Raw genomic sequence first — 63,223 nt, 5'->3', positions numbered from 1 at the left:
CAGTGGCACCTGCCAGTGGCAGGCAAAGGATCGGAATGAGGGCCTCTGACTCCCAGCCTATGGTGTCCACCAGGCTGGCCCCAGCTGAGCCTGGCTGAGCCCACGGCATTTCAATCTGCCTTGAGCCTCATCTCAAACATCTCTCAAAGCTGGATGGGAGGCTCCCAGGAGAAAACCTGTGCCTAGAGCCCTTTTCTTCACACACCTGGGCTGATCTTGTGCACAGTCCCAGCGCAGATTCCGACCCGCTTCTCAGAGCCTGGCCCATCGCTCTGCGAAAGATGTCTGTTAGTGCACCTCGAATAAGCTTATCTTGTGGAGATTAAACCTCTCTCAGGGCTAAACCGAAGTTGGACAAATGATATTTCTTAACACCTTGCTGGCCTTCTAGAGCCCCTGGGAAACAAAGTCCTTTCAATGAGGAGCAAAGGCTATTTTCATTCATTCCTTCATTCAGTGGATATTTTTTGAGCAGAGGTCTGGCCCTTGGCTAGCCTGGGCCCTCCTAAGCTCACCGTCTAGAGAGAAGATGGACATTCATCCAATACTCACTCGAATGAAAACAGAATCTGCAAAGGAGAAGCCAGGGTAGCGCAGGAGCTCTCAGCAGGGAGACCTGATGGATCGTGGATCCTGCCAGGGGGTTGGGGGGTGGGGGGCAGAACCTTCCCAGAGGAGGAGACACTTCAGATGAAACACTAAAGACAGCATGACTTGGGGAAGTGGGCCTGGTGAGAGGGAGCCATCCTGGCAGAAGACCAGCATGTGCAAAGGCCCTGAGGCAGGAGGACACAGGGGTTAGAGGGACTGACAGCAGGCCAGGGAAGGGGGTGTGGCGATCACAGGTGCAAACTCACCCATCGCTGGGTGAGAGGGGCCAGAGTATGCAGCCAGGAGTGTGAACTTAATTCTGAGGACAAATGGAAACCTTTGGAGCATTTATTTTAATGTTTTATTTTGATAAATTGTAGATTCATATGGAATTTTAAATAATGCAGAGATCCCACATACACTTACCTAGCTTCCCAAAGGGCAACACCTTGCAGATTAATGTGCAATATCACAACTAGGACACGAACATAGATACAATCCTCCCATTTCGATCAGATTTGCCCAGTTTTCTTGTACTTGTGAGTGTGTTTATGTATGTGTGTACATGTATGCATATATCATGTGATATATGTGTGTGTGTGTATGCATGTGGGGGGGTGTGCACATGTGCGTGTTCAGTTATACACAGTCTCATCCCCAAGGTAGGCTTGTGTGCCTGCTCTGCAGTCCTGTGCAGCATTTCAGTAGTGAGAGCCATGTGATCTGACCAATCACTGGAAAAGGTGCAGAGACAACGTGGGAGGCCCAAGGGCAAGGGAAGCGGGCGAGGGGGTCCTGAGAAGGACGCGGAGGTGGCCTGGACCAACGGTGGCAGCAGTCATGGAGAACTGGGGCATGGAGAGGGTCTGGGGACAACTCAAGGGCTCAGAGGTGAATTCAAAAATGGGAGCAGGGTCAGTCCACAAGCAAAGCTCTGAGATGCAGTGGGGCTGCACCCCTGCACACCAGGGCCTCTTCTGTGTCTGTGGGCTAGTCACGTTTCCAATGCTTAATGGAAATAGCACGTAAAATGAAAATACGACAGACGGGGTTCAAGTGCCCATTGAGCCCCATCACCCTCCCTGAGGTAACCTCAGAGACCTCTTTGGTGTGGAGAACTCCACGGCTCTCAAAGAGAGAGCCACACCCCCACACGTTGGGCTGGTGCAGTACACCCCATAGGAAATATGTAGTATTGCTACTTTCCCAGAATAGCACCTCACCTCTACAGTTTTCTTCCCAAACACCCATCACCCAGGTCAAACCGTGAGGAGAACCTGAGGCAGACCCAGGCTGGGGGACGTCTCACAGGATACCTCAACTGTACTCCCCAAACTGGCACAAATCAGCAAAAACAGAGGAGTGCTGGGGGACCTGTCATAGACCAGAGGACTGGGAACATGAGACCAAATGCCCCGTGCCTCCTAGATGGGACCCTGGAGCAGGAGCCGGAAAAGTGGTGAACCCTAAACAATGTCTAGAATTTACTGAGCAATGACATGCCCATGGCGGTTTCTTGGCTAGAACGTGGGGAACGCTACCACAGCAGGAAACTCAAACCGAGTGACACATACCTGGCACTTTCAGTACTGTCTTTGCAGCTGCTCTTCAAGTTTAAGGGCAGCCCTTGAAGTACATGAGGAGCCCCAGGGAGCTTATATACACAGAAGTATGCAAAGCAAAAAATCCAAATGCCCTTTCCAGTCCTTCTATCTCAAACCCACACCCTGTAGCTAAAATGTGATGTGACTTCTCCCCACCCCTAAGAGTTCTTCTAAAAGAATCTTCCAGTGCCAAATGGCCCATCCTTGGAGAGGAGGCCTAAATCGGGAGAGAGTGGGGAATTGGGGGGTTGTCTCTGGAAAGATCCATCCTTGGTCACATTTCAAGTAAAACAAGACCCACATAGTTTGAGTTGCACGGGGCCCCAGGTCCTCTGCCTCTTCTCACATCCCATCCAGCAGGAACTGGCATTAGCCCCATTTTCAAGAGGAGGAAACTGAGGCCCTGTGTCGCAGCCAGCGGTGATGGAGCTGGGACTCAGGCCCAGGACACCCATGGCAATGCCTGTGCCAGTCACTACTGCACAGCAATGCCTCCTGGGGCTTCTCTTCTCTCCCTGTAGCTCAGCCTCTCTCTCTCTCTCTCTCTCGCTCTCCGTGTGTGTGTCTCTCTCTGGGTGTCTCTTGCTCACTGTCTCTCTCTCTCCCTTCCCACCAGCAGCATCAGGACCACCTGGGAGCTGACCAGAAATGCCTGGGGCTACAGGTGCACTGTCGGGAGCTCCTGGCACACTGGTGGGCACACAGCCTGAGACATCTGCCCAGATTTCTCCCTTTGTAAGGGACTCCAGTGAGAGGTCCGCAGGCCTGCTAGACTCCAGAAGACGTGCTGAGCCAGGGCAGAAACCCAAGGAAGGTCTGCGACTACGCTCTGGGGTGTTTGGCTCTCACGCTTCAGCCAGGCACTTACTTGGCATCTTCCTCTTTCCAGCCCAGGAAATGGCTTTAAAAAGCTCCCTTAGAAGCCATCCCTGGGAACCCTGGCACCGCCAGTCCCTCACATCCCTGGGGAGGCCACTCTACCATCCCAGGCAAGGACAGGAGAGGAGGTATGCAGGGGCCCAGGCTGGCTCCTGGTTCTACCTAGGGGTCCTATGGGCGGCCAACTCCTTACCCAAGTGACGGAGTCACGGACCCCCAAGCACACCAGAGATCTACGCTGTGTCTGGTGCCGAGCAGGTGCTGGGGGGGATCGTGCACTGGGGCAGGATGCCCCTGCAGGGTATGCTCTGCTCCCCTCTGGCCTCTGCAGGGGGACCTCTGCCCATGTGGTGGGGGCCTGGGCTCTGCAGCCTGGATGCAGCACCATCCCGGCCACCCACAGCCCGTGTGGCCTTGGCAAGCAGCTGCACTTCCCAGCCTCAACCTGCCTGTCTGTGAAATGGAATGTGTGACCGTTTCCATCTCAAGGCAGTCACAAGGGCTAAGTGAGGTGCCCAGGAAGGGAGATGGGCCTAGCACCTGGCTCAGACTCAGTGACCGCTAGCCAGAGAAAGGTGGAGCCTGGAAGGGAAGGCCGGAGGGCCATAGTGGGGTGGCAGAGCCCCAGGGTGACTTTGAGGGGACACCACCCAGGAGGAAGCAGCCATTCCCCAATGTTTGGGGAACGGGTGCCGCTCCCAAGGTGGGGGCTCCCTCAGGGATCGACCAGCTCCACAGGCTGAGGGAGGGTCCACTGAGTGATGAAAATTTGGGGCCCTTGTTCAAAAACTATTAAGAATTTCAAGACAGTGACAGCAGAGCATTAAACCAAGCACAGAGCCCTTCAGAGTTTGGGGCCCTGTGTGACTGCCTAGGTCACAGGTCCACATGGCAGCCTTGCTTAGGGGACTCTCTGCTTTGGGGAGTGAAGTCTGGGGGTGACTGTACCCAAGCAGCCTGCCCCTCCAGCATCCTGCAGTGGCTCCCCTTGGTCAAAGTGCAAATCTATCCTAGGAGTGAGAGTGGCCCACACCACTCAACAAGGGCAGTAGAAGGAGGGGAGGGGTCTCTGGGAAAAGTCCGATTGTCACCAGGCAGCTATGAGAGACAAGCCAATCAGCGGCCGGTGGCCAACAAGTGGCCAGACATTTGCCACGATGCCAGAAATGGCATCTCTCTGGTTCCTGTGGTCCTGCAAGAAAAATCAGTCACACAGGGCCATCTGCGCCATTCCAGACAGAGGGCAGGTGCTTTGAGCCCTGCACGCTCCCCATAAGCACACTGAAGGGTGGAGCCCCGCACTGGGGAGGACTATGTAGCTCCAGGGACCTTTCCAGAACAACCCTGGGGTGCCTCAGCCAACAGCCAGGAGAAGGGGCCTTGAGCCTGCAGACTCGGGGGACGTACTAGGGAAGCTTTCTGCCTGAGGACCGGGACCCACTGTAGGCCTTCAGATGGGGCGCCCCGTGGCCCCTCGGAAGGAACTGAAAGGACTCAGGCATGGGTGCAGAGGCAGCCAGGACCTTGGGTGGGGATGCCCGTGGGGCAGAGGAGTTGGGAGTGTGGGAGACAGCTGGGCTCCTCGCCTCCTACCTGAGCCAGTGTCACCAGAGGTGGCTGCCGATGGACATCAGGCCCCTTTTTATTCTTAGGGTGTTCAGACTCTGGGGTGGTTACAGACGGACAGCACCCCTGCCAAGCACACCCTATGCCTGTAAAAGTCCTCTTAACAGACATGTTGAGCAACCACAGAGCCCACCCTGATGCTGCTCTATGTGGGCTCAACTAACCTGGCAATGCTTCTGTGACATGCCACTATCAATGCCTACATGCTACAGAGGAGGAGTCTGAGGGTCAGAGAGGCACCACCTCTCAAGGGGCCCACAGCTAGTCAACGGCAAAAGCAGTATTCAAGTCACACTCGGGGTCTGCCATCTCTGAAATGAGGCTCTGGGCCCAGCAAAGCCATCTCCCTCCCTCTGGCCCAGGTGAGCAGAGTCTGTGTCTTTCTTCTTACTGCAGCCCACAGAGAACAGGGGTCCAGGGGGAGCAGCCGAGGTGACAAGGGCACCGCGATGGCAGCAGGAAGGATCAGCTGACTCAATGCTAAGTCAAGTGAATTTAGACCTTTGGAGGGAAATTCTGGGCTTCCTCCCCCGGTGCAGGGGAACCTTCCCAGGCGGGCCCCCCAGGCAATCACCAGGCCCGTGCTCAGAAGGCTAATGCTCTGCCGTCAGCTTCTGTTTTTTGCCACCGCTCTTTGCACCCTTCCTGTCTCTCATACGCATCCACACATGGAAAGAGCACTTAGAATTTTCTTAGGACCCCTCCCCCACTTGAATCCCTGTGATTTGGGCAGGAAAAGCCCCACTCCCAGGGTCCGAGGACGGATGTGTGACTCAGGGTGATGAGCTTATTCCGTCCTCCAGGCCTCAGCGATTGGGCCAGGGGTGGGAACGTGACCTGTATTGATTATTCAGTGAAACTATTGGGAAGAAAGAATCTGACTTTCTATTAGCGGGAGAGGTGGACCTTGAGCTGCCGGGTGCTGACTGGAGAGGACGACAAAGCCAGACGTGGAGAGAAATCAAGGATGACAGTGCTGAAGCCCCTGGATCCAGCTGTGCCTGAAGCTTGCACAGGCCATTTCAGTTCCATAAAAATTGTTTTTCTTAAAGTCATTTGTATCAGCTTTTGTGTCATTCACGACAGAAAGAGCCCTGAGCAAAATACCATCTCCCCCTGTTATAAAGGATGCAACCACACATGAGCAGAATCCACAGGAACTCCCAAACAAAGCTGCCCAGGACTTGGAGAAATTCCCCAAGCTGGCCAAAGGAAGACTTTGAAAGGAGTCCTTGACTCTCACCAACTTTTTTTTCTAAGGCATTACATAGTCAGGACTCCTTCCAAAGAGAGGTTTTGTCTTCCCTTATAGCTCAGAAGAAACTGTATCCCTGGTGGGAAGCAGAATGCTGCCCCCTACTGCAGGAACCCTGCTGAATTCCCTTCCCTTGAATGGAGGCAGGACTAGGAATATGGTGGGATATCACTCCCATGACTAAATTACTAATCAGTTGACTGGGAGTTCATCAAAAGGGAGATTATCCTGGGTGGGCCTGGCCAAATCAGGTGAGCTCTTAAAAGGGACCACCCCTTCTGAAATCAGAGATGGAAAGTGTGAGGGGGCCTAAGGAGGGGGGCATGTGGTTAAGGACCTGTAAGTGGCACTGAGAAGCTGAGAGCAGTCCCCAGTCAACAGCTGGCGGGACAACAGCGTCTCGGTCCTGAACCTGCCAACAGCTTGAGGGAGCTTAGGGGTGAGCCTTCCCTGGCTGAGCCTCCAGATGAGGACACAGCCCAGCCAGCCCCTTGTCTGCAGACTTGTCAGACCCTGAGCAGAGAGCTCAGCTAAAACATGCCGACTCCTGACCAACGGGCATCCTCAGATAACAAACGGGTGTTGTCTAAGCCACTAAGTTTGTATAATTTGTTATGCAGCATTGAAAACTAAAGACCTCTCCTCTGCCTACTCCGTCCCTCTCTCCACCCAAGTCTCTGCTCAGATCTCAGATGACACGTCCCCAGGGGCCTGCCCTGAATGCCCTCTCTGTTGGGCTCCTGGGCCCCCTCCCTCCCAGTCTCCTGCCCACTTTCATAGCTTTTCTGCCCTTCTTCCTGCTATCATGCATACTCCACGTGCTCACTGATGGTTACCAGTATCCCCTCTGGACCTGGACTTCCAGGACAGGGAGCTTGGCTGAGCACTTGGGCAGAGAACCTGGCACACAACAAGGCCTCAGTGAACACGGGCTGGACAAATGAATGAGTGGAGAACAAGAAAGTGAATAAAGACCCACCCACTTGAATTGCTCATGAGCACCGCCAAGTTGCAGCTCTTGTGGGGAGCGGATAAGAATGTGGTTTCCAAACTTCCGGTTCCTCTTGAGCAGCTAAAGCAGTCCCCATGACCTCTGTGGCCAGGCCGTGGCATCAGGCTCAGCGGCCCCTCTTCACGGGGGCCCAGGGAGTCTGGGCCTGCACCCAGCACCGTCTATCCCCCCAGGGCTCAGGGGCCCTGGGCTTGTTAACTGACCTCTCCACGTCTTGGTTTTCTATTCTACAAAATGCATACAACAAGGGGTTACCTGGCTTCTACGGCTGTTTGAAGAAAAATAAACCTATGCTTGTCTAGGCTGAGAGCGGTGCCAGCAAGTGCGGTCTGTGTTATCATGGAAACAAATTCCCGGCGCTGGGGGGTGGCCCGCCATCAGTCCCTCCACCCCTTCTTGGGACAAGCTGCAGCATCTGATTGGCCCCATCTGGGGCACGGCCAAGCCAGGACAGGGGACACAACAGACTGCTAGCACCACGCGGTCCCGGGGCCACAGGGAGGGGGCTGTTAGCAGCCCAGGGGGCTGGTCTGCCATGTGACCATGAAGATGCCCAGGGGGCCGCGGTTCTGTTCTGCCCTGAGCAAACCCTGAGTCTCTCCATCCCCTCGAGAGGAAACAGAAAGAGACTGAATGCCAGGCCCCCAGCCAAGAGGCACGAACAACATAACTCCTCCAGGGCAGCCAGGGATGAAGGCCCGGGCCAGGGTGGCTGTGGACGGGCCCCAGGGGTGACCAGCTTGGGGTGACCCTGGGGAAGCACAGGCACCTGCCAGGCCCCCCGCTGGGCTGGCGCCCTTGCAGGGGCCACACCTTCCAGGGCTGGGGCATGGCCCAGGGGCCACAGCCTCACACCGAGACACACAGAGGAGCATGAGAACGTCTCACAGCCAGTGACGTGGGCAGGCCGCAAACCCGCCTCCTGCTGCCTTCCATCCTCAAGTCCTCCATGCCACCTCCTCTTTCCTCCCCTGAGCTGGTCCCAGAACGGAGGCGGAGCAGAAGCGTGCTGGCCACGCAGTGTCGGTGGGACGCTGCCCCAGACAGCCCGCGCTGCCGAATCTCATCCTGGCCGCCGGCGCATTTCATCCGCTGCCCTCAGCAGCTGGCCACCCAGACCACAGAAGCTGCACCCGCTCTCCTTGGAGGAAAACTTCCCAACTAATGTGCCAGCAAACTGACTGCGGCCAAAGAAAACAGGATTCGGCAACCCTCATGCGGCTCCCAAGCAAGGGACGCGATGACGCGCCCCAGGAGGGAACCCACTGTCCCTCTGCTTGGCCCCCATGCTCTCCCTACCTCTCGGCAACCAGGTGATCACCCAGAGAGAAGACTGCCACCCTCAGTGGAGCAGGGCTGAAGGGCAAGAGAGGCCCATGTTCACCGACAGCCAAATATTGGCTGGTCATAAAGCAGCCCTAATGCCACTGGGGCAGCTCCCTGCTGCAGGATGCGACTGACCACAGGAAACCTGACAGCCAGCCCACGGCCACACAGAGTGAAGAAGTGGGGCCTGCCCAGAGGAAGGCACGGGGCACTAGCACCTGCTGGGCCTCATTATGCAAAGTCAACCAAGCGGGGTCCCCATCCTCCGTGTTAAGTAACTTTCTCTCTGACCAGCCAGAGGGAGGCTCGCAGCTCAGCCCAACCTTGGGGGAGCCTTAGACTTGCAGATGCTGGGCCCACTCCAGGGATTCTAAAGCAATAGGTCTGGGCATTAGGATTTAAAAAGCCCTTTGGATGACTCCAAGGGCAGCCAAGGTTAAGAACACAGCATTCCAGGTTCAGGAGCAGATCCATAGCCCAAGGGCCTAAAGGCTGACCCCACCCACCCAATTGCAAGGATCACAGAGTCTGAGGTATGAGTGGAGCCCTGGGGCTGTGGAGTGTACAACTTGTGCAACTGGACACAACAGTCCTGATGGGAGCAGGGGAGAAACGGAGCATCTAACCTTTTTTTTTTTGTATCTTTAATCTACGATTACATGAGGAACATTATGTTTACTAGACCCCCCCTCACATACCCCATTGCAGTTACTGTCCATCAGCGCAGTAAGATGCTGTAGAATCACTACCTGTCCTCTCCGTGCTGTACAGCCCTCCCCGTGCCCCCCCCAACATTCTGCATGCTAATCATAATGCCCCCTTTCTTCCCCCACCCCCTTATCCCTCCCTTCCCACCCCTCCGGCCCAGTCCCTTTCCCTTTGTAGCTGTTAGTCCATTCTTGGGTTCTGTGATTCTGCTGCTGTTTTGTTCCTTCAGTTTTTCTTTGTTCTTATGCTCCACATATGAGTGAAATCATTTGGTACTTGTCTTTCTCCGCCTGGCTTATTTCACTGAGCATAATACCCTCCAGCTCCATCCATGTTGTTGCAAATGGTAGGATTTGTCTTTTTCTTATGGCTGAATAATATTCCATTGTGTATATGTACCACATCTTCTTTATCCGCTCATCTACCGATGGACACTTAGGTTGCTTCCATTTCTTGGCTATTGTAAATAGTGTTGCAATAAACATAGGGGTGCATCTGCCTTTTTCAAACTGGGCTGCTACATTCTTTGGGTAAATTCCTAGGAGTGGAATTCCTGGGTCAAATGGTATTTCTATTTTGAGTTTTTGAGGAATCTCCATACTGCTTTCTACCATGGTTGAACTAATTTACATTCCCACCAGCAGTGTAGGAGGGTTCCCCTTTCTCCACAACCTCCCCAACATTTGTTGTTTGTCTTTTGGATGGTGGCCATCCTTACTGGTGTGAGGTGATATCTCACTGTGGTTTTAATTTGCATTTCTCTGATGACTAGTGACATCTAAACTTTTTTATTGATAAATAACAATGCAAAGGTGCAGGTTCAAATTCTAGTCCTGCTGTTTGTTCAGGGAATTTGTGTTCAGTCCCTCCAACCACCAGTCATGGTGTGAATATACAATGACAAATTTGATAAGGGCACATGATGGAAAAGATCAATAAGGTAAGTGTGAAAAGCAGAATAATGGTCTCCCAAAGATATGCACACCCTAGTCCCCAGAACCTGTGATATGCGAGACTCTATGACAACAGGGAAATTAAGGCTGCAAATACAGTTACGGTTACTAAACAGCTGACCTTTGTTTTTCATGCTAGATTTGTTTTCTTCTTCATTTTAAACATTTGGTACCGTTAGTATATGTGACAATTTTGTATGCACAGCCTTACAGCTGTGGAGTCACTTAGGCAGGAAGCAGTATAAAGAAATTATGAAGTGAGTGAACAGTCTAGGCAAATTAGAATTACCCACGTTTAAGGGAACAAATGTCATTTCTCTTTTTTTAATTTTAAATTTCTACTCCCTTATTTTATTCTACGCTTCAGTTTACATTGAGGAAATCTTTGTTTATGGAGGTATCATTGCCATGTAACATTGTGTTAGTTGCATGTGTACAACATAATGATTCCATATTTGCGTATGTTGCCAAATGATCACCTCAGTAAATCTAGTTGGCATCTCTCACCATATATAATTACAAAAATTTTGTCATCTTTTTCTGTGGTGAGGACCTAAAGATCAACTCTCTTAGCAACTTTTAAGTATGCAATATGGCATTAGTGACTCAGGTCACCACGTACAGGACATCCCCAGGGCTTGTTTATCTCCACAGCTGACCTTGAGAGGCAGAGATAATCCTGGATTATCCAGCTGGGTCCAATGTAGTCACAAAGATCCTTAAAAGTGGAAGATAGCACATATATAATGTCATATGTCAATTACATCGCAAGAAAAAAAAAGTGAAAAAAAGTGGAAGAGAGAATTGAAAGAGAGAAGCAGAGATGGCAAAGTGACAAAGATTCGGCCTGCTGCCGCGGGCTTGAAGGCGGACGACGGGATGGTGAGCCAGGGCCCTGGGCTCTGCCGACACCCTTACCAAGCAGGGAACGGGTGCCCCCCAGGGCCTCTCCGGCCAGCACCTTGAATCTGACTTCGTGAAATCCTGAGCAGAGGGCCGACTGAGCCCTTGCGATTCTGACCCGTGGAAATGTAAGCCCATAAATGGTGCTATTTCAGGCCACAAAATTTGTGGTAATATGATATGGCAGCAAGCAGAACACTCACACAGTAAGTATCCAAACGGAGAGTCTAGTCTACTTTGGGTATCAGAGGAAGCTTCCTGACAAAGTGGGGTTTGAGGTGAGGCCCACAGGATGCACAGGCACTGACCCAGCAGAGGGAACAGACGGTGTGAGGGCCCAGAGGCCGAAGCAAACCCGACACAAATGAGGCAAGAAAAGAAGTCCAGTGTGAGCAGAGGGCAGACCACGGGGGCACCATTGCCCTCCACCAGCCTGTTTCCCCACCTGTGGCATGGGATTACAATAGCATTCCCTCACTGGAGGATAAAGTGAGCCTGGGAGCTGTGCAGCAAAGTAGCCAGGAGGGGGGCTGTACAGTCAGGTTAGACCTGGGTTTGAACTCCAGGTCTTCTGGTTATGGCCTGGCTGACCTCGGCAGGTGGCTTCCCCTCTCTGACCTTCAGTTTCCCATCTGTCAGGCTGCTGTGAGTTTTAGATAAAAGCATGTCAGGCATGCTCAACAAATGCTGATGGTTGTCGTTAGGAGATTGAGGCCCAGAGACAGACAGGAACATACCCAGAGGCACACAGAGACCTGGTGGTTGAGCTGCGTGGAAAGGAATCTCCTGACCCTGGCCTTTGCCCTGCACCACTCCTCTGTCTGTAAGGCCATAGCCAACCAAGGCAATGAAACTCAAGCCAGGAGAGCTGTGTAAGAATGAGTGTACAAATGTGGGTGTGTACAGCACGTGCATGCAAGAGGGTGTGGGTGTGCTACAGAATGCATGCATGTAAGTAGACATATAGACACATTGTGCATGTGTGAGTGTATAAGAGGGTGTGAGAGTGTGTATGTATATAAGTAAGCATGTGAAATTCCCAAGTGTGTCTGCATGTGACTATGCATGACTGCCTGTGAGTTGGGGAATGTGTGAGAGCATGTGTGTATATGTGCATGTAGTTGTGAGATGATTTATGTGAACATGTGCATGTGAGCGTGTGTGTGTGCTTGGTGTTCTTGAAGACACCTACATGGCCCAGGGGATGGACAGACAGTGTTCAGTGTATACTTACATCTGGTCAACTTCAGTCTGGTGGAACTGAGAGGATGGAAGAAATATTTACCAAAAGGCTCCCAGCCCTAGTGGGTTTCTTGCAACTACAGGTTCTCATTTTGGACAGTGTTTCTCCATAAAGCAGCTCTCTGAGCCATGTTTCATAGACATGACAGGGGAGAGACAGAAAGTAATCCTTCCCCTCAAGGAATCATGACAGCTCCAGCTTTCAGCACTTACTCTGTAGTGTCTTCACATACATCACCTCACTTAGTTGACACAACAGCCATATTGGTCACATTACAGATTAGGAAAATGGCTCAGGGTGCTACATAAGTCCCCAGTGTAGTACACTGATTTTTAAAAAAGAAGACCCCAATTCTCCATCCCTCCTGTATTCAAAATCCTTTTCAAAGTGAAGCTACAGCCCATCAAAAGGTAGTGTTTGTTCTCCTACCTCTTGAACCTGGGTTGCTCTTGTGACTGGCTTTGAAAACAAATGTGCTAGAACTGATATTGCGCCAAATCTAAGCTTAGACCTCAAGCATTAGACCTTAGTGCCTCTGCTCTCTTGGACTCCTGTCTCCATCAGAAAATGAGAGACACATTACTCAGTTGTCCCCATCACCCTAGATGATAGTGAACCACTCCCCAGAAAGAGAGCTTCCAGCTGTTCCAGAAACAGCAGCTGACCAAAGTGTCTGAGGGATCCCAGCTCAGAGCAGAAGAACTATGCAGATGTTGGTTCCAGCTAAATTGTCCACCCACTGAATCATGTTGTTTTAAGCAACTAAGTTTGGGGATCATTTGTTACACAGCAATAGCTAACTGATACACAATCACACAACTGTCAAAGCCAGTGAGGACTCAAAACAAGGTATGTTTCACTCCAAAATTCATGCTCTCAAGCCCTACATTTTGCCACTACTAAGAATGGAAGTGAGTACAACAGGGCTTAAAGCTGCTGAAAATCCAACTCTGGCCTCCCAAACTTCAGTCTGTATCTTCTTTGGAACATGCCTAATCCCTGCTATCTCCCACCCTGGGAGCTCCTCCTGATCTGACTCTTTCACCTCTTCCTCCTCCCAGAGTCCTGGTGGGGACAGAGCCTCCTATTTCCCCTGAGTCATTTGCTAAGAACCATCCCTGCTCATTTGCAAAGTTTGTTCAAGGTGCTGGCAGAACAAACCCAGGGTTTCTACATGTACATACCAGCAACCAGGAGAAAAACCAGCTGTAAGTTTTAAAAATAGTCTCCCCTGGCTTCCAGAGATGCCAGGGCCCTGGCTGGGGAAGGGAATCAACTCCAAGGTGGGGGCACCATCTTCAGGGAAGAGTAACAGCCTCCACGTGCCCTGGAGACTCCAGGGCCAGACCAAGACTTGCCTGAGAGCCTGGCTGAGCCTGCGTCCCAGGGAGCAAAGCCCTCAGAGAGGACTGCACCCAGCCAGGCCCCTTCCCTCGAGGAAGACCAGGAGGGACCCACAGAGCCCCACAGAGCAGGTCACACTTCCCCTGCCCTTCTCTCCTCCCCCTCCCTCCATGATGAGAGTGGCCTGTGCAGGGACACTACCTGGCTCCACTCTCATGGGCTGTGTCATCTTAGGTGAGTGACTTCACCCTGGGAGCCTGTGCCCTCATTGGTCACACGGGGCCCCTGCCTCACAGGGTGGTCCTAGGCCCACAGGACAGAAGAGCTGTGTGTGCGACTGGCCAATCTGCAAGGGCCTGACAACTGTCACTCCTTCTGCAGAGAAGGTTGGGGAGGATGACACTCCTCTCTTCCTCTCTCCGGCCCTTTGTCCTCCTTCGGGCCCCCCAGCCCTCTCCCTGCTGCCCTCAGGCCCCTGACCAGGCCGGCATGCTGAGGACACATAAATGCAGCCTCAAACTGGACACATTTTGCTGAATCCCACCTGCAGCCCAGCGCCGTTGCCCTGACTCATCCCACATCGGCTCGCAGAGGGAGCCTGGCTGGCACACTGCCACGTCAGTTTTCAGGACTCGTGGGGGCGGCTGGTTCACGGCTGTGTCCCAGCGCCCAGGACGGCACGTGCACATGGTCGGCGCTCAATAGGTGTTTGTCAAGGGTCTGACAGAATTAACAGCACTCTTACTGTTCCCACTTCACAGATGAGAAACTGAGGCTCTGAGAGGGTAATAGGCACACAGCAGAGTACAGCTCTCAGAGGTTGAGGGAACCTATGCCTGGAGGGTGAAAGGTCCCTCAAAATGTCCCTGAGGTGGGATCTGAACCCACTTTCACTGGCACCAAAGCCTGAGTGTTAACCAGCAATGACACTCCACCCTCCCACCTCTTCTAGCTGACTTCTGCAGTCAGGGTCCTGCAGGCCACAGCATCATGTATGTGCTGTGTGGCTGCAGGTACTATGTTTGTAAAACAGGAAACCTACCTGGCCACACTCAGGCAGAACGTCCTTTGGCTCATTTTCCCTCTGGTTTCTCCTCATCTCGTGCTGGAGCTGGCATGCAGTCCGTGCCAAGTAAATCTCTATTGATGAATTAATTAAAAGGACAAGTTTACTTTAGAGCATAAGAGTCTGCCCAGAAGCCCTCAGGTTGGTTGCCTCTGGGAACATATTCTTTCTCTCTACACTTTAAAGAAAGAGAAACTGCAGAAGAGGCATCAGGCATGTATTTTATGCAAAAAAGATGAGGGGGAACCCCTGTCAGCACACCTCCAGACCCTTAGAGAAAAGATCTTTCTCCTACATCAAAAAACAGGCGAATGGATGTGAATCACCAGGTGTCCCATGAAAATGAAATGTCAGATGACTGGATGTCGAGCTGGTTGTGATCCCAGCCTCAGCGGGGGATGCTAATAATACCAACTCCTGGTCCTGATGATGTTGGCTGGGAAATATCCTGCTTTTCACCACCTCCACAGGTTGCTGGTCATTCCTCCCTTCAGTGCCAGGCTCTTGGAGACTCTGGTGAGCAAGCCATGCCCAGTTCCCACCGTGACAGAGCTCAGAACTCAGCGCTGAAGGTGCACCTGGGAGCGTCTGCCTGGATTCCTGAGGTCCAACAGAACAGCCATGAGTTCCCTCTGGGCACTTCAAAATGCCTGGGTGGGTGGTTTCTGGAGATTACAGAGAACGTTCCAGAGAGGTGGGGCTGCCTCCACAAGCTGCACCCCAAGGGCCAGCACCAAAGGTAGCAGCGATCAGGGGAGCCCCCAGGTGGCAGCCTCCCTTTGTTCCAAGGACAGGCTCTGGGCTCTCAGGATGGCCGGACCCCTCCTGCCCTCCCCTCCAACACTCACCAGCTCTTCCCAGGCTGCCCCATCCAGGAGCCAATCCCGTCCACACAGGGGGTGTCCTGCTCACAGACAACATCACCCACAGTGTCTGACCAGCACCTGCCAGGCTGGCTGAAAGCAGAAGCTGCACACACTTGCTGGTCCCCTGAGGGGACCTCACCCTGGGCTCAGACAGAACCGCTGGGGCAGCACTTCTCTCAGGGCTTGTGCGTCCTGACATGGGGCGCCTGGTTGCTTCTGTTACTGGGGAGTTCACTTTCATAGACTTTACTGACCCTTTCCACTGGTCCTCCCATCACTGCTGGGCTGGGGTGTCCAGTGGCCCGGGCCCAGGTCATACTCACCCAAGCCACCAGAAAGAGGGAGGGGACAGGGTCTGGACAATTGCACAGGACACCGCCACCCTGCCCAATGCTCAGAGGAGGCGCATGCTCTGCTATTGCCCTCCGGAAAGTCTTGGTACTTTCTCAACACGAGGGTCACACATTTGCGCTTGGCCCTGGGCCCCTCATTCTGCAGCCCATCCTAGGGGAGGGCCTCCGAAGGCCCAGCAAGTGCGCTTACAGATGCCCAGAACTCATGAAAAGACTTCAAAAACAGGCAGCAGAGAAACCACGAATATCCCCAGGCATCCCCATGCCCCCACTAGGGGACCAGATGCCCAAACACTTGCATCCATTCATGATCACACAGCTGTGCTCACAGGGGTGCACGGGGCCCCCACACACTCACCCACACTCGTGTTTTGTTTCAGTATAACAGCTACTCTCCTCCAGCCCCATGCTTCCTACTCGGGGAGTGGCTCAGGAGACCTCAGAATGCCGGCCCAGCTCACCTAGGCTAATGAAAAAGCTGGGGGGGATGGTGAGAGGCTGGGCAGGCAGAGTCAGGGACAGAGCGAGAGCCCCTGCTTGCACCAGCCGCCCAGGACTGGAGGGACGCCTTCCTGCACCCAGGTCCCACTTCATCCTCAGCCAGCCCTCTGGACAGCTGCCCTGCACCTTATCCCACTGAATCCAGCGGCCGCCCTGCGGCAGGGTTTGTATTATACCCATGTTAAGGATGGCAAAACCGCGGCTCCAGGAAGCAGAGCTACTGGCTGGAGCTGAGGCATGGGGGCTCGAGAGCTCCGTGCCCCACAGTGACCCCTGAGACATGCCGAGCCCCCAGCCTGCAGGGTGCTGCCGAAACTGGTTCTCAGGGGTGGGGTCCCCCCCCGGGTGGGGTCCCCCGTGGGGTCCCCCCCACTGCGGCTCACACCCCCTCCTCACCGCAGACACAGGGGGGGCGGGGCAAGGGTCATCGGTTTGCTCTAGAGCTGCCGGCCCCTTACCCTAGCCCCTGCCCCTTGGCCAGCCATGCCCCTTTACCTCCCAGACCAGGCACCAGGAAGGGGCTGACTGGTGACCCAAAGATAACGTCCACAGCGGGACGTCCCTGGGGGTGTGGGAGCGGGTGTGTGTGCCCTGCGGGGAGGGCAGACCCTCCCCGAGGCCTGGTCTGGGCTCCTGTGGCTTTAGCAGTAATTCCCGGAGTCTCTCTCCCTCTCTGCTTCTGTCAGGATTCTAAATGGAACTTTCTGAAGATTCCAAATGGAACATTCCGTAGGTTCTAAATGGAGATTCCTCTCCCAGGGGATGCTGAACAGGCCCTGGTGGGCTGTCCTTAGAGCCGCGGGGACGGCTGGCAGGGCCCGCTGGCTCCGTGGGCAGGACAGCGCAGGAGGAGGGGGAGATGGACCAGCAGGCGTGCTGCCCCGCCAAGCTGCCAGCGCTTGAGCCCGTCCAGGCCCCGCTGCCCAGGCCTTATTTGGTAAGAGCCCGCTCTGGCCCGGCCACTCTGGCTGCGAGCTGATGGGACACCAGGAGGCCCTGCAGGCTGGACGCCCGCCGGGCTTGGCAGCCCGCTGCTGCCTACCTGGCCTCCTCCACCAGGCCCTCGGCCAGAGGCTGGCTTGGAGGCGGAGATCCTGGGGGTCAGGCCAAGGCTGTAGCAGCTTCCCTGGGATCCCAGCCGAGTGATGGGAGAGGGACTCCCCGGCTCTTGCCTGTATATGGTCGAGAAGAGGCGGCGGCGTTTGGCACGGGCCCACGGGCCCCAGAGGTATTGTCTTAAGAGGGTGTTTGGCATTGGGCAGCGAGGCCTTGGATTCTTATAAAAACCTGGCAGGGAAACTGCTTGACAGCTTCGACAGTGTGCTGGAGTCTCGGCGGGGAGCCCGCCCCCCGAGGGCCTGGGCATGTGACGTGTCAGCTGCCTGCCTGCCGCCCGCCAGCTGAGCTCTGGCAGCCGGGCCCCTCCCGGCAGGAGGAAGGGGAGGCGGGCCTGGGCCTCCGTGCTGGGGGAGGCAGCAGGCCCGGGCTGCCCGGCGCAGGGGGACGGGGCAGGGACGACCCCTTCTGGGGCCTTGATCCCCGCGGAGTGTGTGCAGCAGGTACCCCTGTGTACGCAGGGAGGAACGTGGTGTGGGGGGTGCACACAGGTCACAGGCAGCAGAGCCACTGTCTGTGAGTCTTGCTACGCGTGTAGTCCGGGTGGAAAGGCTGGTCTCTGTCACTTTCCCGAGGCTCACAAACACCAGGGAGCTGGGTGCACCCCTCATCCCTGCTGACAGAAGAGGAAACCAAGGCTCTGAGAAGGAAAGGGGTTTAAGACTCTGCGCTCTTTCTCCAGCCCGGTGGGGCCTCCACAGGTTGATGTCACTCACCTACCCCTTGAAGAACGTCCTGAGCTCTGCGCCAGGCCAGGCATCATCCCCGGCCTTGGGGATCATAGTGAACCAGCTAAGAAACGGCCTATCCCAAAGAGGAAAACATCCTTTTAAATAAGATAGACAGGGAAGGCGTCTCTGCTTGGATGACGTTTAAACTAAAGCCCAAAGATGAGAAGGAACCAGCCCTGGGAAATAGGGGGTAAGTGATGCAGGAAGAGGGAACAGCATATGCAAAGGCCCTGAGGCAGGGAGAAGGGTAGTCAAGTCTGGGCTGGCCAGGAGGCCAGTGAGCCTGAAGCAGAATGAGCAGAAGGGAGTGGAAGATGCAGGGTGACCACAGGGCTGCAAAGGTCCGTGTTAGAGTCTGGAGGTTGGGTTTTTTTCCAGTGGTGGGGAGCTGGGTACTAAGGAGAGATCCAATAATATAGCCATACACACTCTTGTGTATGAGACGTCCACACTCGGCTAAATGCTGCATGTTTGCTTTCTCATCTGATTCTCCTGTATTCCTGTGAAGGGAGTGGAATTTTAACTCCCATTTTCCAGATAAGAAACTGAGGCTTCAAGAGCTGAAATGATTTGCTTGAGTCATTAATATGGGATGGGCGGGAATGCTCCTCAGGGCAGCCTGATGCTGAAGGCCATCCCAGTGCAGGACCGTGAGGGCAGCAGGGCCAGCAGGGAGAACACAGTGTCACCGGGCACTGACCCTGAGCCCTTTCCAGCTGTTATCTCACCCACCGCTGCCCACACGGCCTCCTACAGAGCAGGTGGCCAACTTGCCCTGGGGTGCTGGGGACTTTCCTGGTTGTCTCATTGCAAGTCCTGCTTCCCAGGGAACCCGGACCAGAGCCGGATGAATGGCCACTTGCCCTGCAGGGGGCCCAGACCGAGGCTCCGGGCACCACGAGGAGCTTAGAGGGGGGCTCAGGCTGCCAGGTCCTCCCCACCAGCCCACCTGGCCCCATGCCCAACTCTGCGCAGGTCAGGAAGGGGCCATGGAGAGGAAAGCAAATAGCAACCCATGTGTGGCCCGCCTTGGCCTCCCACTGGTGCCAGGGCAACGCCACCTGCCCTCCTACAGTCAGCAACAGCAGAACAAAGAGAAGGGTGGGGCTGCCAGCCAGAGAGGCTGAACGCGGGAGCAGGCCCGGGAATGGCTGAGTGGGGAGGGCTCAGCCCCCAGGTGGAGACTCACAGTCACCCAGGCCCGCCTTTGAATCCAGAGGCCCTGTGACCTTGAGCACGTTTGGAGCCTCACTTGCCCCATCTATAAAGTGAGAGAGCAACTATAGCCAGCAATGGCCAGAGGTTTGCTGGAGGCCAGGCTCTGCACCAACCTTCACCTCCTGGAATGCTCACGGTGCCCTTGGAAGGAAGGGCTGTTCACTCTGTGCAGACAAGGAGCAAAGTCCAGAGAGGGTGAGACAGCTGCCCCAGATCACACAGCTGGTAACCATGGAGCAAGATTTTGAGCCTAGAACCATTTGCTTCAGACACACACAGTGTGAAAGGCGGTGCTTAGTAGGGGCAGATTGTGAGGGCTGTGGGGTCAGCCTCCAAGGGCTAAACTATAGGCTTCCTTGCCTGTAGGCTCCTGTGACCCTGGGAAAGTTGGGGGGCCTTTCTGAGCCTGTTTCACACCTATAAAGTGGGGATACCTGACAGTATCCACCTTGCAGGGTCGCCCACGTACACAGCAAGTTGGTATTAGGTGTCTACACAGTGCCAGGCACTATTCTACATGTACATGTTGAGGATACAGCAGAGAACAGACAAAAATTCCTGCCTAGAGTTTATATTCTGGGTTGGGGGATGCAGACAAAAAACATATATATATATATATATATATGTTGAAGGAGGAATAGAGAGTCAAAGTGGGGTTCCCTTTGATAGGGAGGGTGTAGCAGGCTCTTTGAAGAGGGGCCATTTGAGGACAACCTGAATGAAGGAGGGAGCAAGTCACAAAGATACCAGGGGGAAGGGCATTTCAGGCTGAGGGAACAGCGAGTGCAAAGGCCCTGAGGCAGGTTGAAGCATCTGAGAAACAAAGAGACTGGAAAGTCTGGAGCAGAGTGGAGTGGGAGGTCGGGGAGGAGAGGCAGACGGGGCTCTGGTTGTTCAGGGCATGAGGAGCCACTGGGGGGTTTCAAGTTGAGCAAGGACAGGACTGCATGTAAGTTTTAAAGGATCCACCTCACTGCATGTGGGCAGGAGACAGAAGGACAACAGGAGGAGGCAATAGTCCAGGTGGGATGGCGGCTTGGCCCCGCTGGGGGCAGGCCCATGGGCAGAAGGTCAGATTCTGGAGACATTTTCAAGGTACAACCAAGAGCTTTTGCATATAGATTAGATGTGGTTGGGGACAGAGGAAGGGGAACAAAGGGAGCAATCAAAGATGTTCAGGGCTATTGGGAGGATCCAGAGAGTCAACACCTAGGCAGTTCTTCGGACCGTGCTGGGCAGACACAAAGCACTAGGTGAACACGACCTCTTACCAACACCCTCGCTCTCCCACAAGCTGCGTCTCCTGGTTGTTATGGCAACCAGGTGGGATGATGCAAAGGGCTTATCCCAGAGCCCAGCTAGTTGAAAGGGGTCCATTGCTCCTGCCAGACGGTGTCCCTACCTGGGTCACCCTCCGTCACCATCGTGTCTCCCCACTAAGCTCGGGAAAGTGGGCCAGGTCACCCAGCCTGCCCTCAAATCCAGCCCCTTTGGCACAGTCCGGCCAGTCATGTGACCTCTGGATCCTTGTGAGGATGGACAGTGTGTCTGGTCATTCCTGCCCCTAATCCCAGACCTGGAGACAAATCCCTGCCCACCTGGGCCAAGCTTGGATGTTTTCTTTTTGTTCTAAAGCCTCTGTGGTCTGTGGTCAAGTTCCATTGCCCAGGCAAGCACTGGGGGTTCCTTTGTGAAATCCCTTAGGGTGCAGGACCCCCTGAAAAGCACACCTAGGAGCAACCATCTGAGTCAACTTCTGGACACACAAATTGTGCCATACTACTGCCTTGGCCCCAAACCCTTCAATGGCTCCCTATTGCCCTCAGGATTAAAAACAACCCTCATCACGGCCCAGCGTGAACTGGCCTCCAACCTCTCTTACCACACTTCCCTCACACTCTGCTCTCCAGCCACCCTGGCCCCCATCACACTCATTCTTGGCTGTCCTCTCCAAAGCCATTCCCCATTTCTACCAAACATCAGTTTTACTGGGCCAGCAACATGCCTCATACCTACAGATGAATCATGATTGGTCGAGTCATAACTGTCCCACTGCCCTGCCAGATACTTGGCTTTCCCAGTCCCTTTGCTGCAAGCAGCAGCCATGTGACACAGTTCTAGCCAATGAGACGTAAGCCCTCTCCCTGCTGTCCTGCTTATGCTGCTGCTGTGAGCCAGGAGGCCTGGAGCAGTGGCAGCCACTTTGTGACCAGGAATCACCGGGAAAAGGGACTAAAAGCCAACATGCTGAGAGTGGCTGAGCAAAAGTGTAGAAGGGACCTGGGTCCTTTGTGACTACAAGGAAGAGTTATACTCAAGGGATAAGGAGCATGGATTCTGGGATCTTCAACTGTCTGAGCACCCCAAAATGAACCCCAGAGTGACAGGGTCAGGAAACCCTCTTCCATTCAAGCCAGGCTCCTTGAAGGAGGGAGTTGTTAGGATGCCCTAGACCAAGGTGACAAATGCCAGCCTGGGACTGAAAGTGCTTTTAGTCACACTGTGGGGATTAGAGTTGGAGGGGGTTGTCCCCAGTGGGGGTGCTCCTGGCCAGAATGAAAGGAACCAGACCCCTCAGAGGGTCTGCCCATGTGGGGGCCTTAGAGAATTGTGAGGGGTGCAAGGCCCTTAACGAGCCCCATGGAAGGCCTCCATCTATTTTCCTCTTTTCACCCTCCTAAGCAAATAAACCAACAACCATCAAACAAATAAAAAACTTTCAGTACTCGTGTGCCAGTTCCTATCACATTTAATCTTCCACTGGCCCTGGGAGGCAATTACTGTCACAGAGAGACTGAGTAGTGCCTTTTAGAGACAGCCTGTGGGGAAACTGAGGCTCGAAGAGCTTCTGTGACTCTCTATGACCAGGCAATTCACACTTTGTAACCGGAAGAGCTGGGGTCGAATCCTGGCTTTGGCCCTTGCTGGCTGTGTGACCCATAGCAACAGCTGACCCTCTCTGGGCCTCAGCCTACTCAAATGCATCACAGGGAGGATAATGATCCATCAGAAGGCTGCTGAGTGGTGAGCAACAATGTCCACCAAATGCCTACCACAGAGAAGATGGTCTACACCAGGTGTAGGCAGACTGTACCTCAAATCCAGCCCACCATTGAACTTGTCAATAAAGTTTTACTGGCACACTACCACCCCCTTACATTTATATATTATTTGTGACTGTTTTTGCACCACAATGGCAGAGTTGAGTTGTTACAATCCAGGAGTCCACAAAGGTGAGAATACTTACTGTCTGCCCCAAACGGAAAGTTTGCCGTTCTACACCCTTGCCACCCCACGTGTGGTCCATGGGCTGGCAGCCTTAGCACCATGCCTTAGAAAGGCAGAATCTCAGGCCCACCCCAGACCAGCCTTTCAGCAAGACAGCCAAGGCGGAGAAGCCCTGGCTGGTAAATGGCAGACCTGCACTGGGCAGTAGGGGGTGGCCAGGGTGGGGAGAAGAGGGATGAAGTTGGGGGCGGGAACTCCTGGCCAGGTCCCCACTCTGCTGCTCCTTGGAATCACCCAGGGAGCTTTCACGTGTGCCAGTGCCCAGCCCACCCCAGTGCTGTTGACTTTACTGGTCGGGGTGAGGTCAGCGGGCACATCCTGTGAAAGCCTCCTGGTGACTCTAACGAGCAGGCGAGGTGAGAATTAGTGCATTGGGCTAACGGAGGAGGAGAGGAAAAGTTGGGGAAGTGAGGCTTCCCCAGGGCAGCCCCTCCCTATAAAGAAATCCTCAAATCAAGAAGGCAATGGCAGGGGCTTGCACTGGGTAGGGAGGGAAGGAGCATCCCCTTCTCAGGAGGCAGAAGATCTCCAAGCTCTGCCTTGTGCCTCCAAAATTTCACAGCCTCCTTGAAGCTGCAGGTGCCTAGAGCTGTCACTATCCTTCCAGCCCCTCCAACTAGGAGCTCACCGGCATTTCTGCCCAGAGAGATGCTGGGGTGCAGGGTGTCAGCTCAAGGGCTCAGCTCCCACTGAGGTGACGTGAGGGGTGCTGGCTTGGCTCCTCGGGCAAACACAGAGTGTGTTTGCTGGCTGGATCTGTGGGCAGTGCCTGGCCGCCTGAAGACCAGCCACCAACGGCTGCTCTGTGGGATGGTGGCTCGCGTGCATTCCAGAACTACAGGCTGGGGCATGCCTGCTGGGCAGAGGGCTCCTATTTACCTCCAGGCAGAAACAGAAAGAGGCCCTTTTGTTTCAGGTTGCCTCCTGGTGACAGTGCAACCCCCCATGGAGCTTCCCATCACCTTCTCTTTGGGGGACAATTCTCCCATCACATTACAGAGCAATAGCGTGGGGCAGAGCCCCCCGTGTTTCACAATGGGCTGCCTGGGTTCAAACCAGAGCTCTAGAGAGTACCACCTGAGTGACCACAGAGGAAGGGCTGGATGCCATATGCCTCCGTGTCCTCACCTGTGAGATAGGGGCTCATTCAACACACCACTCGCCAAGGACTAAAGAGGTTCAGCACTTCGAATAGTGTGAGCACTCCACAAATGTTGGCACAGGCCTTCTGCGGTTTGTGTGTTTTTGCTTTTTTTATCTCCCACTTTTAAATAAGGCCACTATGGATTTTGTCAAAAGAAAATGCTGAGTGAGAGGGTGTGTGCAGTTTCACGGTGCTTGTTTCATGCAGATAGACTGAGCTTCAAAATGTGAATCTGCTTACAGCAAAATTGATGTGTCATTTCCCTGCATCCCTGCCAGCACTAGGCTTTATCATTTTATAATCATTTTCTAATTTAATCAGCAGGTAGAGGGGCTTTTGTTTGAATGTCTTTTTTTTGCTTACAATGCTGTGCATTCTTCCATGTAACAGTTAACTGTCTGTGTTTCCTAAGGGATAATGGTTCGTTTTCCTCCTTGAATGTTTCCTGTGTGGAATCCACCATAGCCCTAAGGCAGGTCCCTGTTGGAAGCAGCTTCTGAGCAGGGAGGGGAGATGGGGGAGTTGCAGCCTGGGAGGTCAGGGCAAGCCTCCACCCCCGGCCACCCCATCTGCTGCCTTCCACCCCCTGGGTGTCTTCAGAGCTTCCCCAGCTGAGGAAATCCTTTCCTGGGCCTGAGATTGACTGCATTCTTGAACACCGAACAGCAAGCCAGTCAGCGAGGCAGAAGCATAAGGGCACCTTTTCTGCACCGGCAGCCACTGCGGGAGCCCCTGGGTACCAGGAAACTTTCCTTCCAAACTAGTGAGGTCAGAATAAACGGTCCACCAAGTCACAGTACTGGGATGATCACATCTCTCTGTTCCTTAATCAGTCAGGCTCCTAGGTGCTATATTTGCGAGACGCCCAGGTCCTTCCGCATCTTCAATCACCCAAAGTTGTCCTCAACGCACAGGTGGGGGTGGGGCGGGATCCCCACCACACTTCACAGCTGCCATCGCATCTTGCCACCACATGGGGTCGCTGTTGAAGATGGGTCTCAAACAGTCCTGGGGACACTTGTCCACTTTGCAGGGCTGCCTGAGCTGGCTGGACACTTGCATGGGTCTTGGAGGTCACCCACACTTGGGACTCGAGTCCATAGCTGTCTTGCGTGGGTCACTCTTAAACACTCGCAGCAGAATGCCCAGTCATCTCCCTGTCTCACACGCATCCTGGGTCCCAGCACCCAGCCCCTCCCTGCCTTGCCCAGAAGCGCCCTGAGGGGACCAGATGGAGGCACTGCCCCTCCTTTGACAGAGGGAACTGGAGTCCCAAGAGAGTATGCCTTCCAAAGTTATCTGCCGACCAGTGTCCAGGACAAGCTGAAGCCCAGTCTGGACTCCCATCCAATGCTCTCCCCCTCTGCTTGTAGAGGCTGCCAGTGAAAATTCCTTTCCTCGGCCCGGGAAGCCCACAGGATGCACCTCCTGCCTGCCTCCCCGCTTCATCTCACTTCTCCCCAGACGTGCAGTCCTCGCCTGCCCACCCACCCTTGCCCCGCCTCCGTCTTCCTACATCTCCCAGACCTTCCAGGGAGGCCTCTCACCACTCAAGCCTCTGCTCATTGTATCTGCTCCTGGAGGCCTTTCCGGGCCTCTGCTCCCAGGGCCATCCCCCAGGACGCGCCTTCTCAACAACATGCTTGTCACCGGAAGATGCCACCCTGTCCTTTCTGCTCTACATTCAGACTACACCGCAAATTCCGCCCCCTCCTCCCCTCTGCCACTGTCATCCTGGTCACCACCTCCTCCTCCTCCAACCTCAGGGCCAGGCCATTTGGAGCTGGTCCTTCTCTGTGGTGGGGCTGTTATAGAGCATGTAGCAGCATCCCTGGCCTCTGCCCACGAGATGACAGGTGCACCCAGCCCATTTATGACAACCAAACACATCTCCAAACACTGGCCAGGCTTCCTGGGTAGCAGGACCACCCCCAGTGGGAGCCCCTGCTCTAGACTGCAGCAGACACGCCTGGCATCTGGAGCCCGGGGTTTCTCTTGATCTTTGGTATCCATAGCTGTCCTGGTGGCCCACAGGAGGGCCTCACCCACCCCTCCATCTGGCCCACCTCCAATGTGGGCACCCTCTCTTCCCTCCACCTTCAGCTCTCTTCCCATCTCTGTCCCCTTCCAGGCCCTTCACACCCCCGTGGCTGGTAGAGGGGTGCCTCCGACCACCTCCTCGCCTCCATCTCAGTCCATCTCCCCGACTGGGCACCCTCATGGCCTTTCCTTAAGTGTTCCGATTTCTGTCCTTGGCTTATTGGTGTGTTCATTTCCATCTCGGCTCCACGGAGTAGGGGCCTTTCTGTCCTACTCACCCTTGTACCCCACAGTCCAGAACAGCACCTGGCACACGGAAGATGCTCACGAAACTTGTGTTCCGTGAATGAGCAAGTTGAGACCCAGTGGGTCTCTCTGGTCCCAGAAATGGAGCTCGACCACCCACAGGGCTGCAGGCATGCGGGGAGAGCCTACCAGGGAAGCCAGAGGAGGCCCCTTTTGAGGGCCCGAGCCCTGAGCATGCCCACACGTGCCCCCCACCTACAGGCTCCTCGGGATTCTTGGGAGGCAGTACAGTCCCTCTTTCCGGGACCGGGAGCAGCCGCAGCCCCGCCATGCCCGGCTGGGCCCAGCCCGGAAGGCAGGGCCGAGTCTAATTATAGAAGGCAGGTCCTGAGAGTGCCTGGTTCTTCTCTGCCTGGAGGAAGTGGCTGCTCTGATTAACACCCTGGGGTTTGTTCCCCCTGGTTGAGATGGTCCCCATGGGAAGAGGAAATGTGGCAAAATGAATTGAGCCGCCTCCTTGGGGAGACACCCAGGAGACAAGGAGACAGCAGAGCATTAAACCCAGCACAGGGCCCGAGTGAGCCCAAGCGAGCACCCGGCCGCATGCCCGCGAGGCCGCTCCTGGCTGTGGGCACGGCACGGAACCCGGCTCTGCCTCACACAGGGGCCAGTCCTACCCTCTCCACACCTTGGATGGAAGAGGAAGGACCAGAGTCACTTTCCAAAGTGGGTGCCATGTGGTGGTTCGGACAAGGACTCTGCAGTCAGGAGCCCTCTGACCCTCAGTTTCCCCATCTGCAGAACGGGTTGATGAGAACCGTACCTTTCACAATGCCTTTGGGAGGATTCATCGAGGCAGTTCGTGTTGCTGGCTGGCCCAGAACAGGGCCTGGCGCACGATGAGGGCTTGATCGGTGTTCCATGCTGTCAGAAAGGCTACATGACGCCAGGGTCCAGTCAAAATGAAAATGCAGGGCCCCTTGTTCAGAAGTTACTAAGAATCTCGAGACAGAGACAGAGCATTAGACCTGGTGCAGGGCCCTTCTGAGCCCAGCAAAACTGCCCAGGCTGCACGCCCGTGAGTGGGGGGATCCCGGGATCGGGGACTGCTCCCTTCAAGGATGGATCCCTCTTCAGCAGCATCAGGGCATCCGTTGGGGTGGAAAACACAATCGGAGCACGGCACACAGTATAGAACGTTCACACGGCATAGAACAAGTCGTCTAAAGGGCGCTCACAAAACCACACTGTGAGCTGACCGTCCCCACAAACACGGAGGTGAGACCCAGTGCAGGAAGCTCCCACTCCTGCCCCACCGAGGTGAGCTCTGGTTGGAGTATGAGAGTGACAGCAGAATTTTGCTGCATCTGTACATTTTATGCCTTAGGAAAAAAACGATAAAAATCACAAAGTCTTAACAGCGTTTACTTCTGGGTAGTGGAGGTGGCGACTTCATTAGTCTCTGAAGTTTTCAGTATATTTTCATTCTTAGAAGTAGATTTCACCTCTTTAAAAGAGTTTTGAAAGCCATTGGATTAGAAAATGCCTATTCTTTGGCTACCATGCCGTGAGTAAGGTGCTCGGAAATGCAAAAGCACTCATGTGCACCTACTGTGTGTCTGGCCCAGGCTGGGTTTCAGGGACAGGAAACAAGCATTTATTTTCCCTCTAGGACCCCAAAGCCCAGGGACGAAGGCAGGCCTCCATGTCCTGTGCAGAGGCCCATGGGAAGTGGCCCCAGCCCTGGCATGGGCTGCCACTCTGCTCTCCTCACGGGAAAGCAGGTGTCTTTTCCCTCCTGCAGAAGGATGCCTGGAGCTTTTGCTGCGCTGGCAGCCACCGCGGGTTGTGGCACTGGGGGAGAGAGCGTCGGCAGATACGTTTGGGCAGTCACGGGTGGGCGGAGGGGCCCCCAGCCGCCAATCCCGGAGGTGAACAAGAGGTGATGTCTGAGTTTTCAGCAGTCCCTTCACGGTAATGGGGAACCCATCCCTCCCCACGGCCCAGGCAGTCCCGCAGAGGTCTGGGAGGTGGTCCCTGCTGGGAAAGCAGGACAGGCTCCTTCGTCCCTGCTGCTCTCTCATCATTTACTGTTTTTTGGAACATCTCTCATCTCTGTTTTTTGGAACATTTTAGTTTGGAGCAGTGTTAGACTTAGAGAAAATGTGCAAAGGTAGCACACGTCTCCACACCCCTTCACCCTGCTTCCCTGATAGAAACCTACCCAACAGTACCCACCAAAACTCGTGTCCGCAGCCGTGCGAGGCCAATCAACTAGAGCCTTCGTTTGGATGTCCCCACTGTTCTCCCTAATGTCCTTCTTCTGCTCAGGGACCCACACCACACTTGGTCAACTTTGTCCTTCAGCTCCTGCAGCCTGGAGAGTTTTCTCCCCATCCTCAGCTTTCTCAGCCTTGCATGTTTGAAAATGATACTCCGGTATTTTGTACATTGCACTTCAATTTGGGCTTGTCTAATGTCCCCTTGTGTTTTACAATGAGGTGTAATTCACAGTCCATTCAATGCAACCTTCTGAAGGCTGTACAATTCTGTGGCTTTCAGAATACAGGCAGAGTTGTGCAGCCGACACCATAATTGAACCCCAGGACATGCCCATCACTCCACAAGTGAGCCTGAGCTCTTGGGACCCATTCCTGTTTTTCTTTCAGTTTCTGTTGTGTCTCTGCCTCTGAGTCACCTGGATTCTCTCTCATGCGGACTGTTTTTCTCTCCTCTGTGTCTCTCTCTGTTAGTGTCTCTCCATCTGACTCACTCCCCCTCTCTACTCTCGTCTGGATCTATTGTGCCTATGGATGTGTGTGTGTCTGTCTCCCTCTTGTTTTAAAGACCACACAGCCCAAACCCCCAGCAGACAAACAAAAAGCAAGAATAAGGCATGCTCAGTGTTCTGGAGACAGACAGGGTAGGGATAGAGAATGTGGATGGTGCAGCCATGGAGACCCCGCTGAGGAGGTGACAGGAAGCCACACTTACACAGATAAAGCAGCTGGCCCAGAAAGAACCCCTGGGAAGCGTCCAGGCAGGAGGTCAGCATGTGCAGAGACCCTGGGGCAGAACAGGGGCCTCCCCATTTACCCGACTTGCTTAGAAGGAGCCCTGAATGCCTTCCGAGGCTCTCAGGCTCTAAGGTGAGAGGCCCAGACAACTCAGGGTGGGGTTTGTGGTGAATAATCAGGACTGAACCTCACAGAACTTTCCGGCACCCCCACTGAGGGCTGGGCCACATGCTCAGCCCTGGGGACCCTAAGCTAGATACAACCCACATTGGCCTCAGAAGGAGCTTGTAGAGGAGAAGCCCAGCCCTGGGCTCAGAAAAAGTCTGTGTATTGATTTATTCAATTATTTGCTCCAGAAACACTTCCTGAGCACCTGCTGTATGCGAACATAAATGGGCATGGGCAGAGCACCGACCTCACAGGGCTCAGAGTCCAGGAGAGAAGGCTAGCAGCCCACCCCCTCACCCCGACTGTGCAGGGAGGCAAGGCCCAAGCTCAGATGGCCATTCACTCATCCAGCACACGGCTGCAGGTGCCCACTGCTTGGTGGGTGAACACAGATGGCCCTCAAGGGGATGGCGCATGCTCACTCACAGCAGGACACGGGTTCAAGCCCCAGCTCTGCCAGGTATTAGCTGCGTAGTGGGCTCCTCTGAGAGCTAAAGAGGAGAGGGCCAGGTGCCGAGCCCCTGCCATCCAGAGAGCCCTCCTTGACCTGCCAGTGGGGAGAGCTGGCTGGTTCTCCCCCAGGGGTGCAGTTTAGGCAGCTGGGGGAGGGGCCCCAGTGCAGCGGCTGGGTACTGGCTTGTGTCCTGAAGTCACCCACCGCAGTACCAGGCTGGCTGGCTGGCGCCCAGCCTCCGGTGGAAGCCTCATTTGTGATGCAAATGGCTGGCAGTGGCTGCAGGCCAGGGCCTAGGGCCCCCTACCAGGACCCCAGAGCTTTGGTTTTCAGCAGAGCCTGGGGAGGGATTGGGGGACCCTCCCCAGCCACTTCCCAGGTGGGTTAGGGGTGAGCAGGGACCCCCAAGGCACTCCGCGTGGCCAATGGAATAAGCAAATGGGAAAGTGTTGGCTGGCAGAGGGCTTGGAACTCAAGGTCATCTCTCTGGACTTTCTCCCTTGGGTCCTGCAGAAACCAAGGCCCTCTGAGTCACACCCTGTCATCTCCTGGAGGGTCCCCATGGCCCTCCAGCCTCTCCTGGACCCCCTGCAAGGCTGAAGCCATGCGGACCTTCTCGCTGTCTTTCCCTGGCTCTTTGCCACCTCAGGGATTTTTCACATGCTGTTCACATGAAGCCCTGGGGGCTTCATGGAAGAAACCCGGTGTGGACAGGAGGGGAGGGATTTCCCTCTATAAGCCCCGTGATGCCTGGTCAGTACATTGGCAAACACAAGTTAAATGATTATTCTGTGTAAAATGTCACCACTTTTCACAGCAGGAAGGTGACTGCGGACAGCTGGAGGCTGGAGAAACCACTAGGCTGGGGAGCAAGGAGGTGGGGAGGAAGGGCTGAGCTCTCCGCTGGACCTGCCCATCCTCCCTGCTTCCTAAGCCAACCACCTACAGCTGTCCCCACCAGAGAACAGCAGGGCTTCCCTCCTCTTCTTTGAAGAGGAAGGGTGGGCGGAGCCAGCCCGCAGGGCTTGGGGGAGGGGGGGGCGCGGGTGGAAACCTCAACAAGGTGCCAAATGCTATTCTGGGAGGCTGAGAGCAGAAGTCATGCTGGCCGTGGTCTCTGGCTCGATCATAGCAAACGCGGAGGTGCAGAGCGAGGAGTGCCCCTGGGGAGGGGAGAAAGGAGCAGGGGGTGCTCCTGGCCAGGCCCCAGGCTCCCAGCCCCCAGGGAGCTGCTAGTCCAAAGCCAAGCCAGCGTTTGCTGGGCAGGGGTTGCTGCGGTGGGGCCTGGGAGGGGCTGATGCATTCGTTCCTACCCCGGTCCCTGTCCTCTCGGCCAGCCTCGGCCTCCTCTCCCTGGCCATGCGTTTGCTTCCCTGGCCTCCCTGTAGACCCTCAACCTAGCTGAGGACATCCAGCCTCAAGAGCGTTTGCACATGCTGTGAGCTCATCTGGAATGTTCTTCCCACTGCTGCCTCCCTATGTGACTTCTCTCCAGTGAGTCTTTTGCTGGACCCACCCCTCACCTGGGCCCTCCTGGTTCCTCTACATCACTTCACCTGCTTGTTTCCCTCATGAATTTCTAACTCAATGATGTCTTTGCTGTGTTTGAATGAGGAGCTGCTGTCCAGGCAGTTGCCATACCTACCTTTTTACTGCTGTACCCCCAGTGCCTGACATTTGCTGAAGCAACAAAGAAAGAATCTTTGAGGCACAATGTGTTGTCACTTAAGGAAAAATAATCAGTGGTTCTGAGGCTCATCAAAGGGAGAGCCAGAGTCTAACCCAGGGTGGGGAATTTTGGGGGTAAAATATTAGACTGCTCTGCATGGTGGAGGTTGACTTTGTGATGGGCTTGGCTGAGTTAGGGAATAGTGGAAGGGAGATGCATCTTCTTCCCTGTGGAATAACCCAGAGGTGGGAGCCAGGGGCCACCCCTATGGATCTGGAGCATGAAACCAACATAGGCTGAAAAACGGAGAGAACTTGAGTCCTTACAACAGAGCTGGATCCAGCCATTCCTGAAACCAGTAATATTCAGCTGCATGAGCCAGTTGTAGCAACTAACCATTCTCTAGAGGGTTATCAATCAAGGTTATTTACCTCGCAAATGACAGAAAACCCAAGTTAGACTGCTCTGCTGGGCAGAATACTGCCCCTGCTCCCAGGACATTTATGTCCTGATCCCTGAACTTGTGAATGTGTTAAGCTCATGGCAAAAAGGACTTTGCAGTTGTGATTCAGGTTATGGACCTTAAAATAGGGAGAGTATCCTGGATTATCCAGGTGGGTTCATTCTAATCATATGAGCTATTAAAAACAGAATTTTGTCCAGCTGGAGACAGAGAGGTAACAGAAGGGGTAGTTGGAGAGATTCAGAGAATAAGAGGGACCCACTGTTGCAGCAGAGGGCCATGTGGGAAACATGAGAAGGAATGTGGGCAGCTTCTAGGAGCAAAGACCTGCCCCCCGCCGGTCAGCCATCAGGGAATGGGGACCACAGCCCTAGGGCTGCAAGGAACTGAACTCAACCAGCAGGCTGAATGAGCCTGAAGCAGATTCTTCTCCTGAGCCTCCAGTCAGGATCATACCCCTGCCAATACCTTGATTTCTGCCACCCTACACTGAGGACCCATCTGGGTCATGCTATTTCTGGAGTTCTGATCTATGAAAGTATAACATAATAGATGAGTGCTGTTTTAAGCCACTAAGTTTGTCATGGCTAGATACTATAGCAATAGAAAACTAAAACATTGCTTTAATGAAAAAAGAGAATTGACTGGCTCAAGAATGTGCCTTCAGGAATGGCTGGATCCAGCAGTTTAAGCACTGTCACGGGACTTGATTTCTCTGCTTCCCCCAACCTTCTGCCTCCTAAACTGCTTTCATGCTCAGGCTCCATGGGATTGTCCTGGCAGCTTTAGGCCCTCATCCCCCAGGTAAATTCACAGGACAGGGGCCTGCCTCTCCCCCTACTATCCTACAATAAGCCTCACTGTATCTGAGTGGTCATAATGGACCATGGACCCACTACTGAACCAATCACAGAGGAAAGTGGCCTGGAATGTTCTTTCGGGTCAGGTCTGGGTCACATGCCCACCCCCATGGCGCCAGGGGTGGATCTGGAGCCACCTGAGACCCGGGGACGGGAACAGAGAAGGTCTGGTTCCCCAGGGAAGAATCTGCGCACAGTTACAGGGGCCAGCGAATGGCCCCAGGAGCTGTGGGCCAGGCAGTAGGTGGGAGGTCTGACCTCGCACAGGATTTGCCCGGTTTTGCTTTCTGGAGGTGATATGCTCTGCAGTGCGGCTTGGGAGGAGGAGGTGCACGGTCCTGGCAAGAGGGACTTGGAGCCTCCAGAAGCCTGCCCAGCCGGCGTCCGACAGCCCCTGCCGCAGGGCTGCACTTCCAGACTTGCTCCCTAACAAACAGGGAAGCATTTCGTTCAGAAGCACGCTTTACTGGAACATGGAGTAAATAAACTGATATATATACCACAGCCCCACAGGGTGGCTTCTTGGCTCTGAGGCAAATATGGTCAAAACTGAGTTCTGAGGGCCTGGGAGGAGAGCTGGGCCTTCCCAAGAGGAGCCCAGCGGGAGGCGTCCACGTCCTACAGGCATCATCTTCCATGGATCCCAGAAGCCTCTGGCTGGGGAGGGAAGCTGCACACTCCGCCTGTCTGCCTCGCACCCAGACGAGACCACCTTCCTCGCATCCCTGGGCATTTCCCTGGTCAGCTCCAGGCCAGGTCCCAAGCCAGGGCCTGGGTACCCAGGGCCCTGTGCATTTTCTTATGAGGACGCATATCCCATGCTGCTTCAGGGGACTTCTCCTCAGCCTGGAAGATCATTCCGTTTAAATTCTTTAAAATTCGTATGTTCAGCAACTCTAAGTCCCCCTACTATGTGGCTGGCGCTGGGCACAGTGGCTGGGTACCCACGGACGGGTCTGACTCACTCCTGCCCCGTCCCAGCACACAGTCCAGGACAGGACACAAATACTGAATAAGCAAACAAGTAATACTGGAGAAATGCAAAACCTGGTCAGTGCTCCAGGGGAGGTGGGGCGGGCGAGAGCATGCAGGGGGAGGGAGGGCGGCCGGGAGACAGCCGAGGGTGGGCGCACCGCAGGAACCTCCCGAGGGAGGGTGCACCAGGCCACAGGAACTGCTTGCGCAAAGGCCCGGTGATCACGTGCTCTTTCCTTCCCAGCCCCTGTCTGATTGGGTCTTACTGGGCGGTTTCCTCGTGTACTTTTCAGCTGTCCCAGGAAACTGCAAGTCCTATGAGGGCAGGAATTCGCCTCCTTTGTTCCCTGCTGTACCTCAGAGCCTGGAACACAGTCTGCACACAGGAGGTACTAACGCATATGAGCATGGTTCACTGACAGTGGAAGTGACTAGTGCGCTGAGAGCTGCAAAGATCGGTGGAAAAGCAGTTATAATAGTGAGATCCCAGTGAGAAGTATGACTTTGCCCCTCCATTGCTAGGACAGAAACCTGCTAGCTCGGGGGATATGGAGAGGATTTCCTTTGGTACTTTGAAGAATTCTGTGACCTTCCAACATTTTACTGTGCGACCTGCATTTCTTTTTACTTCCTGTTTTTTATAATTACAGTAGCAACACACATTTGTGGACCCATGTTCAAACAAAGGATAAAGTGAAAAGGAAGTCCATATTCACCAGCTGCAGCCCCCTCTGCCCACCTGGCACTGCCTGATGCCCCTTCGGCAGAGCCCCCTGCTCCCAGACTACACCTGATGTTTGGGGGAGAGGTGTGTCCCCATGTCCACCCAAGGGCCACAGAGCCAGAGGCCCAGGGTTGAAATGAATGTACGTGGAGGCCTCAGAAAGGGCTGGGCCCCTCCCCAGCTCGGTGATGCTAAGAGCCCTGCCTCCCGCCTGATGTGGGGACACAGCCCAGTACACAGCCCAGTACAGACACCGACTCCCTGTGAGAGATGTTCCTGCCCCTCACCACGGCCTCTACCGCATGATTCCAGCCAAGCAGAGACCTTGAGTACAAACAGCAGGAAGGCAGGGGGGCCAGCGAACGCATCATCCAACATTCAAGTGATACTCAACTACAAGTGAGTGTCAAACCCCACAATTTGAATTTTCCCATGGTGACTTCCACTGTTTTTATGGAATATTCTTTCTCCATCTTTTCTCATTTTTTTCAGAGCTACTTCCTGTCTGGTTTCCCGAGGCCTCCTTGGTGAAGTGTGCCTGGTGGGTGGCAGGCAACCCCCTGCCCGCCGAGTTCCTGGCAACCGCTAATTTACTTTCCATCTCTACGGCCCTGGGCATTTCACATGGACAGACTCATACGAGATGCGGTGTTTTGTGACTGGCTTCTGTCACTTAGCTTCATGCGGTCGAGTTTTGTCTGTTTGACACGTGTATCAGAATTACATTCCTTTTTAGGGCCAAATAATGTCCCTTGTACAGACAGACCCCATTCTGTTCATCCATTTTTCAACTGATGGGCATGCAGGTTGTTTCCGCTTCTTGGCCCTTCTGAGCGTTTTGTGAGGCGACGCGTGGTGACTTGCCTAAGGTCTGTCCCTACGAGGGGAACCGGCTGGGTCATGCGGCAACTCCAGGTTCAGTCATTTGAAGAACCTCCAGATGGTTCTCCCAGCACTGCTTTGGGGTCCCAGTCCTCACATCCTCCCCACCACAGGTTATTGTCTGGCTTTTCATTCTAGCCCAACGGCTTCACATCCTAGTGGGTACGACCCGGTATCTCACGGTTTGGCTTTGATTTCCATTTGTTGTTATTCTTTCAAACCAGCTTAAGTTGCAATAAAAGTCAGCCTCACCCTGTACTCATGGAGGATTTTAGTGCCACAGAAAGGAAAGGGACGGGGGCTCCCCTCTGGCCTGCTCTCACCAGCAGACCTCCAAGGGGATTCACAAAAAGTATTTTTTAAACTGAAAGGTCAAAACCCTAAAAAGGGTTACAAATTGATTTCATCTCCCAACTACTGAGGCAGGGAGGGTTTTGCTTTTTTTTATTTCTGAGAAACTAAAGAGAAAACAAAGGGAAAATGGACAGGTGGAACACAAACAATGAAAAGGAGCCACACCCAGTGGTTCTCGGTCAAGCTTCTTATTAGAATCATGTAGGAGCTCTTAACACCCATGTCCAGGCCCCCGGCCCAGAGACTGGGATTCGCCTGGTCCAGGGTGGGGTCCATACAGTGTCACTTTAGGAGCTCCGCACAGGGAGCTGGTGACAGGGATTGCTGCGAGGCCCCGTCTCCTGCTCAGTGCAGACTGTCAGCGTATTCAGGTGGGTTATACCTGTCGGTTCTGGTTACAGCCAGCAAACTAGAGGTGCTACTAGTGTTGGCAGGCGTCCAGCGACACCTGAGATCCAGACTGGAGGGGTGGCAAGTGCCACGTGTCCCCAGGGACTGACCCTTTTTCCCAGGACGGGGCAGGGCAGGACAGCCCCGATAGTAACCAAGGACCTGCACTGCCTGAGCACCTGCCTCACACCTGGCTGAGAGCTTTTCCCACCTGTATCCTGTGAGGAACTATGGACTATTCTTATCCTTCATTTACTGATGAAAAACTGAGGATCAGAGAGGGTGAGTGCATTGCCCAAGGTCATACTGCTTGTAAGAAAAGAACTCATATTCAAACTCAAGTCCATCTGATTCCAATCCTTGAATTAGTAACCCTTGGCCTGGACCACCTCCTGAGGCAAAGCCGGCTGCTGGCATGGGGATGGGGGTTGGCAGTCTCTCTATCCTTCTATCCATCCCTCCCTCGTCCCTCCATCCACCAGTCCTTCCTTCCTTTCCCCCTTCCATCCCTCCCTTCCTCCCTCTCTGTCCATCCATCCTTTGCTCATCCATCATCCTTCCCTCTTTCCCTCCCTCCCTCCATTCCATGAATGTTCTCTAGTTACACATCAGGGGAATAAAACCCAGGTGTATCTGACGCAGCCCCTGCCTTTCTCCCCCACTTGACTCTCTCCCATGGCTCCTAACCAGCAAACCAAAATGCCCACCAGAGCTTGGTGAGAGGCATAGTAAGGACTGGTGGGGACTGTGGCAAACTGCAGAGCACATGTCCAGCTGTTGCTCTGAGGGAATGTGGGCCCAGTGTTGCCAGAGACTTCGGGTTGTGGCTGCTTTTCCCTCCCATGGTGCTCCGTGGACACTTCTCCCTGTCAGTACACTTGCACCTCTTGGTTCTTCAGGGCCGCACTGTATTTCATGTCACCATTCCCTCCAGTGGAGAAGGTGGCAGCAGGTTAGAGGAGCCGGCTGTGGCTTCAGACCCTCTGAGGTCTGGACCCCAACTCTGCCAGGTACTTGCTATGTGACCATGGGCAAGCTCCCAACCACTTTGAGTGTGTTTCTGCATCTGTAAATGCAGACAGTGTATGTGGGTCTTGCACAGGGCTGTTGTGCAAATCTGATGAGCCAAACACAGTTGAGTGGTGGGCACAGGGCCTGGTGCAAGCTAGGTGCTCAGTAAGTGCAGGATTCTCTGTCCTGCCTACCCCAAAAGAAGCAACATAGCCACCCATCCCCCTTTTACCTTGGAGGCCTTTTTTTAACCCTCAGCATAAGATTCAGGCCTGTGGCCTTTCCTGGCCAGCCGTCCCTTCAACCAGGGCCCCTAGGAGCCAGCAGCCTCTCTCAGGATTCACCTCTCCCCCGGCCCAGGAGAGCTCATGCCCGCAGAAGGGCAGAGACGGGGCCGCACCACCACAGGGCAGGCTGTCCAGGCGTGCTGACCACCAATGAGCAGGGGTGGCGAGGGCCTCAGGTCAGGCAGGGGTGAGGCCTGCCCCCCAGGAGCAGGGGCATCCAGGGAGCGCAGTCCAGAGAATACAGTCTGGACTCATTCCTACAAGGCTCTGAGGCCGGGGCCAGGTCCTCCCTCTGGATGATGGCACCAGGGAGAGAAACCGTTTCTTGGAAAGAAAAGAAAAATGAGAGAGAACAAGGATCGGGGTGGGGAAAACACCCGAGACAAAGAGGCATGGGCAGGTTTCTGGGTAGAAGGGAGTTGGGTGACGTCTGAGCTGAGACCTAGTGACTTTTTACCTAGGGCTAAGGGACAAGACGGAGCCATGGCAGGATGTACATGGGGAGAGCGGCTCCAGAGAGAGGCATCTGAGAGATGGCAGGGCCAATCCTTGCCAGCCGTGGAGGCGGTAGAAGGAACTGGGATTCTATTCCAGGGCAATGGGGAGCCACAGATGCTTCTATGCCAGGGAACAGCGCATTCTGAGTTACGTTTCCACAAGAAGGAGAGGGTTACCACAGACGAGAAGGGAGGGGGCAAGAACTGCCGCTGACCCCACCCAGCGCAAGCCCCGCAGACACTCAGAAGCATAAGGAAGCCAACAGGCCCAGAAATGGCCCCACCCTCTCCGTTCTGGAGGATGCACACACACATGCAACAGCGCCCAAACGCCAAACTTCATTTTCCAACTTTTGCTGCTCAGCAGCAAATAATAAAAAACTGTGTCAAAAACAAAGTAAAACTCTAAAATTCATATGGAACCACCAAAGACCCCGAATAGCCAAAGCAATCCTGAGAAGGAAGAATAAAGTGGGGGGGGAATCTCGCTCCCAAAATTCAAGCTCTACTACAAAGCCACAGTAATCAAGACAATTTGGTACTGGCACAAGAACAGAGCCACAGACCAGTGGAACAGATTAGAGACTCCAGACATTAACCTAAACATATATGGCCCATTAATATATGATAAAGGAGCCATGGACATACAATGGGGAAATGACAGCCTCTTCAACAGCTGGTGTTGGCAAAACTGGACAGCTACATGTAGGAGAATGAAACTGGATCATTGTCTAACCCCACACACAAAAGTAAATTTGAAATGGATCAAAGACCTGAATGTAAGACATGAAACCATAAAACTCTTAGAAAAAAAACATAGGCAAAAATCTCTTGGACATAAACATGAGTGACCTCTTCATGAACATATCTCCCCAGGAAAGGGAAACAAAAGCAAAAATGAACAAGTGGGACTATATCAAGCTGAAAAGCTTCTGTACAGCAAAGGACACCATCAATAGAACAAAAAGGAACCCTACAGTATGGGAGAATATATTCGTAAATGACAGATCTGATAAAGGCTTGACATCCAAAATATATAAAGAGCTCACGCTCCTCAACAAACAAAAAGCAAATAATCCAATTAAAAAATGGGCAGAGGAGCTGAATAGACAGTTCTCCAAAGAAGAAATTCAGATGGCCAACAGACACATGAAAAGATGCTCTACATCGCTTGTCATCAGAGAAATGCAAATTAAAACCACAATGAGATATCACCTCACACCAGTAAGGATCGCCACCATCCAAAAGACAGACAACACCACATGCTGGCAAGGTTGTGGAGAAAGGGGAACCCTCCTACACTGCTGGTGGGAATGTAAATTAGTTCAACCATTGTGGAAAGCAGTAGGGAGGTTCCTTAAAAAGCTCAAAATAGAAATACATTTTGACCCAGGAATCCCATTTCTAGGAATTTACCCTAAGAATGCAGCAGCCCAATTTGAAAAAGACAGATGCACCCCTATGTTTACTGCAGCACTATTTACAATAGCCAAGAAATGGAAGCAACCTAAGTGTCCATCAGTAGATGAATGGATAAAGAAGATGTGGTACATATACACAATGGAATATTATTCAGCCATAAGAAGAAAACAAATCCTACCATTTGCAACAACATGGATGGAGCTAGAGGGTATTATGCTCAGTGAAATAAGCCAGGCGGAGAAAGACAAGTACCAAATGATTTCACTCATCTGTGGAGTATAAGAACAAAGAAAAACTGAAGGAACAAAACAGCAGCAGAATCACAGAACCCAAGAATGGACTAACAGGTACCAAAGGGAAGGGGACTGGGGAGGGTGGGTGGGAAGGGAGGGATAAGGGTGGGGGGAGAAGTAAGGGGGTATTACGATTAGCATGTATAATGTGGGTGGAGGCACGGGGAGGGCTGTGCAACACAGAGAAGACAAGTAGTGAGTCTACAGCATCTTACTACGCTGATGGACAGTGATTAATGTAATGGGGTATGTGGGGGGGGACTTGGTGATGGGGGGAGTCTAGTAAACATAATGTTCCTCATGTAATTGTAGATTAATGATACCAAAATAAATAAATAAATAACCAAAAAAAGTGAAACTCTCCTGTAGTCCAGCTACCCTTCCTTCTTTCTTCCTCTTTGTAAACACATATGTAGATAATTTCAATAAATTTCCTTTATTATGGAATTTTTTCTTAACAGTGTTAATTTTATAATTTGGAAGAAATTCTTAATTTCTCTAAAAATGGCCTCCCCATGGGGCCAAGGAAGCCAGCAGGAGGCACTCAGGAGCTCCCGAGTTGTCTGCTGCACCCAGTTCGGCTGCCCGTGGGCCAGGCTTGGGGGTGGGTGGGTTCACCCCATCATTGATCTCCAGGCTGCTGCGCCCCGAAGCGTACACAAGGCTCGGGGTAGAGCTGGCAGGGGAGCAGGATGATAAGCAGAGCCAGGCACTTATCGGCCCCAACAGCAGGCCCGGGAGGTATCTGGGTGGCCAGGTGCCCACCTCAAGCCGTGCCCTGTGCGGACACCCAGCCCCAGGGCATGGGGGGCACAGGCCCTGTTATTCTCGTTGTGTAGTCCCCAACAGGGGCTCCCAGTTCAGTGTTTGTGTCTCTGGGGCACAAACACAAGTGTGACTCAGCAACCAGGGCAGGGACATGGAGGGACACACTGGGCTGGCTTTGGGATGCAGAAGGGGAGGACAACTGGGTGGGGGTGAGGGCCCAGTTCTCTGGGTGGGGCAGCCTGGGGCCTCCAGATTCAAGATTCTCTGGTCCAAATCCTGGCTTTGCCACATACCAGCTCTCTGGCCTTGGGCAAGGCGGCTGCATCGCCCAGGCCTTGGTTTTCGCATCTGTGAACTGGGCACGGCCGACCTCCCACGGGTTGCCGGGAGGGCTTAAGGAAAGCATAGCCACAAAGCCATTGGAAATTCAATAAATGTCAGTTTTCATGAGTTCTGACACTCAGAAGACAACCTCAGTCCCAGGGCTGAGAGGCTAAGCATGTCGGCGGGTGGGGGTGTCTGGTTTGACTGGAAACACAGGGTCCTTCATCCACAGGTGGGACCCCAACAGGCAGTGGGCAGTTTTCACAGGAATTAGGGTGGTTTTCCCACTTCTGCCAGCAATTGTTTGCTCAGCATTCCCACTGGCATGGGCCTGGGAGCTCCGTGGCCCAGGTGCCTACCCCATACCAGGCCTGCACTGGGCGCTTAATGTAAGTCACCTCCTTTCGTCCAGTGAGAGCCCAGGGACAGCAACTGTGGGGATTGTCCCATTTGCAGGCAATGTGACCATGACCCAGTTGTCCCCCAAGGTCAGCTTGTGACAAGGGAACTGCAGAGCCAGCGGTGCCTGAGCATCGGACTCTTTGCCCTGTGCCATGTTGGCCCAGAGGGGGTCTCCCTGCCTGGAGGAGGTGTGCAGGGTGGAGAGGCGGGGAGGGAGCCCCAGCTGAGATGGTCCATCCCAAGCTCCTAGAGGCCACATCCCAGGCTGTGGCATCAGACAGACAAGTCCAAGCCTGGATCGACCACTTCCAACCATACCACCTCACCCCTCTGGGCCTCAGTCTTCCCCTCTGTAAAACAGGACTGTTAACCTGCTCCTCACGCGAGGGTTCTGACAAGGAAATGAGCCAGCACTCCAGGGATCATCAAATCAGACACCATCCCCCAGGCAGCCCCAACCCAGTGCCCTGCTCAAGGGCCCAGATGCAAAACACTTAGATTCTCAAGTCCTGCATAAACGTGAGACGCCGCAAGATGACCGTTCACCAAACTTGAACACATCAATGAGGCGGAAGCTTGAGCCGTCCTCCCAGAACTGCCCCTAGGGAGCCAGGGACTCAGGCAAGTTCCATGCGTACTCTGAGCCTCAGTTTCCCCAGGTGTGAAATGGGCATGATGATGACAGACCCAGCTCACCTGGTGTGAAGGTTGAGACAACACAGGCTGAGTCAGCAAGTCTTCACATAGCCCTGTGTGACAGGGACACTACCAACCTGGACTCACGGCACGATGCTAGAGAAGCCCGAGACAGAAACCGCAAGTTGTCTGCATAAAGAACATTCCATCTCCCTTCTTAGTAACAAGTCTTTACACCCAGTTGCACACCTTCATTCTCTACCCTCCCCTGCAGTTAGGTATGGCCAAGTGACTTAAGTTCTGGCCAATAATGTGGAAGAGGATTCATAGTATGCAACTTCTGGGATTTCTTCTTGGGAAGTTTCAGCTTGAGGTACTCCTTTCATCTCCCCCTTCTGCCTTTTGGTGCCTGGAACTCAGACATGATGGTTGGAGCTGCAGCAGCCACCTTGTTCCATGAGATGGAGTTCCTAATCCTAAGTAATACAAGCCCTCAAGACTGTGTATATTCAGAGTCTGGGTTGCAAAGGACAGAGAAAACATATGAAATAGGCTTAAGCAAAAGGGGGAATTTATTAGCTTTAGTAACAGAGAAGTCCAAGCTCTAGTCTAGGCTTACCTGGAAAGAGGGTCCCCCAATGATGTTACCAAGACCCCATCTCTTCCACTTTCCAACTCTACTTTCCCTTCTGCTGGCTTCCTTCCCGAGCAGTTTCTCCATGACCCCACCCCCACTTCGCCAGCAGCTCCAGGCTTATCTGCTCTTCACTTGGCTTCCCCAAAAGGACGGCTTTCCTTCCCAAGAGTTGCAGCAGCAGCCCGGATTGACTCTCACTGAACCAGATGGGGTCACATGCCTATCCCCGAACCAATCACTGTGGCCGGGGAACTAGAACATGACGATTGTCTGAGCAGATCCAGGGTAGCCCAAGGGTGGGGCAGGGCAGGCTCCCCAAAGGAAAGCCCAGGCTTATTCCCCCAGGCAGGGGAGGGACGGTGAGCAGGCAGGACGTGCAGATGCCACCCAGGGACCAATCATGGAAGGAAGAAAGTGAAGTTCAGAGAGGGCAAGGGCTAAGGGAGCCCTCCTCCAACCCCAAGCCTGAGGGCAGAGGCACGGAGGGGACATTGTGTGGCTCCCGCTCCCAGCCTGGTCCCTTCATTACACCCAGAGGGGAAGCAACAACCCAGTGGCCTCAAAGATGACCTTTTCTCTTCTTTGCGCCTCAGATTGCTCATCTGAAAAGTGGGGTGATCATGAGATTCCAATAAGGGAAGTGTCTCTGTACACAGTTCTCACCTGCCACTGCCCTCCCCAGCTGGAGGTTCCCAAGTGACTGCCACCTTCTGGACCCTGCTGGGATCCCCCACTGCTCGCATAGCAGCCACATTCCACGGAAGTCCCAGTCTGCTGTGCCCCTCCCCTTGCCCCATCCCCCTGCTAGCTCAGAAGGTAAACAGCTACCAGACCTGTGAACAAGCCCAGCTGGCAGGGAGGGCCTCTCTGCACCTCCTCTGGGCCTCTGAAAAGGAGGCAAAACAGGCCCTGCCCGCGGGACTGCTGTGCCAAGCAGGGAGCCCAGGATGGTCGGTGGCAGCCCAGGTCTGGCATGCCGGTCCATGCGGGGCTGTCCAGGCTGGGTGCCCATGAGCAGTGGTTTATTCAGGAGGTGAACCCAGGAAGCTCAGGACTGGGTTCCGGGTAGGTTCAGGGTGGGACATGGGACAGGGATGGAAGGGGTGTGTTATGGAGTCACTCATCACCACAGACAACTAGCACTCCATTCTGCTGGAAACAGCTATCCCCTAAAGCACAGTGATCCCCAAAAGGGGTACTCACCCCAATTCCCACCTGGCCCTGCTTGGGGCTGCTCCCAGGGGTTCATTCCCCAGCTACCCTCTGAAGGCCACAGGGAAGCTTTCCATGGGAGTTGCAGGTGCCGGCCATCGAAATCCCCTCTGTGACAAGCTGGAAGGAACCGCCTTGGACAGGCCCATTCACAGCTTGGCCCCTGCCACCCCTTACCTGCCCACCTGCCGCCTCCTCCCTCCCACCCAAGCCCTCCCAGCCCATGGAGCCTGGCTCACATCCCACTTCTCTCTTCCCCAAGTGGGTCAAGACCCTAAGCACTTCAAAACTATGGCTGCTGCTGACATGCAAGGCCCTGGCTTAGCACAGAGTCCACACACAGCAGCAGTGCTGGGCCTGACATGCAGTCCGCGTGAGGGAATGTGTCGTGGGAGTGGTGTGTGTGTATCTCTGTGCATGTGTATCTATATATATGGGTGTGTGTGTACATGGATATCTGTGTGTGTCTCCAGGCATATGTGTGTGTGAATCTAAACTATGTAAATGAGTGTGATGTATCTCTGTGGATACGCATGTACGGTGTCTCGATATGTACATGTATACATGTGTCTGTGTATATGTGCATGTGTTCTGACATATATCTGGGTGTGAGTGTCCATGCACAGCACATAAGATGCATGTGTGTGTATGTGACTGCGGATGAATATCTGAGTCTGTGCATGTACAATTGTGTGTGTCTATGTGCATGTGTGCCTGCCTGTTTTGTGTGTATCCATGTTTATACATGTGTCTATGTGCACAGAGGAAGAAGATATGTGCATGTAGGTGTGTGCATGCGTGGGTGTGTGTGGCCTGGCCCTCTGGGTGTGATGCCGACAAGGAAGGAGCTGGTGGCTCCCTCAGCCCCTTCCTGTGCCCTACTCCCTACATATACACTCCTGTGCTGGCGGCCAGGGACAGAGCAGAGAAGGAACAGGGCGTCCCCACCCTCAGAGGAGGACATGGCCCCCTTCACAATGAGGCCCGGGCTAGGTGGAGGCCCAGTGAGTGCACCACACTGGCCTGGCCACAACCCTCCCCTCAGCGGCAGACCACCTCCGCCATCTCCCTGGGGGCCTGGGCAACGGCGGCTCCACCCCTCCCTGTCCCAGCTGGCCTGTCTGTGCGGTGGGGACCCTCAGAGTGCTCACCGTGAGAAGCACTTGGCGCAGCGCCTGACCTGGGTCAGAGCCACAGATGGCGGCAGCTGGAGCCACCGTACCCATGATTCCCGTGGCTGTGACTGTGGCCACGTCCCACGTCCACAGAGATGATGGCCCTGCTACCCACAGCTCACCCCTGCCCTCCACACAGACTTTGAAAACTCTCTTTCCTGGGTCTGCCACAACCCAGAGCCCTCAATCCTGGGAGGATGTTTTCAAGTCCTCAAGGCCCATCCCAGAAGCTGCCACCGGCCGATAGAGACAGGAAACACGCTGGCCACGAGTGGCCCTCCTGATAACCTGGCAGCACCCACAACCCCCTCCCTGGCCCCCAAGCCCGTATCAGCTGCAGCAAATGCCTCCTCTGAGCGGGGAGCCCCACGCTGACCTCTCTGAACCCTTGCCAGTGTCTGCAAACCAAGACCCAGTGGAAAGTGGGAAGAGCAGGCAGGTGTCCCTCATAAGAAAAGCCCTGGGGATGGTGCAGGGAAGGTGCCCCCAGGCCCACCCTGAGCCCCTTCCTGCATGGGGGTGACCCCATCTCACTTCAGAGCCGAGGGTTGACCATGTGAAGTTGTCAGTAGGTGGGGGCCAGCCCTGGCTGCTCAGCCCTGCACAGCTGCTCCCGGTCCATGCAGCCCCTGGCCCTGTGCCCTGTGGACATCACAGGGACTCTGGTCTGGCCCCTCTCCATTCTTCCAGCCCCAGCTTTTCCTGGCTCAGATCTGCCTAGCACCCTCCAACCTGAAGAGATGGTCCTAAAACGCCCACCAGTGTCCTCAGCCTGAAATCTCTGATGCCCATTTGCCATCATCTGAGTCAAGTTCAGAATGATTGTAGGCCTTGGTTTCCCTGCTGTTCCTGGCACAGCACCAGGTGTGGGGGGCACAGCAGTCATCCTCCATCACTCTGTGGTATAAACTGCCCATCAGTACCTGAAATTGTCCTGTTTGCATGTGCATTGCCTATCCTGCTACATTATAAACCCCAATGGGCAGGACTGTGTCTGTTTTATGACCATCCCGTGCTTTGCATGTGACCCAGCACACATTTTTTAGAACAGATGAATAAGGCAATTGAATGGTGAATTCATATCCTCACCAGTCTTAATACCTCATCTAGAAGGTCCCTCTGATTTCCCCAGAAAGAATGGAGGCTCCAGCTGAGTTCTGGGAGATGCTAGAACTATCTTGGGTTTGGCCACCTCTGTCCTAGACCAAGACTCCCCTTCCTAACTATGGGACCTTATGTCCTACTGGGCTGTCAGCACCCCCGGGACAACTGACCTGAGCGCCTGACGCTTTGCCCTCTCAGCAGGCCTCACTCAGCTGCTTGGGAAACCGGCCCCTCTTCCATGTGGTACTGGGTTCTAGGCAGAGGGAGCAGCAAGTGCAAGGGCCCTGGGGTGGGATGCATGGAACAAGGAGGCCAGTGTGGCTGGAACAGGGGCAGTGAGGGGAAAGCAGCAGGAGAGGAGCTTAGGGAGGTGACCAGGCTGGAGCTGGGGAGATGCAGAGACCAGGGGGCGGCCCTGCGCGGAGCACAGTCTGGGGACGAAGAGCAGTACGGAGCCACCAACGTCACACCACCCCCGCTCCCAGGGCTGTGCTCGGAGCCAGTCGGTCCTCCCCGGGAGCTTGGGCAGACTGCTGGGCGAGGAAGCACCAGAGCTGCCTCCGGGGAGGATGGAGGTGCCGGGGGCACAGCGTCCGTCCTGTCACTGGGTGCCCAGGGGCCAGTGCAGGGGAGGTGCTCGATGAACCGTGGTCAGTTAAAATCCCCAGTTCCCAAGCAGGAAGGAGTGTGACCCCACCTCCAAGTGGGCCCCCCCACCCCCCCGGGAACACCCTGCGGGGGAGCAAAGGCTCCCACTTGGAGAGGAAGATTACAGACCAAGTTTTTCTTTAAAGAAAACAAGTTTTATTTTTATAATCAGAACGTTCTAATAAAAATATTATAATAACAGTAGCTACCTTTATTTTCTGGGCCTTGACTGTGCCAGGCATGCGGAGAAGCCCTTGCCTGCGTCAGCCGGCCCCCCGAGGCCTCCCGCTTCCCTGAGGTAGGTCCGAAGGAATGCCCCCAGCGGCCCCAGCTTCCAGCCCGCCTTCCCCCGACTCCCTCTGCGGGGCTGCCCCTCCCCCCCCGCGCCTCCTCCCCCAAGGCAGGACCAGGGCCTCCTGCTGACCCCTACTGCCTCCGCAAGCCCCGCTGTGGTCTGTGGGGACGTGGTCTGTGGGGACGTCTTGCCTGCCCCTCTCAACTGGACCCCCAAGGAAGGCAGGATGCGTCTCTGCCCCATCCGGTCACGCAGGCGGGTATACAGCAGGCGGCATTAAGGGCAGGGAGGGTGGGGCCACACGATCTGCACTCTGAACCTCCCCGCCCTGCTGCCTGGGACACTGAGGTCTAGCCCCCCAGCCAGCACGTCACCTTGCACCCCTCAGGTGGGGAAAGGGACAAACTTCTGAGACAACTCACTGTTGCTGAGTGAGACCTCCTGTCTGGAGACGCCCCCCTCTGGGGGCTCCCGGCACTGGGGCGGGCAGACACCTTATACAAATACTGTCACTGTCTCCTCGGGCGGAGCCATCAACAAAACAAGTCTCTTAAAGTCAAAAATAGGTTTTGGATTCTTGGTGGCAGGAGTCTCCGTTGAAAAAATAGACTGAAATTCTGAAGTCATCTTAGTAGCAAAACAATGATGATAAGAAAAGAAGTCGCAACTTCGAAGGAAAGGGACTGGGGCTGGCTGGCCCACCGCCGGAGGCCCTGCTGCATCTGGGGCGGCGGTGGCCCTGGAGGAAGCCGCCCACGTGCCATCACTTAGGAAATGAGAAGTCAGGAGGTGGGTGCTCCCCACACCACCTTCTGCCACGGTTCACAGCTTGTGCGATGGAGTTGCCCTAAGTAGTCAGTTCACTTGCTTTGAGGTTTCCCTGGAGTAAGGCATCTCTGCACGGCCTGGAGGGCAGCTGGCGTCTGCAGAGGGCTGAGGGGCCCCGCCCGGCCGCCTGGTGGGCAGGGAAGGTGCAGGAAGAAGGCTGGTGCTGTGTGCAAGGTCGGGGCAGCATCTGCAAGTCGCTCTGGTCGTTCCTTTCTCAGGGAGTCCACCCTCCAGGTGTGGCAGGGCCCGGTTCTGAAGTGAAGCAGTCTCCAGGCCTCTGGAGGCCCAGGCGGGGTTCCCGTGGGGTCTGCAGAGGCACAGGCGCAGGTGAGCCCCGGCCCGGTGGCGGGAGGCCGCGATCGGGGCGGCGCGGCCTCACTGCATCCTGTCGGGCTGCAGCTGTGGAGAGTGGTACTGCACGAAGGTGGCGCCCGCGGGGGCTGCGGCCGCCAGGGCCTGAGGCATGGCCGCCGCGTAGCTGTAGCCCATGAAGCTGGCGGGCGAGGCGGCATACGGGTACTGGTCGAAGGTGGCTGGCGGGTACTGGGCGTAGGCTGGGCTGGCCGGTGTGTATTCGATGTAGGGCGAGGGCAGCGACGGGACCGGGGCAGCCGGGATCACTACACTGGGCTGCACAATGGCTTGCGGGTAGATGTAGTGGGGGGTCAGCCTGTGGGCCCAAACAGAGAGGGTCAGGGTCCGGAGGCAGAGTGGGGGAAACGCAGCCAGCTCCCGGGAGGAGTGGATAAAGCAGGAGGCCTGGGGGATGCCGCGTCCCCCAGCCCAAACCTCTACTTCCGCATCTGTAAAAGGGGTACAGTGACAACAGCGAGGCGTTCCTGGAACACGGCAGGCACGGTCCCGCTGCAGGGCCTCTGCACCGACTGCCCCACTGCCTGCAGTGCACGTCCCCAGCTACCCCCGCCTTCCGTCTGTCCTCACGTCTCCTCCTCAGCGAGCCCTGCATCCCACATGACCAGCTGCATGACTGGGGTGGAGTGTTAAAAAATGACTTCGTTTTCGGATGGCAACAGAGAGCATCAAAGCCAGTGGACCCTTTGGAGCACAGGTGCCACGTGGCCACCCGGGCAGTGCATCCATGAAGCCGGCCCCACGCACCCCTTTCCTGCTCGTCTTAGTGACACCTGCCGCCCAATTTCCTTCTTTACTGCGTCTGTCTCCCCCACCTCCTTCCTCTCCAACGGTTCAGATCCTGGCCCCCAGTAGGAGCTCGCGAGTATTTGCTGAGTGAATGAATATGCGGATGATGGAATAAAGGAGCAGGACGATGCTGGTGATGGAAATCAAGATGGCAGTAAGAGCCCGAGGATCAAGGCCACCACCACCCGGTGCCCACGCCGGGCTAAACACCTGCCACACAGTAACCGGTCGGATCGGCCCCTCAGTGGGCCTTCACATTGTCATCTCATTTGACAACAGAGAAGACAGCTCAGAAGGCCATCTCTCCTCCCCTCAACACACACGGACGCAGAGGGGCAGGGGCTCCCGGACCACCTTCACCCCTGGGTGGTCCACACACAGGCTCATGTGCAGAGCTGGTACTGAGGCCACATGTACCACCCACCTACTGTGGGCACTGTGCACACTGCACAGTGGGGGGCAGGATGAACTCCCACGTGTTGCAGATGGGGAAACTGAGGCTCAGGAAGGCAGTACCAGCGTGCGCCTGCTCTGCCAGCTAGCCACTGAGCAGCCCCGGGCAAATGGCTGAGCTTCTGATGCAACAGCAGCCGCCACACCCAGCAGATGCTGCTCAGTGTCAGACAGAGCGGCCTCATCTGGTTAGACGCCAAGGCTGTCGGCTTCGGCATCTCCTCCTCCTCATCCCAGCGCGAGTTACACAGGCCAGCGGCCCCAGGGGACGGATGGAACCCATCTTCCTCCTGCACCTGTAAGATGGCTCAGGACTCTGCCTGCCCCTGCTGCAAAGAGAAGCTGCTTTGCAAGGAAAAGGAGAACATCCGCCCTAGGGCTCTCATACACTTGGCTGGGGCAGGGACCAGGGCAGCCTTTGGGACAGCAAATAGGCTGCCGGGAAGGTCTGCTGCCGTTCCCCAGCCAGGCCCCTGCAGCACCCAGAACAGATGCCCTCAATGACCAGGGCAGCACCTATGGGAACAGTGAAAAACCAGAGAAACGCGAGCATCACACACAGGTCAGAGCAATCCCAAGAATGTCCCCCAGACCAGTGCACGAGGCGGCGAGACAGGGTCCACAGCACTGAGCCTCTCCTTCCAGGCTGACCAAAGAGAAAACCAAGCAGAAAAGAGATGCTATTCATGCAAAACTGTGATATTTATGCAAAATGTGAATATCATTTATGCTAAAAAAAACCCTAGATGTGTATTTATGCCCATGCTGAGAATGGTGCAGTTGAACTGCACGGCCACTGGTGGGTTACACGTGGGTTTCGCATCTTCAGCAGGCACACGGATTCCCAAGCACCAGGAGTAAGGAGTAAGGAGCATTATGTGCAAGAGCCGAAAAGTGCCAACAGCCCGGCATCCATCTGCTGACGGGGGGATAAACACACCACACGCCCATGCCGGGGAACGCCCCTCAGCCATGGGCGGCACGCCGTTCTAGCAGCCACGACATGCTGGAGGGGCCTTGCAGACGTGCTGCTGGGTCAAAGAGCCCAGACGTGAAGGCCACTCTGTGCAATTCCACTGATGTGAAATGTCCCCAACAGGCCTGAAGAGGAATGGGAGGGGGAGTGCTGGGGGAAGCCTCCTTCTGGGGAGAAGTTCAGAATTTGAGGTGCTGGGTACAACCCTCTGGATACACTTACTGCCTTAAAATGGTGGGGTTAGGTTATGCAAGCTTCACCACACAGAGTGTCTATAAGGAGCAAGGTCTGAGCCAGGGGTGAGCCACCCGGTGAGGGCAGAGCTGGGGTGGATGGTAGGTGCTGGACCCAGCAGTGAACACCTGGGGGTGAGTCTGGGGCACACCTGCTCCCCACCCCCAACAGCACCACCTCACTGCTACACTCCAGGGGGCAACATCTCAGGGGCTGCCATGGCAACACACCCATGCTAGAAAGAGGTGCCTCCCTGCACCCCACACGGCTGATCTTTGCAGTATCTGCCAGGAGGCCCAGGCAGCTGCCAGCAGGGATCCCATGCCCTGCCTCAGGGTCACGGTGCCTGCGCCCCCTCCCCCTGGCTCCAGGAGCCTCTGCTGTCCACCCACTACCAACCTGTGGAAACAAGAGCCTTGAACAGAGCAGGGTCCGGGTTCTAATCCTGCCTCTGTCTCCCACCCTCAGAGTCGGCCTTCTCACATGTCTGCAGGGGTGCTCTAGACCAGGATACAGGGGAGCAGACCACACAGCCCCTGGCCTCTCAGAGCTCAAACCCAGGAGGGGAGGATGCCTACAATCAACCCAAGAACCTGAGCCAGTGCTTCTCAGAGCAGTCAGGGCAGGCTTCTCAGAGAAGGGGGCAACTGCGCTGAGCCCTGAGAACTAGATGAAGCTGGCCGTAGGGAACAGCATTCTGGGCGTGGGGAACAGCAGAGGAAAGGCCGAGGCTGCACCAAGCATGCACATTGGAAGAAAGGGCTGAGGGTACCTGTGCTCGTCTGTGGTCAGCCCTCCACGGCCATCAACCAGATCCGCCCACCCCTTGACCCTCAGTGCCCTCTTCCTGTCCTAGCTTTGCCCACCATGCCAACACTCGAGGCCATTCCACCTGCATCTGTACCTGCCCAGGTCTCCCCTAGAAGCCCCTGTCCCAGAGGGGCCCTCCTGACCCCACCTGAGGCCAGCCCATCCCCTCTCTGGCCCATCCCCCTGGATTGCACGTGAGCTGGGTGTGGAGCGGAGGGGTCTCTGCCTTAACACCCAGGATGCGGCTGTGGAAGGTGTGGGGTGCACAGTGCTGACGGAACATGGTCCACTGGGCACAGATGCCACCGAGAAAGATAGGGGCTCAGGTACGTGGGAGGCGGTGCGGGAATGCAGACGCGAAGGCATGTGTCTCGGGGCGGCGCCTACTGCACCGTCCCTGGCACCACTGGGGCCCTGACCGTGTGAGCCCCGACCCAGTTCCCGGGGCCCTGAAAACATCCTTAGTTAGAGGCTATTGGAGCCTTGAGCCCCAAAATTCTGCAAACGTGGGCAGGATTGCCCCTGCCTCACACATCCTGAAGCATTTGCTTAAAATGTGGCTCCACAGCAGACTGTGAAGTCAGATGGAGTCCTAGAATCTGCATCTGACAGGCCCCTGGGGACACTGCTACACACCCACCCTGGAGAACTGCTACTATGCCAGGGCCTCACACTGTCCGTACGGCAAAGTACATGGGCTTTAAAAAGATGGGTCTCTGCCCACCCCACCACAAGGTCCTGCTGGCTGAGGCAGCTGTCACATTTCCCAGGTTTCCTATACCCCGTGTGCTCAGGACCAGAGCTCTGTCCCAGCTACCAGGGCTGCCCTGCTGGGGGATGCTCAGAATGGCATGGGCAAGATAATTTTAGGTTGGGGAAGCAGGGGGACACCCCTATTCCCGACCCAAGTGAATGCTCTTCTCCTACACTTCCATTTAAGCCCCCTGCTCCCACCACTCTATAGCAAAAAGTCAAGATAGCTTAGGAAGCATTACACACCCACAAAATAGGTGCTGTTGTTTCCACAAGGGAAATAGGCTCAGAAGGGCTTGAGTGACTCGTGCCATCACACAGCCAGAGAGGGCAAAGCAGGGTCCGCCTCCTGTCTGCCGCCCAGTACCTGTGCCCGCCAGGACTAGCTGCAGGCTGAGGCCTGTCACCTAGGGCCCACCTTGGGGCTGGCTTGGGCCTCCAGGAAGCTGCCCAGAAGTGCCAGGTATCACAGGCGTCAGTCCAGCACCCAGCAGTCCCTAGTTGCTCTGTCCCCGCCAAGTAGCACATTCACAGAGACTGGACCCCAGACAAGACATGCACCCCAGACTCAGATCAAAGCAAGAGGAACAGGGTGCTGCAGGGTGGCAGGTCCCGCTGCACAGTGGGGCTGAGGGCAGATGAGAGCACAGCCCACTGAGGGGGAAGCACAAAGCCCCATGAGGCTGGGGACAGGGCCCAGGGGGTTCCCTCCCAACGCCTGTACCTCGGCCCTGCTCAGACCAACAGCTTCCTGTGGCTTTAGCTCTGTGGCTTCTGAGTCCCAGTTTCCTTGTCTGTAAAGTGGGTCTTCCAGAGGTGACCCCAGGGCCTGCTGCGAGAACCAGGACCCTCCCCAGAACAGTGGTTCTCAGCAAGGGCAACTCTGCCCCCAGGGGACACTGGGCCCTGCCTGCGACCCTCTGGTTCTCACACTGAGGGGTGGGTGGGGTTGGGGGCACCCAGCGGTGCTGCTCACATCCTAGGATGTTCGGAACTGCCCTCACAACAGAGAACCCCCCCCTCCGCCTCATGCTGGGGCCTAGGGAGGGCCCCCAGCTACTAAGTGGAGACAAATACAGACTTTATGGCTCTCATGGCCACAACTGAAGAGCCACACTTGCCTGTACGTGTGCACACACACAGGAACCCACTAAGCTCTCTGAATGAACCCCCAGCCACACCTCCGACTGGCCCTGCCTGAGGCCAGCCCCGCCTGGACAACGCAGGCCTGCACATCACAGCAGGAGGAGGTCCTGGCCACCGGCACCAGGAAACAGGGCGTGTGTGCCTAACGGTTCCTCAGCACTCTGCCTACTCCCCTGGAAAGGTGAGGGTGCCGCTGGCCCCCTTGTGCCTCATCTCCAGGCCTCAGGCAAGGGCACAGGCCTGGCGCACTGTGTGCCCACGCAGGCTGGTCTGTCAGAGTGGTAGACCCTTGGGGACCCCTCTGCCCGTTCTCCCTCCCTGCAGCCGGGAACACCCCATCCACAAGGCACTCCTGGCTCCCACCCCAATTCCCCCTGCTCTCCACTCTGCTCCCCGAGCTACCTCTCCAGGCCAAGCCTCCCCGACCCCCAGCCAGCAGCCAGAGGGTTGTCCTAAAACCATCCGAGAGACCACGTCACCCCCAGGGACAAGAACCCTCCAGTGGCCTTCCACCCCTTATGGGGCCCAATGCAGACCATTCCCCCGTGTTTTTCCACACCACTAGACCTCAACCTACCGTCCCCACTCCTGCCACCAGGAGCTCCCTTCTGTTCCCCAGACGGATGGGCTGCCACGATCACAGGGCCTTTGCACCTGCTTTTCCTGCTGCTTGCTGCTTATCTTCCCAAAGCTCCAACCTTGCCTCCTCAGAGGACTTCTCTGACCAGGTCACAGCATAGGACCTCTGGCGGCAAAAACACACCAGCCAGCAGGACAGCTGGGCTCAGAGTCAAGACCCTAACGGTTGGCAGACCCAACACCTACCAGGGCTGTGCCTGCCTGGCCAGGCACCACCATGGTTTACGGGTCCACCATGGAGTCCCGTCATGCTCAGACCCACATGCCTGGCATCAGCAACGTATAGCCAAGGGCGCCCTATCTGTAACTAAGGGTGCCACAGAGCCTGACAGGGCCTCCACTGGGTCCTGGGAGTCCTTTGGAAGGCAGAGGTCTTGGGGCTCTGAGCGGCAGGGTCTCTGGATTCCAGGGCAGGTGAGAGGGTGCTGCCAACAGTCAAGGGCAGCTGGCGCCCAGGAGACAGACGACCCCACTCTCTACATACTCAAAACAAAACTCTCAGTGAAAAGGAGTCAGCCACAGCCCCAGAGGACTCCTTTTCTGAACGCAAAGCCACCCCCAAAAATAAAAATAAAGAAGGCAAATGAGCTCGTTTCACTTTTTCTGCTCTCTGGAGGTTTTACCCTTGGGGCTGGGGACGCACCTCCAGGCCTCTCAGGCAGGGGGAGGAGCCTTGTGAGAGGGCCGCCAGGGTAGGCAGGAAACCGGGCCACGGTGGGCCTCCCGGGAATCCGGCAGGTGTGGGGGCAGCAGGCCACAAAGCAGGTAAAAAGGCACAGCGCCTGCACCAGAACTTGCCCAAACCTGAACTCCTGCCCCCCCCGAACTGGACCCCACACCAGCCACCCTTCACTGCCAAGGCCAACCCGACCTTCCGTTTGCTTAGGTGCCAAACTGCTATCTTCTTGGACTCCTCTTTCTTTCACACATTCTTTAAAATGTATACAGAATCTCACAGCTTCTCACCACGGCCCCGGGCCAGCAGCACCCACGGCCTCGCACCTAGCTTATGGCGTGATCCCGAGCGGGGCATCCACCCTGGCCTCGGCACTGCAGGCCTCCACCGGAGGGAGGCTTTTCAGACACAAGAGACCCAGCCCTCCACGGAGGGCCCGCTGCAGCTGCACATCACGCAGAGTAAAATCCAAATTCTCCCGGGGCCACCACAGCCCCGCAGGAGCCGAGGCAGCCCTGCTGGGCCCTTGGGCCCCTGACATCTCCCATTTCCTTCTGTCACTAACGCTGGTCCCCCAGCCCAGTGGCTCCTTTTTCCCCAGCAGCAGCTGTTGCCGCCTGAAACACGATGACTCCCTTTTTCAGCACCCCCTCGGCAGCAGGCTCTGCGTAATTATAAACCGGGGCCGGGTCTCCCTCCATCCCCACAGTAACCCAGCCAGCACAATGCAAGCAAACGTGTGTTGAATGAAATGAGGGAACACATAGCTTTCTCCTTGCACCCGCATGGGAGGGGACAGCAGGGTGACCCAGATGCAACCAGCAAGCTGCAGGGCTCTCACTGTGTCTGAGAGGCAGATGGGGAAACTGAGGCTCAATAAGGCACAGTCACGAGAACAAGGGGTCACACAGACCAGTCAGAAGAGGGGTCTTGAGACTCCTTACCAGTGCTCTTCCCAGTGCAGCATGAAGGGGCAGGCTGGCCCACCTGGGAGCCTGTTCCCCCTTCTCTGGGATACACCTGGGGGGTGACTTAGACACCCGGCCAGCCTGTGGTCAGGCCTCCCCCTTGGCCCCAGCCCTGTGCACAAGGCTGTCCAGCCGTTAGCAGAAGAGGCCCTCCTGCAGGGCCAGCAGGCCAGAGTGAGGAGCTCATGCTCAGAGAGGAACCCCAGGCCCGCCCTGAAGGCTGGTTTCTGTTACAGCAGATGGGGACAAACAACAGGTGTGCACGGTGGCCTGCCGGGGAGGGCCACGCGCCGGCCCACGCCCTGCTCCAGTGAGTGCCAAACAGGAAGCTCTGGCGTGGGGAGCAGGCAGGGCCACCCTGAGACACCCTGAAAGTAAAAACAAGCCACGTGACACCACGAAGGGAAAAGGGCACTGGCTTCCTCCCAGCCCCAGTTGCCTCCAGCCCTGACCTCACTTCCTGGCGCGCCCCCAAGGCGCTGCCTCTATGGTGCCGATCCTCCTCCAGGCACTGTAACACCAGCCCCCACCAGAGGCTTCATTCACTTATGTTACAGAATACTGATAGAATCCTAAGAAGCTGCAAAAACTACACAGCAAGGTCCTGCATACCCTCCAAGCGTCCCCCAGCACTGACATCTTCCAGGACCCAAGCATCATGGAAACCAGGACCCCAACAGACGCACATCGCTGTTGACGAGGCTCTCATCCTTGGTTGGCTCTCTGCATTTTCAGTGTCTTTGTGTGTAAGTCCATGACACTATCACATGCATATGTTGCCACCCATATTACAACCACCAAGAGGACCACTCTGCCTGCATGATGGACTCCCTTGGCCAGCCACCCCGGTGAGTCGGGCCCTTGCAAGCACAGATGGGTTTCTAATGGTCTGGCTCCCACTAGAAAGTGAGCACCTGGAGATAAAGAACTGACTGTGTCTGTCTTACTCAAAGTACCCCAGGCACAGGGCCCGGCATGCAGTAGGTGCTCCATAAGTACTTGGTGAAGGATTCTAACAGCTCTTTACGTTCTGCCAGCCCTGTGGACTCCACACTTTTGGAAGGACAGGGATCTTCCTGTCACTCCCCAGAGACCCAGGAGCTCTGCGCAGACCCCTCAGAATGCACATACCCATGGCTTGGTGATGGTGTGGGCAGAGGGTCTCCACTTGGGCAGTGGGGATCTTCATACAAAGGGCGCAGGGGTCCCTGAAACTATAGGCCTAGTGTGGCGTGTACTGCCTGGGAGAAGGTTCCGGGGTTCTGGCTTTGCTCTAAGAGCTGTCCAGAGGGAGGTGCTGGGAAGGAACAAGGGTGCCAGAACCCGCAGCCCAGGCCCTGCACCTGCACTGTGAGTTCACACCAGTTTCTCAACCAAGCCTGCAGATGCTCACATAGCACTGACAAATCCCCAGTCTTCCTGAGGGCCAGGCCCCGGCCAACTGCCTCTGCACACGAGGTGCTCACTTTACACTCAATTCAGCCTTGCAAGGTGGCACTGTCGAGGTCCCCACCAGACAGGAGAGGACCCTCCAGAGAAGGGGTTACGCCTGGCCTTGAGCCCTTGCTCCAGCAGCCAGAATACCTGATACACAACAGGCCCTGGACCCTGTGGCCCCATGCCTGGCATAGAGTAGGGCTTGCAGCAAACGTGTGGAGCCCCAGCAAGGCCCCCTTAAGAACAAGGTGGGGGCTTGTACCCAGAGAAGCAGCTGGCCCTTCAAAAATAACCCCAGGAGAGGCTTCACGTGCAGCCAGGCCCACATCCTGGCAGGCCCTAGGCCCAGCCCCAGATACCCCCTGACACTAAGATGTCCCTTCCAAGCCAGACCCAGGGCTCTGCCTGGGCACATGTCCTCTCCATGCTACCCTGACCTTCCCTCCTGCTCAGGCTACACGCAGCTGGGTGGTCTTGGGCTGTGGTTGTCTCCTGCTGCGATTAAGCCGCTTGTTACCAGCCAGGGAAGGCTTCTCCAAATGCCAGGCCTCCGCCCCATATACAGTCCTGAAAGATCCCACTCGACTTAAAAAAGAAAATCTGGTGCAGGGGAATCCAAGCAAAAAGCATGAAGTATAGAAGTTCTTTGGTGAATCTTTCCACACTAACATTTATGGCCCAGCCAAGCAAGGATTCTGCAGGGGCCTTGCCCAAAAGTGGGGCTGGGGAATCTTCAGAGCTGCGCAAGGCCAACGATCAGGGACAGAAAGTTCTCCCAGGCGGGAGAGGAGTTAACTGGTTAAAAGGCTCTGAGCTGCCCAGGCTCCGGCTCCCACCTCCGCCAAGGCAGCCTGGCCTCACTGCCCAGCCCAAAGCTGACAAACCCGACTGCTGAGTCAGGCCCGGCTGCACTCCGGCCCGATTGTTTGCAAAGACAAAAGGGGCGCTGATGGCCCAACTCTCTGGCTGGGCAAGCAGGCGCTGGGGGAAGACAGCTGACCCAGACAGCCCAGTCCAGCCCCCTCTGTGCAGAGCCCGTGGGAGCCCCTCCCGCCACTGTGGATCCCAGCGAGCCCTGGTGGCAGGTGGCGATACCGAGAGGCTTCAGTCCACCGGCGCAGAAATGAGGGTCTGGACAGTCCTGCTGACCCACATCCCCGCCTGGGTCCCCACCCTTGGCAACACCCATGGCAACAAACAGACAGAGCTGGAGGCCGCCTCAGCATCACAGGTGTTCAATGCCAGCCGGCCAACAGATTTTGTTACAAAATGTCACTGAAGTTGGGAGCACACAGTGGTAAAATCTGTGATGACTCCCAGCTACCCTCACATGGGTGGTACTACTCAGGGGACCATGAGAAGAAAACTGGGGTGCTCTTCCCACCTGTGGCCCCAGAGAGCAGACAGAGTGTGTGGGTTCTGGAGCCCGCGCCCCCGGGTTCAAATCCTGTCACTTCAGCAGCCTTGGGCACGTTCGAACCTTCTTTGCTTTATTTTCTTCATCTATGAAGCAAGGGAAATTACCCTCCCAACCTCATGGCTGTCGTGAGGACAGGAGCAGGGGCCAGACAGCACCCGGCCCCCCAGGCTGGCGCTGTGCTAAGTGGCGATTACTCCCATCTTGGACATCTGGGCAGTTCAGCCAGATGACCAAGGATCTGCTACGGCCGAGCCCGGCTCCCAACCCCACCAGTGAGCCAGGCTGCTCCTCAAACAGTGCCTTGCTCTTGGGCACATCTTGACAACAACATCCAGAGCCCAGGATTTGGGCTTTGATAGCTTAAGAGGAGCTAACTTTCTAAAAGGGGCTCCTTGTTTTGTAACTGCCCTTCCCACCCCCAGGAGAACAAACCCCTAACCCCATCAACATGCTCCCTGCACCAGGGCACACAAGCAACATCAATCAAGGGGTTGAGAAGTCAGACTGCATGGCAGGCTCCTTTGTGCCCCTGAAGTTCCTGTGTCCTTCCCCAAGCAGCTGCCAGGCCTTATTAGAGGTCTTTTTAAAAAAGGCAAGGGGAGGGGGGCTTTGAGTGGAGGAGGGTGGGACATGCTGCTCCGAAGCACGTCAGACAAAAGGCCCACAGGCCGGGCCCACTCAGCCGGGGACATCTGGCCCTGATCCCGTCTCACCTGCTGTACTCTCACAAACATCAGACCCAGGTTGGCAGCAACCTGCTGCCACCATCTGCTGGGCACCAGAGCAGGTCAGAGGGGCACCCCAGACAAGCCCTGCTGCCTGTTCCTAAGAATGTCAATAAACACTTCCAGAGCGCATACCTACCAGCCCGGGCCTGACCTAAGCCCTCTGCTCAGAGAACTCAGAGGTGCTGTCACCACTGCCCCCATTTCCCAGGGGTGGAACATGAGGCACAAACATCTGTATAAACCATGGAGGTCACACGATTAAAAAGGGGGAGGCTGGGGTCTGAACCCGGGAGGGCAGGCTTCAGAGCTCATGCTGCCCCCCTTCCCGTCTGTGGCTTGGCCTCTGCCAGGGGCAGAGAAATTCAGTCTGCCTTCTCTCAGCTCTCCTCGCTTGCCCCCCCCCACCCCCAAAACGCAATCCCATTTCACAAAGTTGGAGAGAGTGATGGTTCTCAGACATGAAAAGGTGGCTGCAAACGGCACAACGGATGCTGTAGGGCTGGCAGTCCTGGGGTTAAAGGCTCCCTCATGAGCGCTCACAGTGGGAGACCCAGGGAGCCCCCAGCCCACCAGCCTGGTCTCCAAGGACTGTGCCCACACCCCCTCCACTAGCTGGGCATGGCTACTCACCCATAAGTCCGCTGGATCAAGGTGGGGTGCAGCTGCTGCACGCCAAAGGCAAAGCCTAAGAGGACAGAAGAGTTAGGGACTGAGCCCCACAAGGAAGAGGAAACACGTCCACCACCTATCAAAAGGGACCGTCACTTCCCCTCCACTCCCAGGCCACCCCTCCACAAACCCCGAGGCTCCCAGCCACGGGACCCGAGTGACAACACCCTCAAGTGCCTGGCCTCCTCATCTCCAGCCCTGGGGACAAACTTCCTCCCTCCCTTGGGGACAGCTGACAACTGGGTGAGGCGCTCTCAGCGCCCATCCCACTGGCACACACAGCTGGACGAAGAGGTCCAGCTCCCAAACTGGGGTATGACTGCTCTGTGACAGCTCTAGGCAAGCACATGACAGCCAAGTGCCACTCCTGGGGCAGGGCGAGGGGGGCCTTTCCACCCACCAGATACCAACACTGAATATAGCAACCCAGGGAAAGAAAACAGGCTCTCACCCGTCTGGAGGCTCCTGGGCTTGGCGCCCAGATAGGCCAGGTTCACATTGGCCTTGCGGCCGTCGATATTGGGGTTAGGATCTTTGCAAGCCCTCTCAGCCGCTGCCCGGTCAGCCATGGTCACCTGGGGGAGCAGACCCATCAGGGGCTTCCCTTGCTGGTGGGGGCGGCAGAGGGCTCTGCCCCGGCAGGGGTGCTCACTTCCCCCTCCCAGGGTGCCAGTTACCCACAGCGCTTAGCCCAGGCCCCTCTGACCCCATCCTGGCGCCCTCCCACAAAGCTGCCCCCTGGATTCCAGCTCCTCCCCACAAGTTCAAGTGCTGGGAAACCCTGCCTTCAAGGATATAAACAACCCCCCAGGGGAAATGAGGCACCCACCCCAATCCCAACCCCAACCCAAAGGGAGGCAGGAGTCCCAGCCTGGCCTGCCTGCTCGTGGGGGCAGCAAGTGTCTTCATGGGAGGGGTCTGGGGATACTAGAGTTAGAAGGGAAATAGGAGATGCGTCTTCCAAACGTTTTGTACTTAAAATGTTTATGAGGGGTGCCTGAGGGATCCGTTGGAAACATGAGGTGGCAGGCTATAGGGCTCCAAGCCGCCCTGGGGTGAAGTCTCTGCTCCTGTTCCTTTGTTGCTCCAGGAAGTCCTGAGAGGAGCCGCCCGCCCCCGAAAACCTCTCCACGAGCCTGAGTCCTAATTAAGCACAGCAGCTCTCCCTTTAAAACGCGCGGGGATGGGGGCAGGGAGGCGGCCAGGCTGGCGGGAGCCCGAGAGAGGGCGGCAGGTGCCGCGCCGGCGGGAGACGCTCGGGACGGCTGGGCGTGCGCCCGGGGGTTGACTCAGCGCCCCGGACCGCGATACGTGCGCGGCGGGGTGCGCGCCCGGCCGCGGGCCACTTACGAAGCCGTAGCCGCGGGACTTGCCCGTCTGGCGGTCGGTGATGACCACGGCCTCCTCGATGTCCCCAAAGCCCTCGAAGTACTTCCTGAGAGAGGCGTCCGTGGTGTGGTAGGGCAGGCCGCCCACGAAGATCTTGGTGAACGTGGTGTCCTTTTGCGAGCCGTGCATGGCGCCGGGGGCGGCCGGCGGCCGCGGAAAGCCCGAGCTCGGGGCGCACGACGCGGGCTGCAGCAGCATGGGGGGCGGCCCGCCGCCTACGGACACGGGCCGCGCGGCGCTGCGCTCATGGAGGGCGGCGGGGGACGAGCGGAGCGGCGGAGCCACCGGTCCAGCCGCCGGGCCCGTCCACTCGCGGCCGCTACCGCCGAGCGCTACGCGCTACGCTACGCTCCGCCGGCGCTGCGGGAACTGCGCCTCGACGCCCGCCCCTGGGCTTTGTAACCGGCCCCGCCCCAGCCGGCCGACTCCGCCCCTCCCCGCCCCATTCCGGGAGCGCGGGGGCCGCCGGGAAGTGTAGTCCGAACCCCGCCCCGACGCGCCCCGCGTGCAGGGAAGTCCCGCGGCCTGCGTGAGCGCCCGGCGGGGGCGGGGAGCGCGCTCTGGGGCCTTTCTAGAGAGGACTGGCTGCGGGCGGGCCTCGACCCAGACCCCAGGGCCGTACCCCCTTGGAGTGCACGGTCTCGTGCATTAGAGGTAAACGATTATTAGAATCATGTTTATTGAGTCAAAGTGTATCCCAGAGCTAGTTAGGATACAGCAACATCTAAAAGATCAAAGGATTTCTGTCTTAAATATAAAATAATTCGTTCGACGAATACTTACCAGAGCCCCTCATGCAGCAGGCACTCCAGGATGGCTGCTGCACGGATGCACAACATACTGCCCAGCCCCGCGGAGCTTCTATGGATAAGGCAAACGGTTCAATGTTAAATGTATGAAATACAATCCGGAGGAAGTAAATTAGGATGCTGCCTTTGAGAGGGGCCGGCCTTGTCCCAGAGGCCTCTCCGAGGAGATGACTGGGCTGGGGAAGTAGTTCTTGCTTTTTCAAAGGTCCATTCCAGGCTCGGGGAATCCTCCCTCTGTGTGGGTGACGTCGGGGGTAAAAGCAAGCAGAGGGCGTCCCGTTTCCCTCTGTCCCTGTCTCCAGCCATAGGAACGAGCACGCCCGGCGGCCTCTGTGAGCTTCGCACCGGGCAGGACTTGCCTACAGACCTTACCCGAAGTGATTAGTAATTTCACACCAGACAGTAGTGCATTAAACTGAATGTGGGCCTTTCTGAGGGCATACCCTGGCACCAGCCATCCTCCAGAGGATCACACCACGTGCAGATCCCAGCTCTGAGGTGGGGGGAGAGAGGTGGTGGTGGGAGGCCTCAAACCCTTTCCATGTCCAGGCACCGATATTACGGCACTGTGTGTGGTCGGGAAGTGCGGTCTGAGCAGGGTCATTTCTGGCCCCAGCACTATGGCCTCCTCTGGGGCAGTGGAACAGAGGCTAGGACCCACAGGGACTGCCAGTGGCACCCGGTGAGCCGGGGGACAGGGAGGCAGGCCAAGTGTCCAGTCTTTTGGCCTTTATCCAGCCTTCTCTGTCCAGGCTGCACTTGACACACCAAACCCAAACGAACTGTCTCAAGTGCCTGGACTCCCTAACCCCACTCCGCCTGGTGGACACTGAAGACTGGCCCTTCTTCCGCAGCCCTCTCCTTAGCCCCCTCACGCAGGGAACGGGAACCCAGGTCTTCAGAGTGTGGCCTCCTGTAACCCAACTCCCAAGGTACCTCCCTGCCTCCTTGGGGCCTTTGCCTCATTGCTCGGCTTTATCCTGCTTTTACTCTTCAACATACTTTAAATTTCCCCAAGTCCGATTGCCCTGCTTGCTTAAGGTCTCCCCGCCCCCTGCTAGGTGGGACCTTGGATGATTTGCTTAAGCTATAGGGCCTAGCGGAGCGAAGAGCCCCTGGGAAATGTTTGCTGATGCCCGAGGGAACGGAGGTGAGAACTCTTCACCAGACAAGGAACCCTCGGGGCACCCTTTAAAAGCTTTGATTAGAGGGTGACCCTAGACTTGTTCCCTAGAGGCCAGGGAAAAACGGTCCCCGCCCGGTCGCGTGGTTTTGGGCAAACTGGGTCCTTTCACCGGGCCTGTTTCCCTTTCCATGACAGAGGTGGCCTCTGGGCGGCTGCCCCCAGCGGAAGCCAAGACGGGTTTAGGCAGGGTGGGCGGTGCCTTTCTTACACGCCCAGCCCGCATGTCGCCTACAAGTCCCAGCGCCACCCGCGCCAGCCCCG

General features: G+C 55.8%; 1 protein-coding gene and 1 long non-coding RNA gene across 3 annotated transcripts; one reads left to right on the top strand and one right to left on the bottom strand.

Moving 5' to 3' along the window:
- Positions 1-9,705: 9,705 nt before the first annotated feature.
- Positions 9,706-61,351, bottom strand: RBM38 (RNA binding motif protein 38). Of its 2 annotated transcripts, XM_036901899.2 has the most exons (5): positions 60,929-61,351; positions 60,030-60,153; positions 59,540-59,594; positions 14,487-14,584; positions 9,706-10,672 (listed from the first exon to the last, which is right to left on the bottom strand). In XM_036901899.2, the coding sequence occupies exons 1-4, from the start codon at positions 61,163-61,165 to the stop codon at positions 14,518-14,520; spliced, it is 483 nt and encodes a 160-aa protein (XP_036757794.1). In that variant the 5' UTR covers positions 61,166-61,351; the 3' UTR covers positions 9,706-10,672; positions 14,487-14,517. The 2 variants fall into 2 exon arrangements, with proteins under 2 accessions (XP_036757794.1, XP_036757793.2); XM_036901898.2 differs by lacking the exons at positions 9,706-10,672; positions 14,487-14,584 and adding an exon at positions 46,961-48,178 and having other exon boundaries at positions 60,929-61,350.
- On the top strand, positions 17,273-35,529 carry LOC118920658 (uncharacterized). The gene is made up of 3 exons (XR_005028009.2): positions 17,273-17,458; positions 34,270-34,742; positions 34,836-35,529. It is a non-coding gene; the product is annotated as an uncharacterized LOC118920658 (long non-coding RNA).
- Positions 61,352-63,223: the final 1,872 nt, after the last annotated feature.

Source organism: Manis pentadactyla, chromosome 5 (genome assembly GCF_030020395.1).
Source record: "Manis pentadactyla isolate mManPen7 chromosome 5, mManPen7.hap1, whole genome shotgun sequence".
Lineage (NCBI taxonomy): Eukaryota > Metazoa > Chordata > Mammalia > Pholidota > Manidae > Manis > Manis pentadactyla.
This window is presented reverse-complemented; position numbering and strand designations above follow the sequence as displayed.

Coding starts and splice junctions, on each gene's coding strand:
- RBM38 (XM_036901898.2), bottom strand. CDS start 61,165: ATGCTGCTGCAGCCCGCGTCGTGCGCCCCGAGCTCGGGCTTTCCGCGG. Junction 60,154..60,928: donor AGTCCCGCGGCTACGGCTTC/GTAAGTGGCCCG, acceptor CTGCTCCCCCAG/GTGACCATGGCTGACCGGGC. Junction 48,179..59,539: donor TTGATCCAGCGGACTTATGG/GTGAGTAGCCAT, acceptor TTGGGCCCACAG/GCTGACCCCCCACTACATCT.